Source organism: Scomber japonicus, chromosome 24, assembly GCF_027409825.1.
Source record: "Scomber japonicus isolate fScoJap1 chromosome 24, fScoJap1.pri, whole genome shotgun sequence".
Lineage (NCBI taxonomy): Eukaryota > Metazoa > Chordata > Actinopteri > Scombriformes > Scombridae > Scomber > Scomber japonicus.
In genome coordinates, this window is record NC_070601.1 from 10,176,775 (window position 1) to 10,248,863 (window position 72,089).

The 72,089-nt window shown below is 41.7% G+C and overlaps 2 protein-coding genes across 2 annotated transcripts; both read right to left on the bottom strand.

Annotated features, from left to right (window-relative positions):
- Positions 1–2,334: 2,334 nt before the first annotated feature.
- On the bottom strand, positions 2,335–16,516 carry LOC128354108 (A disintegrin and metalloproteinase with thrombospondin motifs 5). Its single transcript, XM_053314364.1, has 8 exons — positions 15,410–16,516; positions 7,234–7,366; positions 6,795–6,962; positions 6,029–6,312; positions 4,450–4,633; positions 4,040–4,215; positions 3,765–3,940; positions 2,335–3,055 (listed from the first exon to the last, which is right to left on the bottom strand). The coding sequence occupies exons 1-8, from the start codon at positions 16,514–16,516 to the stop codon at positions 2,335–2,337; spliced, it is 2,949 nt and encodes a 982-aa protein (XP_053170339.1).
- Positions 16,517–22,223: 5,707 nt separating this feature from the next.
- LOC128354044 (sodium- and chloride-dependent GABA transporter 2-like) lies at positions 22,224–33,279 on the bottom strand. Its single transcript, XM_053314287.1, has 15 exons — positions 33,240–33,279; positions 32,761–33,005; positions 31,739–31,873; positions 29,805–29,945; positions 29,568–29,658; positions 29,351–29,483; positions 28,837–28,971; positions 27,590–27,693; positions 26,993–27,117; positions 25,735–25,847; positions 25,479–25,616; positions 25,155–25,257; positions 22,909–23,009; positions 22,531–22,701; positions 22,224–22,367 (listed from the first exon to the last, which is right to left on the bottom strand). Coding segments are annotated over exons 1-15 (1,881 nt in total). The 5' UTR covers positions 33,242–33,279.
- Between the last annotated feature and the right edge of the window lie 38,810 nt (positions 33,280–72,089).

Genomic DNA, 72,089 nt, shown 5'->3' on the forward strand with positions numbered 1-72,089 from the left:
ATATGTACACATGTACATGTCTACACTCCAGATGCATCCTTGATTGAATGATCAAATTAGAAGAAATAAAAAAGGATGACACCATGACATTGGGTGGAGGAGTTCACACAAATAGCACTCTATATACTGTGGTATCTAGTGACGCAGATAGTTCTTCAATGAATTAGATGAGAACATTAATAGAACTCTCATATGTGCCTGTTAAATGTGAAGCTACCAACAGCAGAAACAGGTTGAAACAGCTAGCCTGGCTATTTCTAAAGGTATAAGATACACCTGGCAGCACCTCTCAGAGTCTTGCTCACTTGTTGATTGCCTGGAAACCTCATACTGACGACAAGACTCTAGACAAACAAGATATGAAGTGTTAATTAGTGAGCTTAAGAAGTGCTGCTCGGCACACTTTTTTTTATCCCCCTCCAGACCTTTTCCAGTTTTTATGCTTAGCTAAGCTTAGTTAACAATCACCTCATCTTCTGACTTAAGCTTTATATTTACTGTACAGGTATAAGGGTGGTACTGCTCTTCTCATCTAACTCTCAGAGAGAAAGCAAATACACATATTTCTGTCTTTCATTCAACACCACCTTTTAACATCACTTTCCAGAATCAATGTTATCCTTACATATATGAATATGAATAATCAACAGAACACACTGTCAACAATTTTCATACTGACTGACTGCCACAAGTGAAATTCTGTTTTTGTATTTTGGGTTACCTGACCCTTTAAAATCACCCATCCTGTGGCACAATCTTTAGTGTTGTAATGTGGCAATCATCACCCATCAGGATTGAAAACAAATACATGATGTTATAGGGAATGAGTGATGAAAAGAAAGAAAATGAAGAAAGAGTTGAATTGCAAGAGGACATTAATGATGGCATTAGTATATCTCATGCTGTCGTTGCGAGTATCCAGGGCACACATTGTCATATTAGCATTGTATCCTAATAGATTAACAGACAAACAAACAGATACAGAAAAGGTCCGTAAACCTCCCAGCACCAGCATAATGATTGATACAAAATGGAACTGAGAGTAAAGAAGCTTCAAGACGCAGCAGAGGACGAAAACACACGTTCACGGTACTTTAAACACAGGCCTGGATACATAAATGTGCTAGCATGTGCACACAACATGCACACAAAGATACACTCACTACACACACACACGCACATCAAAAATCAAGCATTGCCCGAACCAATGATTCATTATTAACCTCCGTAAATTTTAAGGAGTGTCGTGCTTATGTTGCCCCTTTATCAATTGAACTGTTGCAAGGTTTGTCTTCTGAAGGCCACCATACTCCTTCTTTCTATTCCATCAGATTCAGTACAATCCATACTTGTGTCATAAGGAAGAATTTTCTTCCTGAGTTGTTGCAAAGAGGAGGAAATACTCAGGAACCTGAGCAAAGAGAAGTATCTGAACAGTTTATGACTGGTCCTTGGTACAGCTGATTGGTTTCCCAGCTTTGTACCATATTATTGTGCTGTTTGGATGCAATGCACCATTTAATCACCAAATGTCAGGGTGTCCCCGTTCATTCTTGGTCATCAAGCTACACTCCCATGACTCATCAGAAATAATAATAGTAAGATTGCACTCTTTTACTCCCTTTAAAACTCTAACACTCTCTTTTGGATGGCCTCTATTATTCATGATTACAGTAACTATCGTTTATGGTCAGTCTTGTATTGCCTCCAGGTTTTTTTTAATCTGGAAAGAGCAGTCAAATAAAGAAAGGGTATGCTTGAAGCCAGGGCATATGGGCAGAAATGATGACATAGTGAATAACATGTGCTTCCCATAGTTGGGGCTCTTGTCTTGGACACATTCATGACAAAACACAAAAGGGATGTGATTTCCAAATCCCCACAGTGATTAGAACACATGGAATAGCATAAAAAAGAACGACAGGCATGCCATTACAGGGCAACACACACTAAACCTCAAGGTTTGGAGACTGAAGGAAAGACAATCAGTTATTGTCCATGTGGAAATGGCATGCAACTTAAGTCCTCAGCTATGCCAGGGCGATACTTGTCATTATCACACAAGAATTGTCCTCCATCCTGCTTGTGCTCTGCATAGCTACTATGATTCAAGGACATTCCTCTCTGGCATATAGTCAGGTATGCCAATCTGTCTCTGAGTCTGTGTGACTGGTCCAGGCGCTTTCAGCCAATATTCACAGTCCTGTTTGGGGTTCTATGTTTTAAATTCATTGGTCTGTAGTCCCACATCCAGCACATGAGACCTTTATCAGATTTACAGACTTCCTGCACATTGTCTCTTGTCTTATAAATCATTTTTTCAATCCTGCCGCCTCAACATTTCTTCACCAGACAGTGTTTAAAGGCAGAGGGGCGGCTACCCAGCATGCAGCCTTTGGACAGTTTGCCATACTGGTCCTTACACTGCACTGTTCTACTCTGCCAACCAGTGTCACAAGTCCTGGAGCATGTCATCCAGGCTCCTGTCATCCATTGGGGCCCTGGCGGTGGTGTTGAGGGACCTGGACCTGTAGGAACCAGGACAGGGGGAGCTGTGGAGGATGTAGTGGTGCTACTGGTGGTGGTGGTGGTGCTACTGGTGGTGGTGGTGGTGGTGGTGGTGGTGGTGGTGGTTCTCGTTGTGGTTGAGACAGTTGTAGTGCTGCTGTGTGATTTTGGGTTGGGGATGAGTGGAGCTGACGGCTGCTGTGGGGTTGTCCGCCGCGGCATGAAAAAGCTATAACGAACATCCAGTGGCTTTTTAGCATCTGTCGCTAGAATCTGAACCACCAACGCTTCTTGGATGGCCCCCGGACCCATGCTATGAAGCCACTCGTCCCTTTGGCTCCAGCCACTGTAGTTGAGCACCGAACCGTTGAGCGGGATGATTGTCTCGGAGGTGGAGATCATGAACTTTCCATTGAGGAGGTACTCGCCACTGGGTTTTCGGATTGCGAGGTAGGCGGTGTAACGGGTCTGGTCCTTGGCCTTGTGCTGACGAACTTTGATGTGTGTGGAGCCTGCAGGGATTTTCACCACATCAGTGTAACCTTTACTGTTTGGCGAGAGACAAAGTAGAGAAGTTAGGTCAATATGCAAAAGACTGTGCTATTTGTCTTCACTGGCTTTGCTTTGCTGGCTTTATGTCCAAATGGCAGCCAATATCAACACTATTACAATTGATAAGTAATTTAAAACTAATTTGAAAGAAACTTGTGATCAGTGCTGAACCAAATCATCACAGAGACAATGTGAAGATAAACGTATTTGACACCCTGCGTGGAAATAGTATAAATAATAGACTGAACAAATTGATGTGGACAGGGATTAATAGATTTGGAGCCAGGCTAAAGATCTGGAGCCAGGCTAAACTTTTACCTTGTGACAGCCTTTTAGGGTGCAGACACACTTTGAATTGAGGTTGCATTTGAATACATTTAAACAATATACATGTTAGTTGTCATTCTAACTGGACTTTTTGACACAGTTAAAGTAAATAATTAAGGCTACATCGCTACTAATATGATGTGACTACAAGTCTGATGAAGGGAGATAACAATCTTGGAATAATGTGTGAATAGTCGGAATACTGTGTGCTCTTCCTTTCTCCTCATTCTACTAACATTGTGCAAATGCAGTATTATTATTTCAGTGTGCTGCTGTGTAAGTGTACTGTATTAAGACTATTCCTCTAAATTCTGCAAAATAAGGATGTACATGTGTAACCCTAACCCATAGTGTTTCAGTCTTTTCTGGTTTCTTACCTCTTCTTGGTGAAGTTGCCAACAACGCGTATACACCCTGTGCTGTCACCTCCACATATACCACACTTGTCGAACTGGAGCTTGGAGCCAATGATGCCGTCGCAGCCTGTTCGTATACATTTCCCCTTCACGCACACCGAACTGCTGTAAGGACGACACTCTGTCCCATCTGTCACCTGAAAACAGACACAGTCACGATTTTTCACGTTTTTTCTCAATAATCTTTAGTTATCAAAGTGCACTGCAGCTTTTCTTTTTCTGTGTGAAGAACTCACCCTCTGAGAGAAGACCACATAGTAGCCTGTTCCTTTTGCTCTGCAGGTTAACTTGCACACATCTTTAGGGAGAACACCTGCATACTTTGGCACCCACTCAACAAAGGTCTTCACCCCTTTAGGATCTGTCTGGGGACCGTTGCGCACCTCACATTGCTCCTGCCGGAAACTCTTATCTGAAGAAAAGTTCAATTAAAAAATATGTTTGAAATTATGCACCTCAGTAGTTTGAAAATGAAAATAGTGAAAATAGTTTGAACTGTTGTTGCTGTGTCTTGTTTTATTTCAATTGGGATAAAAATGTTCTGTGTACTTTGGTTAGATCGGTGACCTTTCAAAATCTACTATAATGCTGTAATCATGCATTCTCAGTCCAACAATAAATGTTTCCTGCATGCTGCCATGCTTACTTGACGGTGGACATGGCGTGACGCTGCAGGACCGATAGATGGCTCTCTTCCCCGTGCAGTAGCGCCCGTTGTTCCGTGGTGGCGGATTGTTGCACAGGCGCTGCGCAAACTGCACCCCGCCTCCACAAGTTCTAGAGCAGGCACCCCAAGGACCCCAGGAACTCCAGCTGCCGTGGTTTGACGCCTGGGAGAGGGAGGAGAGGAGGAAAGAGAGGAGGAGACAGAAGATGAAAGAGGAGATAAAGATCAGGAGGAGATGACAGCAGAGGAGAGATCAGAGAGAAGAGAGGGATGAGAGGAAAGAAAGGGCAAAAAAAAGGAAATGAGAGAGGACAATTAGGACTTATCAGACATGTTGGAAGTCAGTGCGGTTGCCCCAGTGTGTCACAGAGAAAGCCCTTCAGAGAGAGATTTGAGATAACATATCGTGAAAATGTGGCATGCATTGTGACATGCAAAAGAGAGAGAGAGAAAAAAAAAGAAGGACGCTATCCTCATGTGATAATAACTGTGTGACCAAAATCACTTTAGTCTGTTTAAAGCCACTCATTAAGACAGCATGACTGTCTCCGTAGCCCAACAGCTCACATGCTTCCCCTGAGAAGCAGCCTCAATGAAATCCTGAAGGTAATGTACTTATTCATGCATTTTTCTAACCAATGGTGCATGAGTCATCAGTGATAAAAAAATGCTGGATAAGTAGCATTCAATGTTTTATGAGACAAAGTTGATTTTATATTACTAAGGTTCTGCAAAGCTTCATTGGTAACAGTTTTTCAATTTATTCTTTATGGTTCTTGAGTGGCTTCTTTCCACTGTAAAAGCTACTTAATCATGGTACTAGAAATATATAGAGGTTAAAGGCTTCTGCAGTCTAAAATGGAGGGGATTTAACATTGCTCTGAGCAGTAAACTGATCATCATACACGGCAGTGGATATGAAGCGAGTCAGAACTTGGAACAGATCCACACATGCAATCGCCTGCCAAGTATCGAGTCAGACTCATCAAAAGTCACGTGACAAAAAAACACAAAGAAAATATTCTTTCCCTCTTTCCCATTCTTTTTGACTTTCACTCTCTTTTCCTCTCGATACACACACAGACACACACACACAAACACACACACACACACACACACAGACACACACACACAGTGTCCACAGCCTGCCAAGAAAAAGATCCGGTCTTTTAACTCATTAAGGTCAAATTTAATTTAGATTTGTTTCAATAAGGCCTCGAGAAAAAAATAGCATAGATCAGCATAAATAAAGCAGACCACACAATGCAGTCACACAAAGACCCGTGACATCTCTGTATCTTTTTCTACTTTATTTTTTTCATTCTTAATAGCAGCCCTGTTTACTTGATATCAACTTTATTCCTTTTCCTCTCTTTGTGCATCTTCTACAGACACGTTTGTACATTGTAGAAATGAATGCTTCATGCTTAAAATATCAGTTTTTGAACAATAAAAAGGTCTAATTTTACTACAAGAATCTATTTTGGATTTTAGTCTGTTTTGTCTCGACAAGCAAACACCTCCTGTCTCCAAACACTATATGCTTGTATCTCCTTACCGAGTAATGCTTCTTGCGGGTTTTATCCACACACTTTCCCTGCAGGCAGATGCGCCCCTTCCCACATGGGGTCCCCTCCACAGCTGGCAGCTTCTTGGTCAGACACACCATTTGTCCCTGGCGAATCACTGCACACCACAACCTAGAGCATACGTCCATGCCTGGGCAGACTGTGTACTCAGGGCCAAAGGCAAGGCGACACTGGCGGACGGCATCATAGCTCTGCCCTGGCAGCTCTTCAGGGCCCAGCAGGGGCTGACGAGGAGAGTCCAGGAGACATTCAGCTGTGGCAGATAAGAAGAGGAGGGGATATTGCGTTAATATGATAATCCGTGAAATGATGATCCAGATTAATTGTATGGCTTTAAATGATAACCTGCAATCGTTGGTGGTACATGAATTATACTGAAAGCAACATTTCACAATGCTTCATGGCTGTCATGACATGATGAAACAGGAATGCAAAGTATGACTAATCTTGATTTCCTGCCAGTGATCTGTCTTTGGCTTCACTGCAGCTACACTCTTTAAAAAAATAGTTAATAGGATTGTAAATAACTCCAAATTAACCAGGATTATAGCTTGGTTTGGTAGTAAATAGCTCCCAGTTTTAGGTACTGTGGGAGAAAAGTCAGATTCACATGGATGCAACTTGTAGATAGAGAACTCCAGCTGTGAGAAGTTCTCCTGATGATAAGAATTACAGATGTTTGCTTTTGTTTCGTGTTTTTTTCTTTTATTATTCTACACAGTCGCTCGCTCTCACCATTGCCGTCATCAAAAAAGTCTGTGATGGTTGCTGAGGTGCAGCGGCTCCAGGGTTTTGAGGCGTCAATGGAGGTGAGGATGGAGGACATGAGCCGCTTGTCGCTGTTCACTCCAAAACGCTCCTCACAGAATTTGGAGTCGTCATGGGATAAACCGAGCAAGTGACCTGAGGAAAAAGTGAGAAAGAATATATTTGACTGAAAGGTTATTCTTGGAAAAGAGATAAATGATGAGTCTTCTCACGAGTTTCCACATGCAGCAATAATGAGAAAAGAAAACATACTAAATGGTGAGGTATCAGGTGCATGACATCAGACAATACTCTGGTGATATTAATCAACCATCACCCACACACCAACTATCAGATGTGCTGACTGATAGCCATTTGCATGTGCTGGCATGTCTGAATCATTGTTTGTGTGTGCATCCATGCCTACCTATCTCATGCGCGACAGTAAATGCAGCGTGGAGCCCGTCGTCCTCGATGACAGCACAACTTCTCTCTGGAGAGCAGATGGTGCCAACATCAGCCATGCCCAGAGTGTCGCAGGAGTGGTGGCCACAGAGGTCCTGGACAGAGGAAACATTGTAAGTTTATATTTGAACTTAAACCAAAAAATCAGGAGAAAATCCTGTTTATTTCAGAGTTTAATTTAAAAAGGTGATTCATCCTGATACTTGTGGAACACTCTTCCTTGTTTCCAGTTAAAATCCTCTAAGATTGTAGCACTTAATTTCAACCAAGTCCTTCTCCTGAAGGTGTATCAACAAAAACTCGACAATGCCATTTTAAAAATGAATTGACATTCAGCCTGCTATGCCTTAATTAAAAATGTAATTATGTGAACCGTCTCCTTTTCCCCAAGCATCAGGGAAATATTATTTTTGGATTTTTTTCATGTTCCGCTTGCTACATTCTTCCGCCCTAACTGTCTGCTTGCTTTTTTTCCCTGCCCTCGAGGATCATCATCTCTCACAGAAAGTAATATGGACACATTTTGTTTAATATTGCAATTTCCTAAAGTTGGATGGCTTGCAAGACAGATAAAAACAGAAGCGTCAAAGTCGATGCAGCAGACCTCAAAGCAACAACAACAATGTGAGGTACAGCTCACATGATGCAAATTGGAAGCATATGTCTTTAGAGGCTTTCATTGAGATACAAGTGGTGTCATTTCTCAGACTTCACACTGCTCTTCCAGAGCCACAGAAGACATTATAAAACTGCTTCAAAAAGCTGTGTAGCACTCCTTGTGACTAGAGATTCTGCTATGTAAAATCAGTGAAGGGCCCCTTTAATTTTTCTTCAATTGCTTTTAACTCCCACTTCCTCCCTCTGCCTCCAACATCTCTTTGTCACATGGGGAGCCAGAGTGCATAACATTGATCTTTGTTTTGATTCTCACATATGTCCGTGTAGATGAGGCCTCGGGTGCTCTCCCGAGCCCTGCTGAGTGCAGAGATCAATCAGTTAATCATACCGTGACATCAGACAGCAGACGCCTGCACATGGGCCTAAGTGCATGTACATACACATTCACAGTGCAACAGAACATGCTTCCAACTTATTTGTGCATTCGGTGCACAGACGGACATAAACGTATGGAGACCAACATCCATGCATGTGTATATAAGTACATACAAATAAGCAACACACACACACACACGTCCCATGGAGAGGATGAATCGTCATGTTAAGTGGTGTTGACAGGCCTGCTGGGTCGTGTGTGAGAGGCTCTCTGGGGAGGGTGTTTACCCGTTCTGGGCAAATCGGTTAGGAACAAACTGCCTTGTGTTCTGCACTCACACACATGACTGAGTGGGTGGGAGCACCTCACACACACATACACACATACACATACACACACACACACACACACACACACACACACACACGCACAAACATGCAAGTACACTCAGATGCACATAACTATAAGAATGTATATATACTATACATGTGCACAGGTATACTTGAACATACAGACCACACTAACAGGCAAGAATATACTGCACAGCATATACTACTCAATGATACACAATCATATTCATACACACGCATACAAAAAGAGAAAAAGAGTGCCTGCTTTTGCCAATTGACTGCTGGATACATGAGAAGAAAACAAAGAGTAAGTCAAACACGCTGACTGCATGGATTGCTTCAGAGAGGCACACACACTGCGCTGGAATTCCACTTGACTTTTTCTGTGTGGAGAGACAAGCTTAAAAACCATAGAAGGAAGTGTGTTTGTTTTGAATCAGACAGTGAGAATGTATAGAGAAGTTTTTCTTCATATTTGGTCTGTTTCTCTTTTCCCATTTCCCACACTCTTTTGCCCCTGTGTTCTTTACACCTCCCTCACATTTTATTTATTTATGCATTGATCCCCTCCCAGGCTACAGTACGAGAGATGTTATTGTTCAGCTCGTTCTTGCATACACGGCTTTCATTACTACAACACAGTGTAACAGAAAACACGTGGGTGAAAAGTAGAAAAATGGGAATCTCCTGTTAGATATTACATGGTGATGTGGGAAAAATACCTGAAATTACCCCAAAACTCACATCTTTGGTTATTATTTACTTCTTCTCTCCGCCAAGTCTCTTTCCAACTTTGTTTTCATCCCAAGGCCTCTCACAGACAGGCAAGAAAAAAGAGGGAGGGCATGGGAGAGAGAAAAATAAGTTCAAGAATCATATGCCAGTGGGGAAAGGATTGAGGGATGCCGGAAATTAAAGGGAAGAACTGAGAGAACAACGAGTTAGAGAAATATTGGCAGAAATAACAGGGGAACAGGTGGCAAGCTGGTTGCGAAGGTCAGGAGACGATCAGAGCTGTGTGCTTGCGATCTAAGCCAAAGCTTGTGTTAAACAAACAGCCAGCCAGACCCAGACACACAGGCACTCTCTCTCTCTCTCTCTCTCTCTCTCTCTTTCTCTCTCTCTCTCGCTCTCTCTCTCTGCCTCACACACACACACACACAGAAAAAATGTGTTTTGCAGAATGAGTTTAATTCACACTGAAAACACACTGCAGCCAACAATGACTAACAGGTTGTCAAATGATGAACAGCACTACATTTTTTCCACAGGTAGATAACAGACACTACTTGGCTTGCTAATGTTGTTCCATGACTGCTGGTGCTGGATGTGTAAAGAACACACAGGCACAGTACGCCATATCAACTTTAAGGTTATAATATGTCAGAGTTGAAGTTACAGCTTGTTTCTGCTGCCCCCTAATGGCTACAAAAATCAGTGAACGCAGGCTAGAGTATAATTTTGAGGCACATGTACTTAAGAATCTGCAATAACTAGTACAGCTATAAAGTATTACAGTTTTGTGTAGATATCAAGAGGGAATTACTATTTACTCCACTTCCTTTATCTCACAATTATAGTTAACACTTTGGTCTCTCATTGTGTTTTACGGAGTCATCCTTGAAAACTGTTGTCGCTGATCTTTCCTGGCTGAACCAACAAGCAACATTTCAGTTTTCTGGCCATTCAAATGGCAATCAAAAGAAAGTTGTTGCATATCCAACGACTCTAATAGATGTGTGTGTCGTCAGCGAAGAAAATAATTTTACTTCTATGTTTTGAGGATGTGACCAATTAGTGGTAGCACGTAAAAGACAAAACAAAAGTGGTCTAAGTGCTTATCTTTAATGCTTATGGAACACCGTATTTAAACTTAGAACATGACCCATTATTATAACAAAACCTGTGTGTTTAGTAATTGAGACATAAGCACAGAAAGTAAAGTGTCAACCCTTTAAGATTGATAAAGTTCTCAAGAGTATGTCATGGTCCAGATTGTCCCATCAAGCAAGACAGATGTAAGCTCAGAAACCAGAAGACTGATCACTTATGGAGGAGAAATGAAGCTTACTAAGTATAAATAGTTGAGCTGAGCAAATGGTGTTATTTTGCTTCGCTTGGAGACATGAACCCGCCTAAGGTCAGTGCTCAAGGGAAACCTCAGACCATGATTGCTAACAGGAGAGCAGTTGAAAGTTACTGATGCATCACAGTGTGAAGAGGGTGAGGCCAATGTGTTGTTTCCTGGTAGACTGAACTGTCGTGTATGTCGACAGACCTCGGTCGGGGTCGAGGCTTCGGGATTCAGGAGCTGTCTGCAGGTTGTCAACATATGCCAGACGAAGTATAGCACGTGTGAAATATCAAGAACAGTTAAAACAAATAAAGGGACTAGCTGTGATGGGGGTGAAGGCTGGGAAATGTACACTTTAATGTACAGGCACACATAAACATGGAAGAGGAGAGGAGGATGTCAAGTGCACAGGAAAGGGAGGTGTCCGCACTATACACATGTGTAAATTCCTACATTTACTGTAAGAGTGTAAATGACATAACTTTGTGCTGAACAAATGTGGAGGAAATGGATTGTGTATTGGTACTTGCTGTGTCTATATCAGTGTGTCTCTTACATCTGTCATTACATAAGAGTCTTCTCAATGTTCCAGCTAGATGGGCGGTAAATCAACAACATTGTTCATCTACTTTCAAGGGAATCATTTAGTGACGATACAGAATGATATCATACTATAATTTTACGGATTTCTAGTAAAAATATTGACTCTGAGGCACAGTTGAAAAATATTATGATTGGTTATTGAAGCTGTGGACATTTGCCTTATCTTGGACATTACTGAGTATTGAAGTTCTTTCTTGACCTTGGGATCAATATGAGTTGTTTTTCCTGAGTTGTCAACTGCATTTCAAGGTCTTCATTCACAAATACAAGTGGCATAGGTGTCATCGTGTGACTTTAAGTGTGGAAACCTAAGACATTTATGGTATTTGGGCTGATGAGCTTGTCCCAAATGCTTCAGAAATACACATGGAGCTCCCTTGATCTTTAAGAAATACCTCATCTCACTTTCTTTCCAATAAAGGATATTTCCTCTTTGAGTATTGTCTTACTTTCATGATCTTCTTGCATAATATAGGAGTTTAACCTCAGTCCACTCGTGCACAAATTTTATAGGCTCGAAAATAATTATGTATCGTGGCTCCGATGAAAAATAAAATATTCTCTAACTGCTGTATTCTCCAATCTGTCCTGACCAAAGTGAAAGTGATCTGACCTCAGCTCGGGTTGAAGAGGTCGGCACTGGCATCACAAGCACCTTCTAGCAATGTCTATCTAAATATTTGAGCGATTGCTGCATGAAGCAAATGAAAGAGAGAGAAAATGAGCACACATGTATGTCAATATCTCCACAGCTCTGCAGCTCTCTCTGGCCACCTTACAGTAGGGCTTTGTCTACTGTCCAAGCTCACAACAAGTAGACACAGCCATGCGTAACATTTAATGTTCCCATATACACTAACACACAAACACACACTCACAACAGAGTCCCCTCAATGTGCCCGTTGTTTTGTTCTGGTGCTGGTATGTGTGGAGCCGGGTGACACCGCCACACGGGTCAGCTCACTCCGGGTACGGGGTGTTGGAGTAATTGGACCCGACCACAAAGAGACAAGTTCCCTCCAACCCATCTGAGAACAATGGACTAGTCTGACTTCACAGTCACAAAGTCTTCAATGAGCTTCAGTTCTAGTTCAGTGGACTACAATAATCAAGATCTGCTTCACCGTCCCTCCAAATAAAAATGGGTTATTTATGTTACATAAACCACTATTTAGTAACTTCACACATTTGACATTAAGCATATTCAGGCAGACCACTTCCTATAACGCATCAAATACTTGGCAGACCAACTTTAAAGCACATCCAACTTTTTCTTTCCCTCAAGTTTCCATTAGGACAAAAACTAAAGCTTTTTTTTCCAGAGAAAGTCCTGAGAAAACATGTCTCGTATATTAAAGTTCTTTTCTTTTTCAATCCAAAATGCAGCAAGGTATGAGGTACCTGTGCCAAACAAAAAGGTATTTCCTGGCGCGCAAGTGGTTGAGTGGTTAGAGCGCATGCCATATACGCAGCCGACCCCGGTTCGAATCCCGATCAGAGGTCCTTTGCTGCACGTCACACCCCCCTCTCTCTCCCATGTTTCCTGTCGGCCTACTGATAAATAATGCCAACAAAATCTTTAAAAAAAAAAGTTATTTCCTGACTGGCTGATTTTGTCAGTGGAAACACTAATAGGTTGATCCTGCTTGAAGAATATTTTTTTGGTGTGGTCTTGAGAATAGAGGCTAACTAATAGAGGCTGTCTTTTATTGACAAAATGAACATTTCCCCACATTTTTCTTTGTGACAGCTTTCCTGCAACCCGAGCAGATACACATAAATTCCTCAAGCAAAGGACTTTCCTGCAGTGTTCAGGTATTTACAAACCTCAGTGCTGCTTGTCTGCCTGTCACGATGATTGACAGCAATTTGAGTTGTCAGCCAAAACAAAGAACCCTGATAATGGCCTTTAACAGCCAAAGAGTTCAGAGGTCAAAGTTAAAGTAAGGTCACAATAGGCCTTAAGTCAGGTCATGTTATCTACTTATTCTGCATGCTTACCAGATTTAACTGCAGTTATACTCATTAAATGAAATGCAATAGATAGGGAGTCTGTACTATGTTACAGGGTGCATAGTAGATGATTACAAACTCTGTTCAGCATAGAGGGATCACCTGCTTCCTCTGGTGACAGGTAAAATCTACAGCATGACCTCAACCTTCAGTGGTGAAGCTGAGAAGTTTGTGAATGAGGGTCTGGAGACAGATTTATGAATAATGCAAGTGTTGTGATAGGTGAGACAGAGACTGGGAAGGCTATTATTGACCTTTTACTAAACGCTGAGGTTCTTAACAACAACAGAATTAAACCTCTTTTAAACTCATTTTCTTTGCATTTTCTGTTCATTCCACTGGTCATTTGAGGTTTACTAACTGGATTCTTCATTTTATGACCAATAAAACTCTTGTGGAAACACTGAAGACTTTGGGGTTTTGGGAAAAAGATGTAATGTAATATCTAAATATAAGATTCTGGCTGCATGCACAGAATTATAAGCCTTAACACAGACTGCATGGATATAAAAAGGCAGTTTAACTCAATGCACTGAGAGCGGATGGGCTTTACCAGCATGAGCATGTGTATTTTAATAGGATCAAAGCCCAACTAGAAGAGAGAAAAATCAACAGCACACTGCCTGTCATGTTTCATTAGAATTTCCTGTCTAGTTTTGACTCCCTGCCCTCCTGTCCTGAGGCTTCCTTAGGGGTATCTGGATAACAGTTACAGTTTCCATGCCCACCTGACCCTGCCCACCCTGCCAAACTCAACCACCCGTGGATGGCACTTTCTCTTGCCTGGGCTTGCCTACGCAGGTGTAGTGGAAACAGGGTTAAATAGACATCACACAGGAATGGTGACAGTTTGCCAGACTGCTGAACTCAGGTATGCCCTGCCAGTGAATGACGATGATAGTTTGGTACCGGCATCAGGAGATCCCCTGGTGCTTGCTTCTTCACCACCCATGACAAGACCTTGCATGACTTGAGCATACCACAATCCAAGGAGAACTATCTGACACGTCAACTGGATCTAACCACCATAAAGCCACACCCGGAGGTGAAAATGCATGCAGACCTGCTGCTGCCCTGTGGCTTTAGAGGCAGGGAGGAAATGAGGAGGGGAGAGAAAGGGATGGTGAAAGAAGGGATATATGAGTGTGGTCTCTGTAAACTTAAGGCTTCTCACAGGGTGGATCGTGTTTGTTTTTCTGACAGCTCCCAGACCCAACTGACAGACGCTGGAAAAGTAACCCAGAAAAATATGTGAGGACTGGAGTGATGAGAGCAAGACAGAATGAGAGAGGAAGTGCAAAGCTGGGATGACTATCTAATTAACTGCACTTTCAAGGGAGTTGTAGGGATATTTCTGCAATGCACCCCGCAGCTGATTTCAAACCTCCTGCCCTGGGAAGAATTTTCGGGCACGGCCACGAGCACGCACCTTAGATCACACAGACTCTGAGGCTTTGGGCTGCTGTCAGGGGACTGGGAGGGGAGGGGAGGGGGGGGGGGGGGGTTTGGAGAAAGAAGAGACTGCCTAGAAAAACACTAGGCGCAGGAAATACAGCTTTTATGGCTATTTCACAAACGTTGCGCTGCATTACGCACGAAAGATTCACTAAAACGAGGAAGAAAGAGACACAGAAAGAGAATAAAAACAAATACAAAAGAGGTGGATAAAACCAGGGACATGTGGAGAGCAGGTTGTGCAGTCTTCACTTCTAATTGACTGTGATTCAAACTGTGAAGGCGCAACAGCTCACAGTTCTCCAAAGTGACCACTTGCTGTTGCTTACCTACCGGCTCAAGGGAACAATTGTGCGTAATTACGTTATTACTGATACAAATAAAAAAGTGTGTCAGCTATTTTCATCGTAGTGTGTGTTTTGCAGCTTATATTTGCTTAAGCCACCCAAAGCTTTAGCCAGCCAAGAGCTTAGCTATAGTGAAACAGCTGCCACCTCGTGCACCATCAAAATAAAAACAAACGATGGCGTCACTCCGTTGCCTTGGCATCACACCGGGGATGAGAGACAGGCGCCATGGTGAGCCGGCCAGGTGAGGGAACGGAGAGGAGGATGTGCTGAAAGGAAGGAGAGGAGGGATGTTTGTTTACCTGCCTGGTGAAGAGGATGGCGGCGTCGTGGTGGTGCTGGTGGTCGTCATCCAGCGGGTTTTGTTGGTTCTGCCACTTGCAGAAACTCTTGAGTGTCGCAGCCGCATTCTTGGTCACCTCCAGCCCCTTCTCCTTCTCAGTGACCGTGATCACTTTCACCACTGACAGTCGGATGGGGTTCTCGATGCTGGCGTGACCGTACAGCTTGGAGGCAATGGAGGCCAGTGTGAGCAGATAGTGGTTTAAGTCCTTGCCATATTTCTTGGTCATGGTGTCATCCGCCACCAGGAGCAGCTCCACGTGCCTGGCGCGAGACACTGACCTCCTGCGCCGGTTGCCGGTCTCCAGGGCAGGCACTTTGGCGAGCTGGCTCCACCATCTCCGCCCGTGCACATGCCTGCGGTCATCTGTGTTTTCAGCTGAGAACTTCTCTCTGTCCCGTCTCCCTTTGCCTCGACCTCTGTGCCGGCGTTTCCCCGCTGCATCCCTGCGTCCTCTGTGCCCGTCGCGCGTCCCGCAGCTCTCGCGCCCCTCGCGCATGGCCTCGAAGCTGAATCTCTCGCGCGTGAACACGTGGAGCGCGCTTTCCGCGTCCTTGTCCTGCAGGGCGCGCACGTCGTGCTCGTGTCCCTTCGCCCTGATGATAGGCGTGATGGTGTAGCGCGCGTGGTTTACGGCGAAGAAGCCCTCGAGACCCCCGCCGCAGAGGTTGATGACGGCCAGAGACTCCGGGTTGGAGTCCACTGTCCCGCGGTACACGCACTCCCGCTGCAGAGGCGCAGGGCTGTCCCCCATCATAGCGAGTACATACTGGGGACTGAAGTGATGCGACAGCACCGAGTCGTCCCGCTCCATGTCCAGCTGAAACCGGCTCCCATCCAGGTACACCAGGTACCCCACCTTCCCTCCTCCGTTGTATATCCGGTCAATGGTCCGAACGACCCCGTCTGTTCTCCGGGCAGGTGCGAGAAGCGACCCGTTCGCAGGTGGAAGATAGAAACCCTGGAAAGTAGAAACCCCGGCTCCCAGCTCCAACTCCACGACGCACAACAACAGTAGCCGAAACCAGAGCATGCCCCCGGCCAGAGCACCAAGGAGCCGCACCATTGTTCATTCCAATCCGAAAAACATCTATATCTCCACTAAAACAACCCCGGACAAGCCGAAGACATAACTTTGTGTATTTGTTCCTCCAAAAAGCGCATCCTCCTGGTGTCCAAATCCCCCATGAAAAAACACACTGTAGTAACCAACAGGCGAGCAAACAAAACCATTGGGGGAAAATGGAAAAGAAAAAAGATCAGCAGAGAGGAACTGTGTGCAGGCTGGAAAGCACTGAGCTGAACTTGGAGAACAAAAACACAAAGTTTGCTCTTAATAGGACCCGGAGAGAAAAAGTCCTGCCCCCTTTGCGCTCAATCACCACTCCTCCACCCCCCTCTTCTCTCTCTCTCTCTCTGCCTCTCTTCCTCAAATCAGAGTAAAATCAAGTGCTGGAGGAGAGGAAAGGAGAAAGAGAGGAGAGAAACCTGAACAATGCTGCTAATGTAGTATTTCTCATTGGCTCAGCAAAAGAGAGGAGAGTTTGTTATGCTTTGTGAGTCCACCACAATCCTTCTAAATCATCATGAGAGGCAGATAAACAGACATGCAGTGATCATTGCTCTAATCCATGCAAAAATTGGATCAATTTTAAGTCACTTCTGGTTAAAACTCAATTTAAAAAACGATTTCATCAGGGACAGTCACCACGTCTCTATGTTTTCATGGACTCAGGGTATCAGCATCACTTGTAGCCAGCATCAAAACATCAACAAAATAAGTTCCTGAACAGCCAAATGCTGTCCCCTCCAGGACCAACGGGATTTAGCTAAACCCGAGACCGTCTCCATTAAATGCCAGTCTGTTATTTTTACACTTTACCACTTTGACTCTTTTAATAATTAAAGGCTAATGTCCAACAGGATTCGACAAGAGAGTTTCAACAAACTAGAGGGGAATAGATAATTCATGGCCATTCCCAAATAAGAACTCTGGGAGTTCACTGTTCCCATGTGAGACATTTAATGGTGTGTGTGTGTGTGTGTGTGTGTGTGTGTGTGTGTGTGTGTATGAGAGGAGGAGGAGGAGAGGGAGGAAATCTGTGGGTGCTGTACTGCTACACTTGGGTATGAGCAAGTAAAGAAAAAAGGCATGCAGGTGTGTGACTGTGTCTGGAACTGCCCTGGGAGCTGTCTTGATTATTTATTGTACCTTTAGGGAAGTGTGTGTGGTGGTGCCAATGGGATGTCATACTTGTGTGCCGAGAGCAATTTAGTCATGCATACCTCACTTGAGCTGAAGTCAACGTGTCTCACTCGTACAAACAGAAACACACTCCTAGAGGACAGCCAGCTAGGGAATGGCTTCTCTTAAAAGTTCCAAGACACTGCTCATTTGCTGAGTCACTTAACAGCTATTACCTGTGCACACCACAGAGGGGGTTTCAGTGTGTGTCTGCATGCCAAGAGGGAGGACTCTCTTTGTGGATAAAAACAAACCCTTATTATAGAACTTGAGAACTAAGGGCAGATATGTTTCAACTTTGTTACATCAAGCAAAGAGAGCCCATGTCTGCTCTCCTAAAGCGGCCCACTAATCCAAAGCCCCTCGTACATGACAGAGCGGTGTGGGTAGTATGGCCGGGTGCAGGGATGCAGCCAGGGAGTGGGCATGAGAGTGCATGTGGGCGGACGCAGCCAATCGTGGCCAAAAATGGATCTGCCACCGTAAGCCTCACCGCCCCCCTGTCAAATCCCACCGTGGTACAATCCACACATGAAACATCCCACACCAAGGATCCACGCAGCATTCAGACAAGCCTTCAGAAAAATGGCACTTGGTGGAGGACAATTCCTCAACAGAGCAGTATAGCTAACATTGAGTAAGTTGAAGATGTGTCCTCGGTATATTTTAGGGTAATATGGGATATGGGGACGTGGAGGCAATTGTTTTAGACTTAGGGTGACAAAAACAGGCTTTGAAAGGAAACTGAACTTTAATAGTGTGAAATCATATATAAAGGATCCTTACAATTTATTTATTTGGGATGAGGTTTGGCGGCTCATGATCTTCCTAAAACCTCTCAATGGCCCTGTTCCCCTCAATAATGAACATGAACTAATACTACTAATACTAATACTACTAGATTGCCCTCATCTCCCACTGCATGCTACCAAGCACACACACACCAAAAACTTCGAGATGGTCACCACTGCAGAGTGGATCCAGTATCAAGGTGAACTTCACATCAAAATTGCAGAGCTGTTATGCAATATATCCCCCACCGTCCTCCCACCCCCACCCCTACCCCCACCCCCACTACCCGTCTCTTTTTTCTCTCCTGTCCTCAAGTCTGGTCTCCAAGCTTTCCCCCCCCTGCCGCCCCCACCGCCGACTGCTTCTCCTTTACACCAAACTGTCAAGTGTATTACCTGCAGTAAAAGACGTCCATAAAAGACAGGGCAGTGTGTGAGAGAGGATGTTTGATCAGGACAGTGTGATGTTGAGTCTGACCTTGGGTGAACAGAAAGGGGTTGGAATGACACAAGACTGTATGCAGACTATATTTTTGTATCTTGACTAGTTAATATACGAGTTCTTCTTCCTACGGTTGTTTGTCTGGGCTCTCAGATATTTTGAGAGACACAAAAGCTAGAGTTCAAATAGAAAAAAAATGTACACAATCTATTTGTCAATACACGTGGTGAGAAGTGCTGCATGCAAACTAGGGGCACTGAGCCTCAGGAAAAAATTAGGCAACTTTCCATAGCATCTTTTAAAGCTATACACATACTGAAATACACACGCACACACACACACATGCATGCTTTGGCTCACATCCCTATAATGTTCTCCTCTCCCTCCCTCTTCCTCTCTCCTCTTTGAATCTAACACACTCAGCCTATTGGATCATTTTTAATCCCCATCATCTGAAACATAGATGTATGCCAAAGCAACCATATGGACGTAAACCGCCCCCATTATCCACACACACACACATACACAGATACACATACACACAATTACACAGTAACCCGGATCACACGTGCAAAGCAGGCTGCATACAGTATTGCACGTCACCAAAACAAGTTGTGTGTGCGCCCGCGTGCCGAGCCACGTGTGTGTGGAAGCAACCCACTTCCTACGGTGGCTGGGAGAGGAGGGAATCCAATACGGTTAATTGACAAGCCGAGCCTTTTACATAACCGTTGGGCTCTGTCTAAGTGGTGGTGTCAGAATTCTCCCAGCGCTGCATCTCTCCCCTCCCTCTTTAGTCTCCATGACTCCCTCTCCTCCTCTGCACACACACTCTCCATCACTTCCTCTGTCCCTCTCTCTCTTCTTTTCCTTCATGGATGTTTAAACCAGTAATTCCCATCAGGATGAAAACGCTCCAAATGAAGGAGGGAGGGGAGCAGTAATCAAAGCGCTTGTCCTCGTGATGGTTGAACGGCTGATGGAGTGTGTGTGTACCCCACCAACTCTCTTCCTCTATCTCTTTTTTTTCTGTCTTCCTTTTCTCTCTTCATAGAAACAGTGTGTTCATAGCATCTGTTACCATGGCGCCGAGGGAGAGAGCAATGTCTCCTGGGTGACAGCTAGCTTCGTCCAGGTACCCAGGTATGGGGAACACTAACACACACTCAGTTTCTCACTCAACTTCTTTTTTTGTAAACTTGTGTAAGAAATGAACACAGGCAGCGAAACTCTTTTTATCCACAATGTTTATATTCACTTAGAAAAGAACATGATTATAACTCATAAAAACAGAGATAACAAAACACTCATGTAAAGAAAGATCAATATTTATAAATGGATTTCAATAAAAGCCAACATCTGAATGAAAAAAACAATCTCAAGTTTGCATACAGAACTTATTTATCTTTAAACACATTAAATATGTCACTATTGCTTAAGAAATATCCCCTCACCCCAACTGTATCCCTATTTTTTGCAATGTACATCCATTTTCTCGATGAAGAGTTCACTGTGTCCGTGTACAGTACGTTCTTGGTCATTTCACAATTTAACTCCCAATGAGACACTGAAAAGACCTCGTGGTGATGACAAAAGCAAGAAAGCAGTCCTCAAAATAAATTATTCAAAACACATTCTTGTCTTAGGATATTATAAAAGACTGGAGAGACTGTAGTCTAGATGATATATGGGAATTTAGGTTGTTATTATCAACAGGGTAAGGGGCAAATATAAAAAACTATTATTTTTTTGGAAATATAGACACATTACATATGACTGCTTCTTTAAATCCCATCAAATACTGTAGAATCTGAAAATATAGACGTCTTACACTGCATAGAGGTGATTTATGTCATTTGTCACTTAATAGTCCTACTGCATGTTACCATTCACACGTTACAGTTTAAGTCTTCTACAGACAATCACACTATAAATATGTCGGCTAAACCTGTGGAGATGACCGTTATTCTCTACACAGTAGCAGCAGCAGCAGCAGTATTGTAACTAAAAATAATAGTACATATATATGGTGATTCAGATACAATGATTGCATGTTTCCCAGCTTGTGTATTGATGGTTTTTGGTACAGGTCAAAGACATGATGATGCCTCATATTTTTTGCAGAAACTGTACTTGTAATGTGTGCATTTGAGAGAGCACCTGACAAGAACTAAAAAAACAACAAAAAACATACAAACTACTTTCAAGTCAAGCACTTGGTATACTGGCAGTTATCAGCTGTATTTGTACAACACTAATCTGGCACTGGCACCGCTTGTTGTCTGTAAGGCCTGTTATGAACCATTTTAACTCCATGATATAGCGGAGGACACATACAGAAAGATCCAGCCCAAAGCTTAGCTGACATGCTAACGCAAACCATCTCTCACAGAGAGTAAAGTGATAGGCTATGTAATGACACTCTGTAATGCTTAACAACTGTAGGATTGTTAATTAGCTGCATTCTGTGCCTTGAATTGATATTGATCAAATGGTCCACAAATACAGTGATTCAGCTGCTAAATTAAAAACAATTAAGGCTTGAGAAGCAGATAAAATAGTTAAGATGGAGGAGTGTATGACCATAACACCGGTGGAGAAGGTCTTAAAAAGGTAAAGCAAACTGTGTCCCAGTTAAGGACTAGATCTTCTCAAGGAGACTAAAGCTATACTTCCTCCCCAAAGGACGGTCTAACCTTCCTGAGAGTAAAACTAATGGTGCTTTCAGGCGATCATTCAGTGTATCACTAGGTATTTCCTTAAGATTGACTTCAAAACATGAATTTGCAGACTTTATATTGGGTTAATGGTAAAAATATCCATATATCTTAAAATATCATATATCCCTCAACCTAGATCCCGGTTCTGAGGTTTTTTCCCATTAAAGGGGAGTTTTTCCTTGCCACTGTCGCAAACTGTTTGCTCATGTGGAAATGTTGGGTCTCTTTAAATCTAATTAAAGAGTACTGTCTAAACCTACTCTATGTGTAAAGTGCCTTGACGTGACTCTTGTTGTGATTTGGCGCTATATAAATAAAGATCGATTGATATCTGTATTGATGATTGCTGTGTTACTTTATTGGTCTAGTTCAAGATCGCCTGAGAGCTCCATTAAAGTGTGGATTTGCATTGAATGGATGATGGCATACTGACGGCTGCTAAGCATACAGTACAGTGGCTGTCTATAAATCGACCCCTCAACTGAGACCCAGCAGCCGTAACAACAATCTCAACTCTCCCCCTTTTGCCACACCTGATTGGCTGAGCAGCATCCAACGTTACACTGTCATCGTGATTAAGTCCGACAATCCGGGATCATGTTGCTGAGTGGTTCCTTTGGCTTCTCGGTGAGGGGCAGCGCAGGGATGTAGTTGTTGGTGGGGATGTAGTGGTGGGCCTGCGATGAGTTTATGGCAGGGCTGCACAGGCGTTTGAAGCGCTGTGAGGTCAAAGGTCAAAAAGTTACTTAATTGTTTTAACATTGGAACATCCTCCTCATTCTGCTCTTTAGTTGCTTCTGTTTAATCTTAATATCTTCTAATCTTAATATAGTGACTGACTTTGTTCTGCTTTGTTTCTACTCAAATGATTGCTGGTATTACCTGTGACAGGGTTCCCGGGGTGGTGGCCAGGGCATAGATGGCCCAGATGGGGAGCAGAGAGACGGAGGAGAAGGTGAGGAGCCAGCCCAGCCCGGTCGCCCAGCCTGGAGCGACCAAGCCTTTCCCTAGTTTTAACGGAGACCAACACACCAGGGAAAATAAAAAGGTACCCTGCAGGTGATGACAAGAAGAAAGACTGGGTCAGTTTGTTTTTTCAAGTACGGCTCTGAATCAAGATGAGAGATACGTCGTAGCGGCTACATTGATTAATTGACGATTGAATTAAAATCCCAAACGTGGATTGATGTGTTATACTACTTCACAGCAAGCAGACACTAAACAGTGTGAGAGCAGGTCAGTGGGGAGCGGGTCACTCACAGTGCACACAGTTGGGGTCAAGTATTTCCAGCACAGATTGAAGACGGGCAGGGGGCTGTAGCCGGTCATATCCCTGATGTTGTCACTGAAGCGCTCGGCTCCTGTGGATAGAACAAGAACAACTTGAGTGGTTGTGGTTTGGTTTGACATGATGGTTTAGTTACAACTGGCTTCTTGTTTTTGGTTGCGGTGTCCTACTTTGGTTAAGAGTTTTTTTTTATTTTAAGAGGGAAATACCAGAAACATTTTTTACAAATAGTTTGGCTTAGAAAAGGACACCATACCAGGAGTAGCAATGGTAGAGGTATTTGTTGCAGCAGTAGAACTGGAATTTTTTCATTTAAAAGTGAGGTGTGTCATATACATCAGTAAAATACAGAGAGAGGTTGGATCTGGATATGATTATAGGTCTGTAAGAGGCCTTCCACACTAAGAACAATAACTATAAGAATAACTATAAAGATAACGAGGTGAGCATCCACATGTATCGCCTATGAACAGCGGTGTCAAGCATGCGCTGCAGCTGTGTCTGCAGCTAATGAAAATAAATAGGCTACTGATGACCCGTTAATGTTGTATGTTGTATATCCCGCAAGCAAGCAAATCATTACAGACTATTAACCATTAACCCGACACACTGTTTCAGGTGTAATATGTGTGTTTTTATTGCGTTTAAAAAAACATGTAATTTGAAAAGTTATGGAGTATAAACATATGTGTTGAATAAACCAGTCTTTAATAGAAAAGCATTTTTCCCAGCATGACACCCTCCAAAAAAGACTGCAACTTATACACCAGTTTTTACGGTATAAGTAAAACGAGTACCCACACCGCTCTGTCATGTACAAGACATTTTTACATCCAATATAAAAAGGTCAAATTGATCCAATGACCCCCCTCTTGTTTACCCAACTGGACAGTGATGTCACTGCATCACTATATCTTAAGACACTGAGTTGATCTTATCACTAATAAGAATGAGACCAAGGTTGCAAGAAAGCAGAACTTTCCTTTAAGAATCAACAATATTTGAATAATGAAATGCCCTACAATTGATGCTCAGGCTAGTAGTGATCAGTGTTCTCTTTTAATCTCTTCATAGTAGTAGCAATTGTAGTAATAACAGTACTATCAGCAATTATGTTCCACACTGTGTGAGCATAACAAGTTGTCTTATGACGTGGAATTTAACAAGAAGAATCAGTGCTATTACCGTTAATCAATGTATGTGGAAAAAACCTAAATGGGTTTATCAAGATTAAATCTTTGCCTGTCGCTCATACATCCTCTTTATCTCTTTATTAAGTTTGACCATTTTGATCATGTTTGTCACAGTAAATGTCCCTTATTCTATAATAACCTAAACTGTGCAGTGAAACTCTTTCATAACCAGTGGCTGAGGAGTGTTAGCGTATATTAGAGTCAGTAAAATCCCACAGTCATAAAAAAGGTTAAAAGGTGCAGTGTAGTCCTGACCGCTGTGTTACCCAGTCTACTCCTCTACTCTGCTGCTGCACTCACCTACTGCTGGGAAAGCCATAAAAGCTGACTTCTATGGTATTCATATGTATCCACACATGCAAACACACACTCTCTGCGAACCTACTCAACTTATCTGTTATCATCTGCAATGGGATGATTTTTTTATGCGCTTAAAAAAATACATTTTACAGTTTTTTTGGGTCTTTAACAAATATAAATTGTCTAAATGCTGTAGCACTAATTGTATTGTCTTGATGTGTGTACAGTGTGTATGACACACTACACCAATCTGACACTTGCACAAACAATGTTTTTGTAAATGTTCCAGGTCTGGCTGGGATAGGGGCTCCCTGGGGCCATCAGACTGAGACTGAGAGGCGACGGGACCCGGGGGCTGATTTAGGGCCCAGAGGAGACAGACAGGGGCCTGGCTAGGAGCCAGTCTCCCTGCAACAGTGGGTAGCTGCAGCAATGTTAATATACCGTCTACTGTGTGACTCCAAGTGGAATGCAGAAGGAGGGGAGGAAGTGGACTGCTTGACTGAGTGTGTTTAATTAGATAAAAAGTGTTTTTGTCACTACTCTGTTTTTTTAAATAAATTGACAACAATTAACTTGAGATTTATTTTGCTTTGTCCTACTTTGGTGGAGTCTAGAAATGCAACAGATGGGAATTATAGTCTGGAGAGAGAGGAGGAAAAAAGGGAAGGACAATGAAAGAAGAAATAGAAAACAGAGGAGATGACAGGAGTTGGGATTCATACCGTAGACCCAGCCGATGGCCACAGACTGGAAGATGGAGAGGAGCAGCAGGCTGGCTCCACTGCAGGAAAAGTGATCATATATCTGGAACACATACAGACCACCCTGCACCGCGGTAGAGACAAACACCAACACACACACACACACACACACACACACACACACACACACACACACACACACACACACACACACACACACACACACACACACACACACACACACACACACACACACACACAAAGAGAGAAAAGCCCATTATTCAATATCAAAAAAGCTAAACAGGCTAGACGATCATGCACTCATCTATCCAGAGTATGACGTACCGGTGTGACCATGACCAGTCCAATCAGGAAGCAGATGACGCAGACGAACAGCAGAAGCAGCTCTCTGCGATGGCCTCGTCTGATCAGGTGAGGATACAGGTCACTCACCGACGTCATCAGGGCCTCCAGACTCACAAACTGGGTGACAGAGAGGAGACGGGGTCAACGCGTGTGCAGTTTTACATGATACGACACGCAATACATCAATGCCATCAAACTGAGTGTATGCAGCTGTGTGCGTCTTTCTATGAGCTACCTGTGTGTCCAGCCCCAGCATGATGATCATGAGGAAGAAGCAGACAGCCCAGAGTTGGGGTAGAGGCATCATGGCTATAGCTTTTGGGTAGACGATGAAGGCGAGGCCAGGCCCTGAGAGGATAATACAGACACCGGAAAGTTATAGTGTTGAAGTGTAAAGTTACATAAACAAAAGAATGTATGACATAAACAGTTATCAAATACCCTATTTAAGAATTTTGTTTTTTGTTGTTGTAAAATTAAGAAAAACTAAATATGGTTTCAAATCTCTGCTATTTACAGGATTAGGATGGCATTAGTCTACATTTTTCTTACAGTCAACAAATCCGCCAAAAAGACTAAAACCAAACATGGATTAGTCTGTCTCTCAAATCTTTCCAACCTCTCTGTCCTGTCTGTGACACTCTGTTCCAAACTCATTCATTCCTACTGAGGATGTAAAACTGTACAAACAGGTCACTTATATTTAACATAATATGTAAAAAACCATAACGCATACTGCATTTGCTGAGGACTATTTTCATCTGAGGATTAATACAGATTAACAGTAATTAGTAGTTTTTGAACAGTGATGGATGCCCCTGACCCAGAGGAGAACTCTATATCAGGCCTTATCTACACATGTGATACTCAGTAGTGGGATTCATTTATTGTTTTTGGTTAGAAACTACAAAAAAAGTCCTTTAGGTGCCTGGTCAGACCAGAAAATAGCAAAATAGATTTCCTCAAAGGTCAACAGCACTGTCAAGTTGTGTGTCAAAGTTCCTAGAAATTGAACTCTACTCACAAAAAACTTTACAGATTCACCATAGTGTGATTATTTGGACATGCTAGCATCAGTTTATTCCTGGAAGTTATGTCCATCATTTGGGAGATTTAAAATGCTATTGTCTTATTATCTGAAAATGTTACTTCTGCACATGCACTTATTTTGCATGATTAGATTTTACTGTCCCACTACTTTTATTAATAAAGCCAGAGAGGCAACAAGAACATATAGCTCCCGTACCGCATGTGCACCCAGGGTAACCTATATAGTCTATTATAGATTATTATGACACTGGTAGGTCCTTGAATTAAGAGCAATAAAAGTTTTAGTGTTTGCCTCATGCTTTTAAATTAAACGTAAAGGTCAGCGTGAAATACTGCACTTAATTAATTAGCTAAAAGTTTAGCTTCTTTTTAGTTTTCCCTTGAGCCATTTTGCTTAACAAGATTTCCTCACTTCTGCCATCTCCATTCTCAATGTGTTTCACCTGACTGAGCCACAGTAGATATGTCCACGCCTTGCTCCTCAGCCATGAAGCCCAGCACAGAGAAGATGGCAAAACCTGCCAGGAAACTGGTGCTGCTGTTCAGGAGGCACAGAAGAAAAGAGTCCCTGGAAGAACACACACAGATACATACACACAATGACATTAATTTAGCATTATGGCAGAACACAGATTGAGGAAATACATGTGATTTCTGGACTATTTCACACAACAGCTAAAAAACAGTATTAGTATAAAAGAACCTTTAGTAATGTTGAACAGAATATAATAAAGGTCTTTGGTCAAGTGCTTGGCCCTTTGTGTGTGTGTGTGTGTGTGTGTGTGTGTGTGTGTGTGTGTGTGCGTGTGTGTGTGTGTGTGTGGGAGTCATAAAGTGTGGGAAACATGGCAGCCAGGGCTTTTCTTTAAGGTGTGGTTGTATCAGTGTGTTTTCTCTGTCCATTCCAGCCATTCCTTCTGGAAGCCATCTGACCAGTGGGAGCTTACATCTTCCATTTCCGCGAGCATGGTTTTTCTGAAGTGGAGTGTGAGGAATATTTTTGCGTTGGAGTGTGTGTGTGTGTGACTGCAGTGTCTCACTTATAGCAGTTATTGTTGAATTTGTTGTAACTGCCAAGGGCTGTTAGACTCCCCAAACAGATCCCATATGAGAAAAATATTTGGGTCCCTGCATCCATCCATACCTACAGAGAGAGAAATGGGACATAGTGCAATATGTGACAAAATGTTTGAACAAGAGTAAGAAAAACAACTAAAGAATTTATCTGGTATGTTATCCTGTCATAGATAACTTTTCTGACTCTATGTAAATGTGCTGATGCCGTTATACTCCATCCATCTGGTATTCATTGATTTACTTTACTGTGCCTTTCTTAAAAAATGTGTCGTAGCACAGTTTTTGTTTATATCTGTAATCTGGGAGACAAGGGACATACATAAGAAGAGATCCCAGACACTACAATAATAATGTTCCTCTTAACAGATCATTTATCTACACCTGCTTAACTTCCTGGCCTACCTGCATGATGTTTTTGGGTCACTTTTCACCAAACTCCAAGCAAATTTTGCCCTAATCATCAAACATAACTTTTTTCAACTTTTGACACCTTTATCAGTCCCATTTTATTTGCTATCCCACAATACTATTAAAAGTAATTCACTCACATTCTAATTTCTAAAATTCTCCTGGCGTTCAGTCTGAACACACCTTCACATGTACAAGTGACTCTTCTACAGAATGATGATGTGTTTGGTGGTGACATTCATTTGTGCACAAACCCTGTCACTGTGTAATGTATTAAATGTGTCCCTGTGCTGAATAAAATCATATAAAATGTTCATAAGCACTTAAAACTTCATCAATCCACCAACATGCTGGAAGTTTGTATTGTGATTCTCAGTATAAGCTCAATTTATAATAATCTCTGTATCTCTTAAAAACATCTGTATTTGATTAAATTTTCATTTACAGATATTGCTTAAGTGTGTTCACAAAAAAATGAAACTGATGTTACATATTATCTCAAAGAGAAGAATGCTGTGTGTCTTGTGAACTCCTATTAATTAACATAAAGGCAGACATGTGATCTAGTCAGTATTGGAACATCTCATTTTCTCCTGCTGAAATAGTTTTTTTTTTAAATGAGTATTTCAGGTAATGATTGGTTAACACAGTAATGGATAAACCAACCTTGTGTCTGTATAAGGAAAACCACCACTTTTATTCTCACATGGTGAAAGGTTTTTTACAATAACTTAAAGAAGCTGCTATATCACCTGCACCAAGGATTTCTGCTGGGTTTTAGTGTATATTTGTATTTCTGTACCTGTGGGTCTGCCAGGCGGGTGTGGTTGGGTTTGAGGTAGTAGATGATGCCCTTGGTCGCTCCAGGCAGAGTGGCACCACGCACCAGCAGCACAAACAGCATGACATATGGAAAGGTAGCTGTCAAGTACACCACCTAGAATGTACACAGCATGCAGGGATGTGGTCAGGATGGCAGACAGACAGAGAAAACAGGGAGGATGTGACTGTGATGTCCTGAAATAATGAGGAGGGAAAGCTCTGGAAAGTAAAAGGTGTTTACTGATGGTGGTAAGGGACACAACCAACAAGTCGTACAAAATTGAAGCAATGTACAGTCTGTCATTTCATTTGGTGTCCACAAGAAAGAAGCAGATCTTATTTTAAACCCTCATATAGATAATGACTGCATCAAATGAAGAAAGAAAAAGAAGGATAAAAGACACTTCAAAAACAAGCCACCTGGCAACCTGAAAGCTGTGATGTCCCCAGACACGTAGAGGATGTGAAATGATGCCGGTGTGTTTTCTGCTCACCTTTCCGGTGGACTTGACTCCCTTCCAAACACAGAAGTAACAGACGAGCCAGACAATGGCCAGACACAGAGCCAGCTTCCAGTTGATTGGACCCAGCTTGTCTAAACTGCTGGACAGGCGCAGCACCTCTCGCCTAGAACACACACGCTGCTGTTACTGCCTGATCAATATCCTTGAAAACCATCAGCGAGAAACCCATGAGACCAAACACACTCACTCCCAAAACTCCATGACGGGGGAAGTGGCGTTCTCGGGCATGCTACTCACATTGCCTGTCTGGTTGTGTTGGGCAAACACGAAACATGCATCTGTGGAGGAACACACACACACACACACACACACACACACACACACACACACACACACACACATTTATAAGAACATAAACTTTTAACAGCAGCCTCAAGAAGCTACTCATCTGTCGTTCAGTTGCTTTTGGTGCTTATTTACTGACTGGTGTTCCATGTGTTGTTACAATGCGACCAGGGCAGCTCCGCCTGGAAGCTGTTGGACAGGTAAAAGACAGCCCAAGCCAGGATGATGATGTAGTACACGCAGCCATGAAGGATCATCACCTGGCTGGCATAACCAAGACCTGTAAAAAAAAAAAAAAAAAAAAAAAAAAAGATGATACAGGGTGTGATGCTTTACACAAACAGATCTTATCGTTGTCTTATGTGCAGCAGGATTACTTCAAAGCCTTCATCCGCACACATTCTATTATCAGTTCCAAGTCACTTGAGACTTCAGATGAAAGCTTCCATTTAGTGAAGCACTCAACATGCAGCCCACATCTAATATATCTTCATTAGGCATGAATGATAAGTCTTATGAGGTTTGAGTGGGTTAGAGAGCGTACGCCGCTTGCCTGACAAATAACTGATTGTGGTATCCTCTAATGAAATTCAGGCATTTATCTGCGGCAATGATGGCAAACCAGTGAGGAATTCCGACAGAAGCGTCTCGTTGCTTGTGTAAGTTTGTCTGTTACATGGTTGCCTGGTGAAGTGCTGCAATATTCTCCATGGAGGAACTCAACACATGGCTTCACATAACAACTGTCGACCAAAACAGCGGTAACCCTGGGTGTATGTCTAAATGTGTGTGCGGGCCATATGGAGCAAGGGGCAGAGCAGCTGTTATGGGCAGTAATCAGTGCACATACACATACACACACACTTACAAAAAGCAGTTTATTTGACACTGAACAGGTTAAAAATGTAATTAAGCTTTTGACTGTATCCACACACACACACACACACACACACACACACACACACATACTGTTTACTATGTGTTTCCATGTGGTCCAGCTAGCGGCTACACCTGCACATGAAATGATCAGTGTCTACTTTTTGAAGCCTATATTTAAGTAAGTAGTTGAGTTTTGAGACCTTAGATATGTTTATTAATATGCACTGTCCCTGACAAATAAACTAATAATAATAATGAACATTTTTAAAAACTGCCACTGTTTGTATTGATACCATTTACCTACAATTAGTCATTCAGCACCAGGCAGACAAATAGATCAAAATCCAACATAGTACCTTCACTCTATGGCCCGTCAAGTTTAATATTGCAGAGAAAACTATAAACAGATGGACTCTGACAGTCTAATTAAAGACGTAAGCCTCTCCTTGATACTTCCAATGCATTCCTGCCATCCAAATTTTTAATTGTCTAAACCAGCTTATTGAGGATCATGTGTTCAACGTGAATAACCTCATAAAGTGTTCTAGTCTGTGAATAACATTGATAACGTGAACAGCTTTAGGTTCACTGGTGTAATTGTGCCTTAAGTTAATGCTTAACCGTGAGCCTATGTTTAGATAGCAAGAAAACATGAAAACAACCTGAGGTGTGTGTTTCTCTTGGCAGGCAGGGATGCGAGTTACCTCTTGCACCCTTGAATTGTTTTGATACAAAGATTGAATATGAACTGCAGATGCATGAAAGCTGGTGGGGGGTGCCAAATCTGATGATTGCGGTCACATTGTTTATGTGGGTTTTGTGTTGATGTGGGCATAAAATGCTTTGAAATGGAGCGGTGAGGTGGAAAAATTAGGACAAAAAGATAAGGGAAAGTAACAGAGAAAGTTAGAGAGAGGTCAAACTCAGGATAACCTGACGGGAGATGGAATCAAACAGGGAGGGAAAGAGACTCAGATAGATGAACCAGCATAACAGTGGAGTTGTCTCAGTGTATGTGTGATTTTTTTTCCTAACCCATAAGTTTGAAGGTCAGAGTGAAATAAAAATCCTGTGTCCTCGTGTTAATTGTTCTGCTATCTCTTATTTCTCTTTATGTCAAGTTTATAATATGACATGCAGCACAAAAACAGCACATCTTGCAGCCTCATGTTGTCTATAATTGCAGAAGCGTACCTCCAAATAAAGGGCAGATAGACCTCCAGGCGCTGACCCCTCCCAGGCTTGTGTACTGCCCCAGCGAGGTCTCCAGGAGGAAAAGGGGGATGCCGCACAGCACCAGGAACAAGAGGTAAGGCACAAAGAACACACCTAAACACATAAACACATAAAGTGCTTGTGAGGACCTTCACTGATAATAAAAATCTAACCTTAAAATGTTTATATCCGTTTTCTGTACTCGATTGAACCAGCTATGTGCAACTTCTCTTCTATGTTAGCATGTAAAGTGGACACTAGAGGCTTAGTTTGTTAGTTTGTAACTAAATCAGTGACGAAGATTGGTTCTACAATGATTTCTTGGGGCATAACCTAAATAGTCTGGAAATAAAATAACAAACAAGGCAAGGTCTCTACTGGATCACTGTGTTGTAAAATGGCCTGCAGCTAATGAAAAAATAATACGATGTGGCAGCAAAACTGAGCAGACAGGTGTTAGTTGTATAATTCTGTGACATTTTATGATTTACACCTCCCCTAGGGGCTTGTGCAACTATTTGTTACAAAAAGTTATGTTGTAACTTATCTCTGTGTTGCAATCACTTCTATTTTAGTAATGCATAAATCACCACTAAGTAATATTTCACATTATAACTTGGCTAAGTTTGAAATTACACTCAGCTGGAGCAACAAGCCGCTGAACTCAACAACCAACTAATAATCCCACATTAAAGTTTTTGATATAAAAAAAAAAAAATCCAATCGACAGTGGTAAAAATATGCACAATTACCAAATTTTGTAATTGTAATTTCCTTTGTAAGTATATTTTCAATAATAATCATCATCATCATCACATGGAAATCTCATTCCTAGTTTTAGAGAATGAGAAAAACGAGGAAAAGATCAGAGCAGATGACACAGAGAGTCAAGAGAAAGGGAAGAGAGAGGCAAGGAGAATTCATAGAATTAAGATTTTTTAACAAACTCTTAAACTGAAACTTCCTCTCTCTTCTCCCTCTAGTCCCCCAAAATAATTTACCTCCTCCATTCTTGTAGCAGAGGTAAGGGAATCTCCAGACGTTGCCCAGACCGATGATCTGCCCCGCTACGGCCAGGAGGAACTCAGCCTTGCTAGCCCACTGGCCCCTTGCGTGTAGGCCATCTTTGCTGACTTCTTTCCCATTGGGGAGGTTCCCTTGTTGGAATTTATTTATCAGCGTGTCCCCCTGCTGTGGAGGCAGCTGGTCGGCCATCACTGGTTCTGGCAGAGACACACACACACCCCTGAAAGAAGAAAAACACAAGAAATTAAGTGAAAAATTGGGAAGAGAGAAAACAGATAGAGTGAGTCATTAAAAACATTACACAATGGGGAAGACAAATGTTAGAGGGAAGTAGCAGGTACTAAAGCAAACATATTATCTCTCTGAAACCAATCTGACAGAGTGTACATATTGACAAAAAGGCAAAAAAAAAAAAGGAGAAGCGATAGCAGAAAACACAGCCAGATTCACTCACATCTTCACAGCCCGGATTGAATAACAAGACTTAGGGTGTACTTTCTGACAGTTGGTTTGGCTGCTTTACTTATCAGTGATTCTCCTCTCAAGGACGGACCAATGTGGGCGTGTGTCCTTTATCTGTAGTCTTCAGCACACTCAAGGCCTAAATTTGGCAGGGGACTATATCACACACACATTTTTATTCCTCGCTGCGTGACACCTAACGTCTGACGCACAAATCTTTACATTATCTATAAGTGTGTGACCCCGAATGACTTTTGATACTGATGACTTTCAATTTGACACATATTTGTACCTTGAGAGGTGATCAATTTGTCCCTCCTAATACAATTTATTAACAATTTGACCTAAACCAGATGAATAAATAAATATATAGTACCAGTCAAAAGTTTGAACCCACTTTCTCATTAAAGTGGATGTGAAAGTGTGTCCAAATTTCTGACTGGTACTGCATATAGAGAAAGAGATCAAATTGAAGGTATTTTAACATTTTTTTATTGATATTTTTATATTATATTGCATAATGGACCTCCTAGTGCTGTAGTGCAACTCAAATGGAGTGTATCATGATATTTAACATACATTTAATGTTGACTTATCATGTGGTGATAGTATGTGGTGTCCCTGGAAGAAGACAGACAGGTTTCTGTGTGATAAATGGCATTATTAAAAGTCTCCATTGTTAGCCTATTCGTTTCCTTTAAGCTCATTTGAATGACTGAAAGTGAGGGGGGGGGGAAGTGTAGCGAAACGTACGAGCAACCTTTTCCTCCACATTTTGCCTCGCTGTGCCATGTGACCACACAGTGCTGATATAACAAGAAAGAGACACCACCTTTCTCTCTCACAGAGCGGCCAGTGTAGCGAAATTTAAGATGAACGGATATGAACCAGCTACTGCGTGAGTTCGCGGGTTAATATATCTTCGCTTTTTTCCTGAATAGCGGGCTACACTTCTAACACTTTCATGCCGGAAAAACATTTGTAGAGGCGTGGTTAAATCTTATCGTGCCCTAAAAATCGATGCTTAAAACGATTTCACTGAAACAGCGCATTAATGCGGCTTCAGTGTCTCCTGTAAGCGGATAAATTGCAGATAATTCAACATTACATTGCCTACCTCTGTGTGTCCTGTAGTTTCCTACACCGCTGTCACCCCCGCATCCGGGTGGTGAAATGGTTTGTCCCGAGCAACAGCAGCTCTGTGAGAGACTGCAAAACCGGTGCAGCACCTCCACATTTACTTGGCGCACCAGTACAGGTTACAAAATGCATCATGGGTACTGAAGTATTTCTACATATCTTTATATTTAGCCCACAGTAATCCACATTGTTAGTGATGGAGTACACCACTAGTAGAGGACTTTATACATGCTGCAATATTCACCAGTAGTCTAGTTAACATATACCTCTTTGTAGACCTGTTTGCTTGTCTATTTAATATTATAATGATAAAATAAAAAGAATTAGCCCTGCCTTTATTGTAACATTTCTGATGCAGTGTATCTGTATATGATGGGTAAATATTGAAGTAAGTGTGATTTCTTTTAAAGTTATTTATTCTTCCATCACTCCCACTCACTCTACATCCCCCCAAACCTACTTAAAGAGGAATATTAACTGCATAGACTTCTGCCTTACCTGCAGCATTTATAGCCCAGGCTAATATGCAATGTATGTCAATAATAATAGTTATTAGTGTATATTTGTGTATATCTCTATACTTTATATTGGTCATTGATATTTAAGACAAATCACCATGCCCTGAGTGATGCTCCATACTGCAGACTGTGCTCTTTAAATCGCCTTGGCGTCTCAACCATTTAGGCCACCTCAAGCAGCCCTCAGCACATTTAACAGGCTGTGTCATTGCCTGTGCTCATTCAGCTGAGCATTTATAGCCACAGTAAAAAAAAAAAAAAAACAGGCTCCAACTAACACACCAAGGACTTCATTCAGAAAATTGCATTCCACTGCATGGACATATTAAGTGACATAACTAGGTGTATAAATCACATTTGAGAGTGGAGGACGTTATGCTATGACTTGTGAATGAATGCACACATGCATACAGTAAGAGGACCAAAAAATGTAAGTAACACATTCTTAGGTGTATCCTATAATTAATTGCGATCCTTAAACTGTCTAGCTTCATACCAAGCTGGCATATGGTTTTGGTTTGGTTTCAAGGTAGAATTTTGAAGCTTCAATTTTAACCCTGATTGCACTGTTTTCAGAAAGTTATTCACTGAATATATGTATTTTACACAACATGTATATCTACTGTCATTATTGTCATCTTAATGCCTCAAAATAAACAGGGAGACTCAACAAGGATGCTTCCCATTTTAGCCTTTATGTAGATGACATACAACTAATCACATATCTAGGATTTCACCCATACTGACTTGCTCTGCCCCGGTTTCACTCTTACTTCCAACAGCATTTTTCCCCAAATAACTTAAATGTCTCTTGTTTTTCTCTACCATTCCATTTAATACAGCTTGTCCAGTGCAGCAGGACGTTGTGTCCCTTTGTTTCTATGCATGCCAGCTCCTCAGTAATTACAACTGAGAGCCGGAGCAGTGCTGCCAATGACATTCCTCTTATGGAAGGTTTTTCTTAAGATATACACAATATAATTAAACAAAACATTGAAGACAAACTTTTTCTAAATACTGAGTCATGTGAAAACCTCTTCACAAATATGAGTTCATTCAGTGACAGCAAGAACAGTACATTTTCCTGTTGATGGTGGTGAAGTTAAATAGTTCATGTAGACATCTGATTAGCAAAGATGAAAAACTAAAGCGTCACATTTCAAACCACACCCTAACCCACACCTCTTTTTTTATTTCAACCCTTCGACTTGTAGAGTTTGCTCAAAAAACGTTGAACATACATTAAAGAAACATGATCAAGGCAAAATATATAGCACTCATAATCACCTACACCATACGTACACACAAGCATACTTACACCCACAACATACGCTATATATGTACATAACTTACAAAGCTTGATGCAAAGTGCCTAACCCTTTTCACAATGTTTTCCAAGTCAACTGCATTCTCTCAATTCCTTAACGACACAAGTCTATAGAGAAAATCAAAAAGATTGAGACATCCAGAGAGAGTTTTAGGCTTGTCTGTCCTCAGTAACAATATTCAAACTTATACAGCAAGTGCAAGCCTGACATGTACCCAGCTTGAGAAAAGATTGACTGTTTCTGTGTCCATCTCAAGTCTGCAATTAAGTCCCTACATTAATATATATGTCACGAATTACACAAGCCTCCCTCATTAGTGGAGTAAATTCCACAGAGAAAATCAAAGAGTCAAGGATCAAGAGTCAGGAAGTGGTAAAAAGTCTTGCAATCATATACAATGCACAAATTCCTCAACTACACGTGTGCACAGAGACTCTTTTTTTGCCTCCCAGGGGCCAAATAAAACCCCAGCGTTAAGGGTCCCTCAATACAGTCTCCATTGTTCTGTCCTGACAAACCTGTAGCCCCTGTAAATGTGGTGCCACAGCGTGTAACTCAGACCAGCCGTAGCCATACACAATTTCTGCATGCTTTATGGCCACTTTTATTAGTGTCTGGCATCCAGGGCAGTGGGTCAGTGATATACAGTGGTGGGCATTGTCGAAGTCTTTCAGCCTGCTTCTGTCCTGTTGTACGACTGCAAAGCTTTTTTTTTCAAAACTTCAGAGTGGAGACAAAAGTTCAACATGTTAAAAAAAAAGGGAGGCGAAGAGAATCGATTACGACATCTGCTCTGTGGCTTTCAGGTGGACACAAACCACACATTCAGAGCTATTCATCTACCCAGCAGTAAAAACAATACACATTAAAGTTGCTGGATGATAACTTCAAAATGAAATCTAAAGTCATCTATTAGAGAAAGCTGGACTCACCATTGTTAAATCTGTTGACTGTTGTAATTTGTTGGTGTAAAGCGTCATACACTAGCTGAGTTGGTAATGCCTTATGCATGTTAATTGGGTAAGGTTGAAGGAGCAATGGATATTGAAGTCCTTAAATTTCAAGTTAGCTCCTTTAACCACTTTATAAACCTGATGTCTGCAAGTTTTCAGATCTGTTAACAGGATCATTCGACAGGCAGAAGGTCTGAGGTTTACTGCGATGTCCTGATGTAGAGTCCTCAGAAAAGACAACTATCACCTGCCTGCTCATTGACTGTAATCCAAGCTGAGCGCCAGCCACACACTACTTATATGAGACCACTCAGAATACCAAAAGTTTGGAGGAGCTCTAATAATTTGTGTTCTTTGAATACACACAAAGTGGAATCACTCTGAATTGTGATTCTGCATGAAGTCACGTGATAATTGAAAAGGCGATGCACAGAGTGCAAAGAGTTTGACAGCTCACCTGACGATACAACGCTTCTTGAAGGATTTTCTTTTTTACCCCCTCAAGCGAGGTCAAAGGTCAGGGTCAGTGCAGTGCAGCAGCCCTGCAGCTTGCTTGCTCAAAAGCACTTAAACAGCGTGAATGTTTGACAACACGAGACCGTCTATGTGATTACAGTCTTACAACTATCAGACCAGAAAAGTGATTGTAATTTAATATTTGGAGCATGATTCTAATTTCTTTTTTGTGCACTCATTCCTGACACATTAATCTTCTGCCTCAACCTTCAGGTCAAACACACTGTGAGAAATTAAAGTGATCTTCCTGCCTCATTTAAATTCTTTGAAAGAGAGAGTTCTTAAGGTTCTGATGTGGTCAACATGAGACCCACTTCCCTTGCCTACTTCCCATGCCCTAAATAGGTAAACATTCCTGTGGCTCAACCCCCTTCCTCTTCAACCTGTGTGAAAAGCATACCCTGTAAAAGAGGAATCTGTGTAACCTCTGGCCTTGTGCCTGTCATGTACATACATATGTATGTACATATATGGGCAGTAGTCATGTTTGGTCATTACAACTGTTTCAGAGTAATGTTTTATGGCAAAGAGGGTTTATGGCAAATACAGAAACACATGCAGAATGAAGGAGGCTCAATGTAAACGGACCCTCAATTTCGAAAAAGCTCGTTCTTTTCTACGTGGTGTCCAAAGTTGCCAACAGAATTAAGGAAACATGGATATGAGATGAAAAAAGGTTAAGTGAGGGAATGACAATGTCAGAATGGCTGGACTGGAAGCAGTGCTTTCAGCTATTCAGTCCCCACTAAAGTGGACAAAGAAGCAGGATAATGCAAGTGAGGTGCCTTATTTATGCCATGAGAAGTAAGGTAGAAAACATCTTTAAGTCATTCATGTTTGCCTAGTATGGGCATCAAGATGACTTTGACATCATGGCAGGAAAGTTTGTTAAGTACTGGTTTCCGAGGTGGATTATCATTCATGAAAGAGCATGTTTTCACCAGCTACTGCAGCAGTCGATGGAGGAAGTAAAGTGTTTCATTAGAGCTCTATATGAACTGTTTGTGTCAATGTAGGTGCAATCAAGTGCAAAAATACCTGAGTGTGTATTGTTCTTTGGAAGCTGGACAAAGGACTTTCATGACTTTCAAGGACTAGAGCTGATGGCAGACCTCACCCTAGCTCAGACAATACAGACAGTCAGACAGTCAGACAGTCAGCGGAGGTTGCCACACAAGTATGCATGCAGGGAGAGACAGTGGGAACCGTGCAAGAGGTTACATACAAATGCAATAAAAGCTGGAATCCACAATGCAAGCCAAAGACAGAGACAATGGGGGAAATTAAACAAAATGTGGTGAATGCTGCAACAGTAAGTCAGTGAATGAGGTCACAGAGCAGACTGGCCATCTTATTTCCTAGGATAAATGTGTAATGCAGACAAGACAAGTGAACACTGGACTCTGCAGGTGCATGTGGATTCCACTCCTGTGGAATTTTAAATTGATCTGGATAGATGTCAATATCTGTGAGACACACATTGCACACAGTCACTCCAGAGACAACACTGGAACCAGCAGACATTCCACTGGACAGCCCAGGAGATGAGCTGCTGTGTCTTGGCATGTTCAAGGCTACTGTTAAATACAACAACTGTTTCAAATGGCTATCTTTAGGGATTTCAAGTGCATTTGAGAATCTGCAGGGTCTGGAAAGCATGGAGGAGGTCTTTATGGATGTCATCCTGGTCTTGGGGGACTTGATGGAGTTATATAACATCCAGCTGAAAAAGGCAGTGCAGTGCAGCAAGTTGGCCGTCTTGAAACTCAACAAAGTGAAATGCTCTCTAATGCAGAGCCAGCTGCATTTCCTGGGTCATCTCAATGACCAATCAGAGTTCAGTTCTGACCTCAACAAGATAGATACCATTTGCAAGCTTTCATACCTATGAATGTTCAAGAACTAAAAAGAGTCATGGGCATAATAGACTACCTGGGGAGGTACATCCGCAGCCTCTCAACAGTAGGTCAACTGCTGTATGAGCTTCTGAAAGCAATAATACATGGACTTGGGACCATTCACAACAGCCAGCCTTGATAACATTAATGTGCTGCTGACAACCACATCAGTTCTCATCTATTATGATGTCACCAGACCCACAGCTGTCTCAGCTGACGCTAGTAATAACAGACTGGGAGGTGCGCTCCTCCAGTTCCAGGATAAGGAGTGGAAGCCAGTAGCATACTGCTCCATGCATCTCACAAAAGTGGAAACACATTATGCTCAGACAGAAAAAGAGTGTCTGGCTTTCATGTGAGCCTGTGAGAAGTTTGACAGTTATCTCTGTGGCTCAGAGAAGTTTGAGTTAAAGACCAATCACAAGCCATTATTGCCACTTATCAACAATAAAAGCCTAGACAGTATCCCCTTGTGATGTCAGCATCTTCTCATGAGGCTCATGAAATACAAACCTATATGGTGGCGTATCTACTGGGTAAAACTATTGTCGTTGCTGATACCCTGTCTTGAAGTCCACAAACCCATACAAGGGAAGAGACTGAACTGCCATTAAACTGATTTAATAAAGTACCCTGACCCTCGACCTTTTCTACAATGTCCACACTGTAAAGGGCTCCCCCGAGGCTTGTGGTACACCAAATATTTGGTGCTGATAATCTTTCCTGGAGATTTTATGGGAACATGTTGAGAGGCCATTTTCCTACATGAGTCTTTTTACCACAGTGGGTTGTCCTGTGATGTCTTTCAGAGATATGTGAAAATCTCACTACATGTAAGAGCTAATGTCATAGTCTGCTCTGTTACCCTCCTGCTGCTGGTAAATTTCCATTCACCACAGCCCTACTCCACTCCTGCTAATCAGCCACACCCACCTCATCAGCCAACATGTTCACCTGGACTCTCAGCTTGACTGTATTCAGAGAACCTGTCCACTTCTCCTCCCAGAAAAAAAGCTCACTGACACCAAAAACACTGCGAAATACTCTTTCAAATGTAAGATGATTTTTTAAATATATATTAACCAACATATTCTCCCACCCAAAAGGAGGGCAAACAATGCAAGACAGAGCATCATATATCATGCATGTCTTACAGTCTCACTATTCACTGTGTCCCGTATTCACCCATTTTATAATCCGCCTCATGACTTCAGATTTTGGTGATTGCATTAGTATCATTCATCAAGAAATCAAATGACTGTAAGTACAGTACATAAGATAAAAGACTGAGGACTTCTCCTGAAAGTTAGATTTTTTTCTATTTTTTTTCTTCTGAAAATGTTTGACATTTCTGCTTGGACTGACACTGGGGTCAGATATGAAGTAATCTGAGGTCATCACAAGTCACTGTATACTGCTAGGTTGAAGTTTTGACTAAATAATACATTTCTTCCTGAGTTGGGGTTCCAAAATGGTCATATCATCCTGTACTTGTTTCTATGCAACAAATACAGTTATTATGCATTAAAGACAATAACTTGGTTAAATGGTAGGTAAAATCATCCCGCAGTGACATACCAAAATTGCATGTCTTTGCCTGTCCTCATACTGAACTTACCTGTCATAGAGCCTTCATGGTAGCACCTTAATAAGATGGGACCCGTTTGTCCGGATCAGCTATCAGGAAAGTGAATACAACCTTGCCTCTCCCTCAGCCATCTGGGCTTTGCTTGCATGAACCAGGCTCCCAAGCAAATCCAGGCAAGCTAAACAAACCCAGATTCCTGTTGCTCACTGAGCTTGAAGCCAGAGGCTAAACGGTCATATCATGGGACCCTGTTGATTTTTAAGGGGATGTTGGACTATTACTGTCTTGTTTCACTTTACATGTAGTATCAGCCCTTAAGCAACATGAACAGGGGTAATTGTGTGTAACATCTTGGTTTGGTAGTGTGACAGCCATGCAGGAAACTAGATATACAATATATATAGATATACGTAATAGGATATTATACAGTTGAACTTTGAAAATATCTTATCTGTACAGAGTCACGTGGGGATCAAATTGATTTTGCAAAAGGAAGTCAGTGTGGAAGTCAAGCCTCAAGCCAGAAAGTCAGCTGTACAGTGATTAAACCATCTAAGCTGGTTGAGGCTCCCAGACCCTCACACTCTGGACTGAGGTTGCCCCGGGAAGGAATGTGGGGCTGGATTATCTCAAAACATCAAATAATAAACCTCCCCCTTTCCACCCCACTACTGACAGCAAATAGAAAGACTTCTGTTTTTCATCCCTGTGGGGAAAGATATGAAGGAAACTCTGTGGGAATCTAACTTAGCAGGCAAGCTGATGAATTAACTACAAGGCAGTTGCTATTTAAATCCCACAAAAATAATAATAAGATTAATTATCAATGACTAATACCCCTCATACTTCCATTGTTGCACAAATGATAACGTCGTGGGGTACCTGCAAGGTAATTATATGATTACAGGCCACCGCTTCCATTATAGCTTGATTTGATTATTTCATTACCGTGTTCTTTGCTGACTTGGCAGCTCTCATTGGCAAAGTTTTGCATTCCATAGACGGCCGTTTCATACGCTTGGACGCTGAGAGACTTAATTGAGGTTAAGCACCTCGGTCAAGGGGCTCTGAGGGCCACACTACTCCATTGGGGATTTGTGGAGGGTTTCCTTGACTCACTGACCTGCCAGGTTACAGGAAAACATGGCAGACACAGGAAGCATGTTGCATGTAGAGGGTTCAGACAGGAAAATGTGGAAATAACTACTGTGTCATGTTGGTATGGTGCAAAAATTTGATGCACTTTGAGAGAAACCAATATCGGGGACATAGCCCCCCACTGAGAATACCAAGGTCATATCTGCAGTAGTGGTGGAAGTGGTAGAGGTGGTGTTTTTAAAGCCTGATTCTGACATTTATTAGAATCAAAATTCTTAAATTTAACTGTTTTAGGCCAAAACATAATTTAAAAAAAAGATCTGAAATATGGAAAAAGAAAATTTACAAAAATATTTTGGTGGCTTGTCAAATTTAAAGGGGTGTGTGGGGTTTGGACTGGGTGAATCATGACCACAGTATTTCAATCATATTCAATGATTTGGTCATCTGTTATTCTGTTAAGATACTGATCATTACGCAGATAATCCATCTGTCAAACACTGCAGACCAGGATATTAAATCAAAAGCACAATAATGAAAGCTAGCTACATTAGATAGCATCTTTGACACACATGTTTCCAATAAAATGACTACATAGTATTTCCATAATGGGAGGATGACACAAAAGCCTCCTGCAGTATATAAGCTCATTTGTACACAGCCACGGTTCATAAACAAATCATAGCATTAGGTTCGTCCTTGTCCCATTGACATACAGTGGAACTACAAGGATACTGGCAACTGCTCAATGCTGTTCAGAGGAAAACTGAGCCCTTTTTACTGGTCTCACTTATTCTGTTTAATTCTCCTGCCAACAGCCCATCAAAAGGGGCAGATTTCTCAGCACAGGCCAAAGTCCTGCTACATGGTAATGACAGAAAACTACATTCACCAAATCCAAGTAGCTGCCTCAGCACTGTGGTCAGATCACAAGAAAGGGTTGGAAACAACCGTGGCCAACTTTGGCAGACGATAAAAAGTCCCCATGTAGCTAAACAGGGACCACAAATAAAACACATGTGCTGTAACACAAATGACATCACCCGTATAGTAGCACAGAGAAGTGAAATTGGTCTTTAGGTAAATAAATGGCTTACTGTCAATTGTGAAGCAACCACGTTGCCACACAACAAACAACAAACAATAGCTGATAGCAATGTTCACTGATTACCAGATTTACACCAATAGGTTGATCATTTAGAGAAGTGACTGAATGTACTGGATTAAACCAATGGATTACATTTTTAACATTGTTCAACAGAGTAAGCATGAAGGCAATGACATGCAACTGAGTGCATCTGCTGCCAATAGCTCCATATCTTCTGTAGATATACAAATGATATTGATCTTCTCACTGATGCATGATGTCTCCTAATTCACTGGAGATTCCAGTCTCATTGTTTGTACACTTGAAGCTTCAAGTTTCCACATCATACTTGTGGAAGCTGCATGTTGGGACTGACTTCTAAAGTCATCGAAATGATGTTTCACACCTCAAACTCAGGATTAAAGTCAGTACTCCTCAGTGGATCAATGTGAAAACAGCCTTCTGGTATTCAGCTTCTGCTCATACATTGTTCTACTCTGCGAAGCTCAAATATCCAAATGAAGGAAAAATATAAATTGTTGAGTGGAAGGTGACTTTAACATACCTTAACATGTGCTCAATTTAGTTATATCCTAACTGGTGTATGGGGTCGATGGCCGTCCATCTGCTACTCTACTTTGGTTAAGCTCTTTTCATTATTAACTTTGTTCTTTCCATACAAGATTAAAGTCAAATCTTTAATCTTGTATGGAAAGAACAAAGTCAGGTGTTAACACATCTAAAATATGTTCTGTCTTGGCCCAGCACTGGAAGCATAATGTGGCATCTTAAAATGTCTTCTACACTGAAAAGTTTTGCACTGCACAGTAATCAAACTCTCTTACAGTATAATATGTATATATATATATATTTATATCCAGTCTATACTTTCTCCAATGGCTTGCTCAGTCACGTTGACACATGTGTCAGAGCAAACCTGCATAACAAGTAACAATTAGCAGGTGCTGACAGGTTTTATAAAGTTTAACAGAAAAGATAATGGGTCTATTTAAACAGTGTTTTAGCTATTTGCATTTCCCAGCTTCTGTTGCAACTTCCAAAGGCTGCAAAGCAGATCAAATCTGTGTTTGAATTACATTCCATATGTTATGTAGGGCTGTCAATAAATTCAAATATTTACTCACGATTAATCACACATTTTTCTAAATGTACTTAAAAAGAATATTTCATATTTATATAAAAATGCTATACTTTTATTAAAATGGGAGTGGATACATATGCTTGCTTTATGCAAATGTATATTATTTATTATTATTGAAACAATCCAGATCAATGAAATACTGCATACTCCAAAAATCTGCTATCAGTTATGACATCAGTTAAGATCTAGTTACATTCACTCACCCATTCACACACAGACACAGACAGAGAGACAGACAGAGAGACAGAGAGAGAGACAGACAGACAGACAGACAGACAGACAGGTCTCTCTGTATCAGCTGCTTGGCCAGCGACTGGTATTTGAGACTTGACGTACTCCGTAATGCAAATCACTTTGGTCTTGTGGATAGAACATCTAGTATATATTATCCATTTCTGCTATTTGACAACCCTAATTACATGCTGAACAGAAGTCCAGTGACCTGACTGCAAGCATGACTCAAGTTATTGTGTCAACACTAACTTGAGTCACAACACTATACTTGTATTTATCATATATTGGTCAGAAACTTAATTCTGTTAATTACACTTTACTCTGAAAGTACTTATATTTGCACGTACCTGTAGTAGTGGACACGTCACAGCTGTTCTCTCTGTAGTCAGTGCACAAGTAGTGCTTTTCAAATGAGCAACTATAAATACACAAATGTCAGGTGGGAGGAGTAAAAAAAATGAACAACATCAAACCTGCAAGTGTGTGTGTGTGTGCGTGTGTGTGTGTTTTCCTTTAAATTGTCGTGGTTGTCATGCCAGTGGCATGTGTACAATGTACTTCAACCAACGTACACCCAGATACTGATGATATCAATGCTGTATGAATGTTGATGATGGAAATGGGAGGTCAGTGCTGTGATTCATTTATTGTCAAGTCATGATCATTCAATATGAGGCATTTATTAAAATCAATTATTTGAAAACTGAATAAGAAGAATCTTCTAGTCTAGATACCCTATACAGTATATGAATGTATCTTTTATACTGTATTTAGTTTGCTGCACTCTCAGAAGTTCCCACAATGGAGCAGAAAGTGCTGACAATCCCACCATGCAATGACACACAGTATTACAGATGTGACACCTGTGGCATCACTGTTTATGACAATGCAAAATGCCAGTGATTTATCAGTGTCCAACTTTCTACTCACTATAAAGTATACTACTGAGTGGAGTGAATGAATCTCTGAGCTCTCGGGCATCTCGTCTTGGGTAGAGTTAACTTAACATTTAAAGTAAAGAATGAGGGAAAGGAAGCGAAATCTGAAACTTGAAACAGACAGAAGCTAAAACGGCATGTTTCAAAAAGAGGCTGAACTGAAGGCCTGCATAAAGAGTACTTTCAACTGTAAATCATGCAGAAATCTTCTAGTAATATAAATATAAGGCCTGAAAATGTTTCTTTTTTAAGATCTTGATTCCCTTTTTTTCAAATTGAAAGGCTCTGGAGAATGTAATAAAGCAGCAGGTTGATGGTATCAAGTTAGGAGAGCATGCTGAACTGGAGATGTGTAGTTTTGGGGAGGATGTGGAGGGGGAACCGTTTTCACATGCAGAGGATTCACTTGAGTTAAACCAGACACAAGGTTCAATATAAACTAAGTAAATAAGCTCTGAAGTTTTAAAGACTTGGAGAAATGAAGATGGATTTATAGTATGAGGGTAGATTGTGGCTGGATTTGGGAAATTCACACCACACAGAATTGGAAAAGATTTTTATCAATTATTGCTTTTCATGTAATTTCTCAAAGGCTAGACAGGCAGACAGACAGACAGACAGGCAGACAGACAGGCAGATAGACAGGCAGACAGGCAGATAGACAGGCAGACAGACAGACAGACAGGCAGACAGGCAAGCAGACAGACAGACAGGCAGACAGACAGGCAGATAGACAGGCAGATAGACAGGCAGACAGACAGACAGGCAGGCAGACACACAGGCAGATAGACAGGCAGATAGACAGACAGACAGGCAGATAGACAGGCAGACAGACAGACAGGCAAGCAGACAGGCAAGCAGACAGACAGACAGGCAAGCAGACAGGCAAGCAGACAGACAGACAGGCAAGCAGACAGACAGACAGGCAGATAGACAGACAGGCAGGCAGGCAGGCAGGCAGACAGACAGACAGGCAAGCAGACAGACAGACAGACAGACAGACAGACAACAGTGTCAAAATGAGAACATCTGTCATATCAGCTGAGAAAAACTGTCTTTTCAGGGAGATCAGGGCCTCCAAACAATCATATAACTGTTCAGCTAAATGTCAGCGAGTAATAGCTTGCAATAATGTTTCAGAGGAAGGAGAGAGACAAAAAAAAAGAGTGGAAAGAAGACCAGAACAGACACAAAGTGAGCGTGATGGTTCACACGAGGCCTGCACACGTCCGCATTAGCCTGCGTGGTTTGCTCTCTGTAATTCATTGGCTTGTCTTTCCAGACTATTGAGGCATGTTGATGATCCCCCTACAGCTTTATAATCTCAACACACGCTGGCTGACTGTGCTCATGTAAACACAGGTTTGCAACATTTCTCTGTGTCTAGAGTTTGGCGTTTAGCAGCAGGAGACACAAATATTGGAAATCCAGGTAGGAATGTTCAACTTCAGTGCTTTGGTTTAGTGTCTTTATAAGTCATTGTGATCCATCAGCCAGCACAGCCTAAACATTTTGGCTCTGTGATAATGCAATGTGGAACTATGTGTGCATGAATACTGCATGGCGTGTATGTGGTTGTAAAACCCCAATTAGGCTTGTATCTGTTTCACCTCAGTGGTTGTGTGGGTGAGAGAGAGAGAGAGAGAGAGGGAGAGAGAGAGAGGGAGAGACTGATAGAAGCCAAAGAAGTCTGTCATTTAGAGTGCAGGGCCCCATCAAAACAAGACCAACATGCTCTAATAACCAGCTTTCCAGTTTCTCTCTGTCTCTGTCCTTCTTTCTGTATCTCTGTCTGCTAGTAAATGTGTTGTCTATTTTCTCCTGTCTTCATTGTTCGGTTCTGAAGAATTCTCCTTCAGGGTGTGGTACCGTTTCAAAAAAAAAAAAAGAAAAAGTTTGCAGAGTCATGATGATATATGTATAAGAACTTACATAACAACATAAAAAAATAATCGAGATAATCATCATGTTGTAGGCGTTCATATGTTTGATTAAGTTTCAAAGAATGACTCAGCTGTTTGCATTTTCCAGTTTCCGTTGCAAGTCCCACAAGCTGCAACATAAGAAGACTTTTTTAAATTAGTTTTACTTTTTAAATGTCCTTATTGCTTCATCAAATGTGTCAAATTCTCATAGTTACATTTCAAACTTTCTAAAAGGTCACCTCATATATCCTCTCGTCCTTGTTCTGCTTCTGTCTACTCTGCATAGATTTGTCTCTTTCCTATAACCTTTGCTCAGAGTTGGTATCTTGTATAGTCTGGTTACATTGTTTGACTATTAAATATTTTGGGACTTTCCCAGATACTGAAGCAGAGGTTAGAAATTAGTGCAACACAGACACATAGACACATGTCCTTAGGAAGGTATTTCCATCAGTTGCCCTTGAGCTTGATTTTTTTGGATGACGGTGGTTGCAACTTTTATTTTAGCCATTATTTCGTGCATCCATTGTGTGTCTTAGTATGTGTTTTCCCTCAGGTTGAGAAAATGAAATCATGTTTTGTGTATGATTTGTCCTTGGGTGCCTTACATTCATACTTAAGGTGCTTCATTACAAAATTAACAAAATACCTATTTTTGCAAACCCTGCGAAACAAAAAAATTATATTCAAGTCAGTGGCGTGCACAGACTTCTTGAAGGGCAGGGGCGAAAAGAAAAAAAGGGCACATACAGCAAGTTCTCGCCACTGAAGAGGGCACTTTAGTGCGTGCTTTTGCCACCCAAGAGGGAAGCTTAGCATGCCTTTTGGCTCTCAAGAGGGCAGCTTGGCACGCCTTTTGGCTCTCAAGAGGGCACGTTAGCACGCGTTTTGGACTTTCAAGAGGGCACCTTAGCACTCGTTCTGGCTCCGAGGAGAACACCTTAGCACTCGTTCTGGCTCCGAGGAGGGCACCTTAGCACGCGTTTTGGCTCCGAAGAGGGCACCTTAGCACGCGTTTTGGCTCCGAAGAGGGCACCTTAGCACACGTTCTGGCTCCGAAGAAGGCACCTTAGCACGCGTTTTGGTTCTCAAGAGGGCACCTTGGCACGCGTCCTGGCTCTGAAGAGGGCACCTTAGCATGCGTTCTGGCTCTGAAGTGGGCACCTTAGCACGGGTTTTGGCTCCCAAGAGGGCACCTTAGCACGCGTCCTGGCTCCGAAGAGGGCACCTTAGCACGCGTTCTGGCTCCGAAGAGGGCACCTTAACACGCGTTTTAGCTCCCAAGAGGGCACCTTAGTACGCGTTCTGGCTCCGAAGAGGGCACCTTAGCACACCTTTTGGTCTCACAGTACCTCCCAAAAGTGGGAGAACCACTAATCAACTGTGTCAGTCTCTATGTTTGGCTTGGTCCGGTTGTCTGGTTGTTTGGGTCACGGTGCTGGAATGAGGATGGACAGACAGTGATGCAGAAACCTACTTGGCACAGCACTGTGGTTACAGAGGCAGAAGGAAAGGGAAAATATGTAGGGTCAAAAAGGCGAAGAGTTGGCAAGAAAAACAGGATAAATGTGGCAATTAATGTGGGTTTGCTTCATATAGTGGTACTACAACACTGTCAAGTATGTGTTGCACAGGCTGCTTCAAATCACGTGTGTTACAGGAAAAGAAGCATCAAGCCTTCCCTGAAATTCAGGCCTGAAATGATAAATAATTATTCCCGTGATTTGATTTTTCTGCATACTGTTTGATTTGCTATGAAGAAAAACAACAGCAATCATGTGGGCGTCTGAATAATCAGTAACACATACTTTGTATCATCCTGTTTTGATCGTGTGCAGAGCTTAGCCTTTTCATAATAAATAACTTCCAAAATCTTTCAAAATCTGCCCAGTGGTGTAACCGCTAACTCATTTGACACGTGAACATACGGAACAAATGATCAACAAAGTCCTCCCTCAAGCCAGTGTGTTTAATTTTGAATATACAGTCAGGGATGAGATGCATCATGTCCCTCCCTTCTCTTAAAGTGTAATAAGTGTGCTGATGATGTCATTCATGATTTATGGATGGATAGAGATAGAAGCTGATTCAGAAACTTTCCTGCAGGTTCACTGGCGCCAATAAACAAGTTTTGTTTTTCATTACTGAGTCAAATTAGGATTTTACAGAAAGGGATGATAACGTGATAACATGAAAACAAATTCAAGTGCTGAAAGACAAAACTAAATTATTTTCATCGCTGAACTGTGAGCTGTACTGACTGAATTATTAACATGAGATGCAGAGTCATTTCTGGTGTAATTATACCTGCGCCCTTCTCCCCTCTGACCGGAGGGGGGGGGGGGGGGGGGGTTGAAATACATTCTTGGCATCTTTCCTCCAAGTGTTTACTATGGTCTGACACTTTTTCACTTTATCTGATGGCTTAGTTTGACACTGTCAGCCAGAGTGAAGGCTAAATAAGAACCACAGGGCTTACAAGTGTCTTCTTGAGTTACACTGCATGAGTAGAATTGACAAGTATGAACAAATACTCTTCTTCCTGTGAGATGCGTGGGTCTATCTTCAGGTCTCAAGATCATTATTGGAACATTTTGTGACATATGCTTTCAAATGATATAGATAAAAACATATTCCAGTTTTGGTTGTGTTTATGGTTGTCATTTTCTCTGGAGTAGCCATTTGATATTTCCATTCTATTTTGGTCTTTTCTACAGTAGTTTTAATGGGAGGAGATTCAAATTGCTGCCTTTCTGATGTGGAAAACAAAAGCTGACACTGTGCATTTTTCTTGTAATTGTATCACGAGCATGTTGTAGTTGAGTTAGAAGCTGCAATTACAAAAACCAAAAAAACATGTGGGGACAGGAGGCCACAGTTAACTGACTGAATCAAACTTTGGACTTATTCTTTCAGTATTTCTAAAATTATGGTCTGATCTGTCTTTCTTTATTCTATTCTTTTACCAGCATTGTTATCACAAGCTCACACCTGTAAAGCGGCTCAGTGGCAATTTGGTCATGATGAAATATTTACAAGCTCTCATCTGAGGAAACACATGCTGTGATTCCTTTATTACACCCGCCGCCTTTCAACAACCACTTATTTAATAGAGTAGGTGGAGGTGAGGAATCTGTGACGAGCAGAGCCGCGTCTCATAATGACACATTTTGGATTCCTGAGCGGTAAACAAAAGGGGGCTGAGATCAACAACTGCAGTCCCGCTGGCACAACACGACTCCAGTGTGTTAACATTCTTTCTGGAAAAATTTGCAGATTGTAAGGCGAGCCGTGAAGAGAGGGGTGGGCGGTGGTGGTGGTGGTGTCATGGAGTGAGGCATGTGTTTATGCTTTTTTGGCGAGGGTAAAGATGAGTTTTTTAGTGAGTACGTAGGACGTTTTCAATCCTCATATTTTACTAACTACTTGTCAAGTCAAGAGTTTGCTGAACAAAAAAAAAGGAAAGTAAGGGTTTCATGTCAAAGCAGCAAATAGTCAGCAGAGGAAACATTTCTGAGGATTTAAGGGAGGGTCCACTCCCTTGTTCCAAATCTAAGCCTATAACCTCACTATGCTCTGCTGGGACCTCATTTATAAAAGCCTCTGTATTGTTTCTGTCCTTTTGCCCTAATCCAAGCCAGAGTTGTGATTCATGAAAATCCCATGTGTTTCATTTCAAAAGGAGCAAAAGTAACAAAATAGTATCCTCCTGCACACTGTCTGCATGATAAAACTCTATGTCACTAGAGCAAAACCTGTACAGATCCTCATCATCAAGGCATTAAGGAAGCCATGAGAAATATAGTCTATAGTTTGAGCCAGGCAGTACGATGAATGGAAACACCAATACACAATATAGGCCAAACTTTAAAAACCACAGGATTCAATGGAGGATACAATTGATTAATTGTTACAAGCTGAGTGGAAAAGAAAAAGAGGAAGCATGAAACAATGTTGGACAGTGGAAATGGCTCGTTAAAAACCCACTGAAGTGATAGTTTATAGCTGGTGATGAACTAGTGATGAACTGCAATTTAAAGGTACATTGTGGAGTTTTTGACTCTATTGAGGAATGATTTTATGATGCATTCAGTCATCTTTTTTGGCTTTACGGATGTTTTATTAGAAAGGAACTGCTTTAAATTTCTCAGGCCTCAAAGATATGTGCAGTGCATTTTGGGTAAGAAACAACATAAACATAAATTTGCTTACAAAAAGAAATCCCAAGAGTACCTTTAAGAAAACTGTAGCAAATAAGAAGAGGCGTCTGCACAGCTTTGGCAAATCATATATTTTCTCCATGAATCATTTAGTTTATAAAATGTTTCAAAATAGTGGAGGAAAACATGCCATTTATAATTTCTCTAAGCCTCTGATGATGTCTTTAGCATGCTTGTTTTATCTGACCAACAGTGCAAACTTTAAAAATAATCAGTTTACTGTCAAATATAACAAAGAAAAGCAGTAAATCCTCACATTTTACAGCCTAATAAAATATTTGGCTGTATTTGCAACTCATTTCTTTATACCATGTGTGTGGTGTCAAACTGATAAATGTGTGTCTTAATTTGCTTATGTTTTATTCATTTGCACCATTTCTTTTAAATGTGGCCTTGTTGTTAAAGTGGTGAAGATCCTTCCCCTCATTTGTGAGAAATTGATCAAGTCCAGATTGCCTCTTCTGGAAAGAAATAGGAGCTTTTCTGTGTCATTAATGGAAGCAGCAGCAGGACAGAACTGAATACTGATACTGATGAGAGTACGTAGAGGCACATGTAATGATGATTTTCGCAGGAAGTCTTTCTGACTGCAAAAAGCAAATAAATGAAAATAAGGATTATATTTGTTTTTGAAATATATTATTCAAATGCAAAACAAATTGTTGCTTTTGCAGTAGAGATCTCTCTCCCAACCCAAACACACAGACACCAACACCCACTGACTCTCTTTTACAGACTTTGACAGACAGGCACATCCGTACTGAGTTACTGCTCTGGCCTGCAGGTCGCTGCAGCTTGGCTAGATTTACAGTTACCCCTCATGTTCCCTCCAGGCTTTTCATTGCCTTGCTCTTGTGATGAATTGCCCCTAGACACAATAGGCACCCGCTGTCTTGTGATGCGGTTCCCTCGCCAAAATGATGGCACTCCTCAAGGCCAGGAAAAGAACTTTTGGGAATACAAAGTTCTCTGCACAAATCTATATTTGGCAGTCTCCTGACCTGTTGATGTTTTTTCAGATTCTTCTTTCAGATTCTTTGTAATGCATGAGCATAAATCTATCAAACAAAAGAGAGAAGTGTCCCTGCATGGACGGTTTGACTTGTTTTTCTTGATCATGACCTTAAAATCAAGCAATACATCAAGAGAATGAACTTGACCTCTTAAAAGGTCAGATGAAATTTGTAGTAAACCCCTCAGCCAGTAATCTCACCATATTCCAGGCTCATAGTCAGTTTAAACTTGACCTTGCACGACATCCTGCACCTCACGTTTTCTATTAAAGTATCTTGGTTTTTTTATTTTCCTGAACTCAAGGGCCTCTTTCCTATCTAAGCTCTTAATAGCCAGTGAAATGGCATTCCTCAACATTAGCACTTCATAAAACCAAAAACGGCTTTCCTCGTCAATCAGTGACTCCCTTGTTCTCTATGGTGTTAGCACTGCAGCCATATAAAGTGTTTTACTCCAAATGAAGCACACTTTAAATATAATTTCCTTACAGCAGTGAAAGTTACGTTGTCTGTTTGTAGCGACCAGTGATTTTGTGGTATGCTGCCCTCAAAGACAAAAGGAAAGGAAAGGAGGGATTGAGAGAGAGAAAAAAGGACAAAATGTGTGGATGTAAGGAGATCTGTCTGGAATGCTGTGTGAGAGAATGCATGACCGAAAACCACAGAGGCAAACTCTGCCCTGCATCTCGCTTGGCCCTCGCCCAAAAGACATGAGCTTAGGAGACAGAGATCCAGACAGTGGTAGGAGATGCCCCACTAAAATGATGCTTAACCCTGGCATAAACAAACCCAGTTTCCCCACCAGACAAGAAAACATCCAGAGACACCTCACGTTATCAGCGATGAGAATTTGTAGTTATCTGATACAGAGGAATTTAACCAAGAGGAATATGAGCCCTTGAAAAATGCCATACCTAAAGGAGAGCTCTAACATACTGCAACAAAAACACATTATATCCTCCTCATATTCAACCTATTATTAAAAACGTATGGAACTTCCCCCTCTCTCCCCTCCTCATTTTTGTCAATGTACTCATTAATTCAGAAAGCTAATGTATCCAAAGTCTAGTGGGTGTGGTGGAGAGTTTGTGTATCACATGATGTAAATTGAACCCTGATGGAAATTATTTTCTATGCCAGTCGAGCACTACTAGGCCACTGTATTTGTGTTCATTTACATAAAGATATAACTGCAATTCGAAGTGTTTGTTCCCATTTTTTTCTCACTCACCATGAATATAGTTTCTGCCACCACCCCAACCAATACAACATTGGTGTATGGAACTGTGTTTTTGTCAGCTTCCATTGGAACCACTATTGGAAATGTTATTATTGGAAATAACAAGTCTTCCAATTGTAATCTACTACATACTTCCAAAGTGACCCATCAGTATCGGTGGGACAACATTGTTTATCAGTACCTTCCGAATCGCAAATGTCTGGTTACATAGTGTTTTGGGTGTGCCGCGTCTATGGTTTAAGCTTTGGTTAAGTTTATGCAATGTAAAGTAAGGTTGATTGCTGTAGCAGGACAACACATCATATGTCAGTGAGTCCTATAATCCCTGCAAAAATAAAACCGTTTTATAAGATCTGACTTGGCTATGATTAAGGTTTGGCTAGGTTTAAGCTGGTAAGGACTTAGGGAAAGAGAATGGTTTGGGTTGAAATAACTACTTGGTCTTTGCGGTCTTCCATGTCAAAGTATGAGGTTTTGTTAACCGATCCAACCACCCCAAACTCCTCCCCCTCTGTGAACTTTCTGGCTCTACATTACCTTCTTTAATCCTGACAGACAAGCTAGCGGGCTTTGTCACTTGAAACTGAACATGCATTGCTTTGGGGTGTTTTTCTTGGGAGGATAGTCTCGAGACAGGACTGGGACGTAAATCCCGGTCTTTGATGTGACAGACAGGAAATAATCATTGTTTGTAAGTCACTTTTTATCAGTGAAATAATTCCTATGAAAACAAAGTGCTGGATTAGCAGAGTAAAGACCAATTTATACTTTGGCCTTGAAGGTCCATATGACACAAATTGTATTATCTGTCCCTTTCTGTACAGGCAATAATAAATGACAGATTTTGTTATTCACATTGGAGGACTTATTGGAAAAGTGTCAATAAACTGTCCAATGATGGTTGAATAAAACCAAAACTATCTGCATTACTACATATACTCTTTCGATTGTGTTTTACTATGGCAGAGATTAGAGGATGTAGCATAGTTAAAAGTTTAGTGAGTCCAGTTGTGCTGTTTCTCCCACTGTCTCTATAATGCCCCGCAGCTCTTTTTCCTCTGGGAGGATGTTTGACAGGAAATGGAACTGGCCGGAATCCCTTGTGGGGTTCAAGCAGCCTTCCTGTGCCAACCCATGCCAAGATGTGCCAGCGTACAGCTCTGCCCAGACCACCGTGAGAAAAAACTCTTCAACATCCTCTGGGAAATAAGGACGGGGCCTTCCCTTCCCCTGCTGTGGTCCCAAAAAGACAAAAAAAAGTCTATGATTCACATATACATTCCCACAAATGTGACCCCCCCACACACACACAAACACTCCACCTAGTCTATCCCATTGGCATTGCAGGGAGGATGCAACAAAAATATGTGTGTGTGTGTGTGTGGAGCAGATATGGATACAGGCAAGAAGTGGCAAGAAGTGGTACAGAGAGATTAAAGACATGCAAAACAGAAAGACGATAGGGGAAGTAGATTGGAGGTGGGTGGTTTGGATGTCCTGTGACTTTTAATTAACATTTGTTGAAAGATAAAAGTGAAAATGTCGATAGGAGGAGAGAGTGTCCGGCTTAAAAGAAAAAGAACTGATAAAAAAAGGGTGGAAGAAGCAGAAAGGTGATAGTGTGGAGACGAGGGGAAACACATGGGTTTAAAGAGGATCACAGGGGAAAAGAGCCAGTTGGAAAAGTGTGGAGTGGTGGTGGAGGAGGAGAGAAGGAGCCGAGGATGAAGAAGAAGAAGAAGAAGAAGAAGAAGAAGGGAGGTTTGGCAGTGAGGGTTTCCCTGATGAGGCACAGCTGACGGCGCAAACCTACAGCGCTCTCATGACAGGCTTCACCACATCAACCCGTTGACATTATTATTCAGCCGTTCAGGGCCCGGGCCCACACACACACTCCTGACCTGCTGCACTGTGCCGCCGCACCACCAGCATGTGTGTGTGTGTGTGTGTATGTATGTGTATGTGTGTGATCTCTGATTCAAAAAGCACGCACACAGTGAAGCTCACACGCATGCACCAAATGCTTACTCATGCTCCTGCAATCAGGTATACACACCAAAATCCGTCACACATACACTTTGCTTTCTACACAGTCTGCTGCTATGAGTTTTGGCTGTTGACTCAGCTTCTTTTGGACTGAAGTCACACTGGCAGCAAGTGAATGATTCAGGTGCAATTCTGAACATGTGTGTGAAGGTGTGTGTAGCTTGTTATATTTTGGCATCATGCTGCAAGGGAAGGAAGGGAAACATGTGCAACCCTCCCATCCCCTCATTGCTCTTTTCAGTTTACCGCCCTCATTGTTTTATGTTTTATCGGACTGATATCATCTTTTTGGCCGGAGCAGCCCTATAACCCTGAATGTCTAGCCACTGCCTGACTGACACACTGACTCAGAGGGACTGGGGAGTGAGTACAACTCCCAAAATAAGTTTTAAAAACACATGAAGGCTCTGACACTAACAGGAGCACCAATCTGCAGATACAAAGAGACATGAAGGATCCATTTTGCTAGCCTGCATGGCATTTAGTTAGCATGGTTAGCACTGTTAGTATAGCAATGTGGTGCTGTGTGTAGACTGTATAAAAATAAGGTGTTGGAAGGTGTCTCCAGTTTAATAGTACCATGCTGGGCGGGTGACAGGTGTGTTTATGGTATCATGGTATAGATGTAAAGTTACATAGCTGACAGACTGTCCTACAGAAACATATGGAGGAGATATTATGTTTACATGCATCTGCAAATAGAAACATGACAGAACATAAGGAGTTAACAGATCATTTGAATAGGTATAATTAAAATTACAGTGTTATTTTTCAAATCAAACACAAGATATGACTGCAAGTATCTTTTTTTTAACTTAAATATAGCATGTCATGTGATATGCTATTGCAGATGAACATTTCTTATTCAGGTATTTACATTATAGACTCTACCACTGTCTATTATTGTAGCAAACTGGCCACAATTTTGCACATTGACAACAGACATGTACTAGATTTTTGACCTAGTCTTGCCTAACAGCACAGCAGCATGGGTGTTTTTTTTTTTTTTTAGCAAAGATCAGGATACAACCAATCAACTTCTCCCATTTCAGAAGCAGCGGGTGGGTGAAAAACAGCCCTGGCGTCACTCAAAACACCCTTCTTCATCTTGTCACCTTATTATATCCCCCCTGACAATACCCACAAATAGCTTTCAGCCTGCTATGATAAATATCTTGATGTATAAGTGTAAACTTTAGCTTCATAATATATGTCTCTCATCACTTGCACATCAGTAACAGAAGAGCAAGAAGTCGAAAATGTTAGTGTTTGCTGTAAATAATACCCCAAAGTTGCTCACTCAGGACCTTCAGTGTCATAAACAAGTTTGACGCTTTATATTTTAGTTTTATGGGTTCAGTGACAGAGAGGGATGTGGTGTGTGTGTGTGTGTATGTGTATGTGTTTGCTGTGTGTGTGTAAGCAAGCTCTGTCTCTTACAAAATATGTTACTAATTTGCTTTGCCAAATAGATTTTTTGGAGGAAACATACTGTCATTTCTTACTGGATAACGTAAGTTTTTCCAGTTCAGGGAAGTGTGACATCCAAAAACACAGGGTGGAGGTCATGTGGTATATGTGGTATTAGATTTAGGCTTGGTTAATGTTAGGGGTTGACTTTTTCTACATTTAACTAACTTCTTTCAGATGGTTAAACGTAACCATAAAAACATGATTCATGGTTTATTTGCCAGGCGTTGATATTGTTGGGAAAGCAAATGAAATAGGTTGATAGTAAAATGTTTGCTGATGTGTTCAACACAAATATTTAATTGTTGTATTAATATTTCAACAAAAACCTGATGCTGATTCTTGATTGATCACTGCTCCAATTCTATCAGTAATTCAATTAGGTCTGCTTACGAATGGAGATGTAATGTTTCTGAGCCAGTGGCTGAAAAAAAACTGACTTGCATGGGTTGTTTCATAGAAATATTACCAACAGATTTCTTTGATTATTGTAAAAAAAAATTAATTCTCATGACAACCAAAACCACAGTCAGATAATTAGGGGCCAGTTTCAACAGATTTGCAACATGAGATCATTCCTCCCTGTCTCATTTTGACAAGTTTCAGCATCCAAGAGTCCTGTAAACTTTCATCCATCATTTGTGAAACATGACGCTGACACATACTTTTTAGGAGACAGCATTGGCAGATTTTGTCTGTGTGTTTAGTTTATATAGAAATGATCTTGGCTGTACTGTATGTGAGGCCCTGTATCCATTCTGTATTATGTAAGTGTTCTGTAATGTGTGCTTTATCAGTGTCGAATTAAAGAGATTCTTTATCTGATTCTGATGTGTGTTTTTTACTTTAGTGTCTTTGTTATTGTGTCTGTTTAGAGATGTCTAGGTTCATCCCCTCAAATATTTGAGAGGATATTTTAACTTCCGAGTTATGTGTTATGCATTTTACCTTGGGGGTCTTGGGCCAGACCTGCAGTCCAAAAACAGCCTCCAGCTGCACTGCAGGTAGCCGGCAGCATACATCACCTGACGAGACATGTGAAAAGTAAGCCCCTTTGGTAAACACTGGACACATGATCATCCACACACACACACACACACACACACACAGAGACAGACATACACATACACACACACACTAACACACACACACATTCATCTGTCCCAAAAGACAAGATGCTCAATGGGGTTCAGTGGAGTTCTGTTTAAAGTCTGCGGGGGATTGTCCCTCTTTTGCTGCCCTATTGTCGTTATTATGGATGAAAAGTGAACGTGTGTAATGATGTGTGTGTGCTTGACCCTTGACCTGAGTCTGTCTTAGTGTGTAGAGCTCAGAGATCAGCAGGCTGTACTAAAAAAAAGTACTAAAAACTGGCTCTGGATATGAATTATAAATATTTTCTTTTCCTTTTTCCTGCAAGCACATACTGGAATTTGAAGTTAATGCAAACCCCAAACCAAAAAATGATGAAGTAATATTTAATAGGCCTTTTAAATGCAGAGAAATCCTTTTAAAATGATCTGTTTCTCTTGAATAAGCGTTGCATAACTTTACATTAAGTGTCCAGTGGTGTAAGAGAATCCAGGAGAAAGTAACGTTTGTCCTTGGTTTCCATGGGCGTGAGACGTGGAATGTTAAGCGGCTGAATTTCTCACAGCCTGGATCACACACGTGCACACTTACTTACACACATACTTAGACATACACGCACAATCTCCTTAAAGGTGGCACATGTGGTGTGAGAGAGCAAGAGTGAAGGTCTCGCTGTGCCTGTGTTCTGAAAAATACACACAGTACCTAGAACCATCCATCAGTCTGCAGCCACCTACGTTGCTGCTCCAACTGCCTTCGAGACATACATCAGTCACTCAATGGGAAAGGAAAGAGACGTGTATGCAATGTCTTATTTCTGCTAAAAATCTATGAAATGTACTGAGATAAATAACTCATGTGAGAAAGGAGCTTGTTTTGAGCATTTAAAAAAGTACAAAAGTGTTAAAGTTAAGTGTTAAAGACAGCAAGATTTTCAAAGTTGGAAATATACTGGATGTGTCAGCAATCACACACACCCCACAGAAACTGCGTAGTCATATCCATATCCACTTTCCTTAAAGACAACACTTGTACGCTGAACAATGGGAAAGGCCAAGGGTTTAATGAATGTGCACATTTGTGATGAAGTTGATCGTCACTTCCTCTCTCTCTTCCCGTCAGTGGGTAACGGTGGGAGCTAACACACCCTTGCGGACACACGCACAAAAGCACAACCCATCGATACCTCCTGTGCAATGCTTGCCTTGGCCGGACCCTCTCAGAGGAAGAGCCGTGACGGAATAACACAGGGGAACAATCAGTAAAGCTCTGCCCTGGGAGGTGCTACCCATACCCATCCCCGGGCGACAGAACCAGTGAGGCCTGGGTGGAGGTCTGGAGGGTGTGGGGTGAGGAAACGGAAAGCTTGGAAGGGAGGGTCCCCCCTGCTGAAGGAACCTTTTAGCTGCAGCCAGGGAGATCCATCTGCGGTCACACACACATATGGAAACACACAAACTGTAGACGTTGCTCTTCTCTCCCCCCCCCCCCCCCCCCCCACACCCCCCGATGACAGGAGCAGCTTCCTCTTTCACACACACAGACTGGGCCAATATCAATACACCCACATTGTGTTTGATCTGCTTTACATCCACAAGCAGAGCAATGGAGGCCAGGAAACCTCCATCCTTTCTGAGGAATAAACTCTCAATTTGTTAGCAGGAAAACTGCTGGATTTCACGCCACATGAGGAATTACATAAAAAATCACCAAGCTGATTTGTTATGTTTCACCTCATTTTTTGAATAAATTACTAAAAGCTGTGGTCAGCAGTTTGCAGTTCTCTAGAAAAGTCAAAAAAAGGCCAACATATGAAAATACAGTCTTGTTTCTGCAGCCCCCCGCCCCCCCTTCTCTGTGAAAATCCCCTCCCACCAGACAGGAAGAGCATTTGCATATACTTCATATGCACAAGCAACACAACAGTACTACTGCACAACAACCTTTAGTAAACAGTAAATAATAAATAGAATGGCCTCTCAGCTGTTTGAGATCCACCACAAAAGAAACATGTCCCATCTCCTTCACCAGTCTATCAGTGAGCTGGACCCAGACTCACTGCTCCAGACCCAGACTCATTGCTCCAGACCCAGTCCCAGAGTGACAAGCAGCACCAGGGCAGAGACGGCTCAGTAGCCAACCTGAAGCCGCAGTGACAATCACTGCTTTTCACACCTGGGAGCCAAGTTCACTTCCATTGAAAGTCTGTTGCCCCGGCATTGTTGATAAGATTGTGCTGTCCTTAACTACAGGCATTCATTTGATGATTGCATGCTTTTCACTTTGCTTTCTGTTGATATTCTTGTCTTTTTTTCTCTTCCTATGCAAATCATGCAGTCCTGTCACTTCCTATCCATCTGTATCCCACAGCTGGTACAACCTTGAAACTCTGTTTTGTCTCCTTGAGCTTATGGGAAACTACAACCATTCACAATTAGTGCAAGGACAGAGTGTGTGCTAGTGGGGAGGCAGGTAGGTAGACGGGGAGGATGGCCATTCAGTTCTTTCATATGAACTGAATCAAATGATTGGATGGACTTATTACAGGCCTGCCACAGCTACAGATATTGGCTTTTTTTCTTTTTATTGTTTATTGATTGCTGTCAGGGTCTAAGGAGAATTTCAAAAATCAAAAAAGCTTCAAAAATAAATTGCCCACTCTACTTTTTTTTCAGAACAAAGAACATGTCATTCAAACATCAGCTTTTTAGCAGGGCCTTCGCATGAGACATGAGGATGTTGTGTCATTTAAAATGACCACTCCTCATAAGAAAAACACCCCATGTCACTCAAACCTGACATGTTTCCAAATTATGTTGTATGTCAGAGCTCTATACTTGTTCATTAAATGCTACATTACACCTATGTGACATTTACAGGCCTGTTTGAGCTTGACTCACAGCACAGATGACAGTGAAAAATGTAGGTGTTTTGGGGTTATCATTCCAAACTTTCCACAGGGTAGTTTCTTAGAAACGTCCCACCATGTGGTTCTGGTTTTGTCTTCTGGGAAGCTGCTGAAAAATAGTCTGTGCGGGGTGTTCACTGGTTCTGAATGCCAAAGAATGTTTCTCTGCCTTAAGATGCCAGTTAACGATGATGGCCATGGAGATGTCACTCAACTGTGCTATTTCATGGGTACTGATTGGTCATGGAGTTTGGTTATCGGAGTATAGATGTAAGATGGTGTGACCAATGTGATTAGGAACAGGTGGAAGCTAGAAAGGACTGGGTTTCAGTAGTTTAAAGTGACACATTGTACTAAATGACAGAAAAATGGAGACAGATGCAGATGTTACAGAATAACAAGATCAGGGGTAAAGTAACTAGAGTGTAGCCTAATATAATGTTTTGCTTGTATGGGTATTTTGTAAAGTTGTTAATTAAATCGCTTGTGAAGTAGACATACAGTAACAGTCTTCTCATCTAACTCTCTGCAAGAAGCTGAAACTGTTTTTACCTCAAAATGATTCCTTTAAAAACTACATCTGATACTTCTTGGTAGAACATTTCTTTCCATGCTTTCTCTTGAGTCTGAACTTGAACTCTTCCACTCTGAGGAAACAAGACAAATGTATTCATATTTATTAATTAATAGTAAATATCATGTCCAAATGACAAAGCTGTTCAACCAAGGTGCCTCTCTCCTACAACCACAAGCACCTTGTGTCAATAAACAGGGGATGAACGGGGGTCCCTGCTTTGGAACGCCACCAAAGCCACTCTCATTTAAGAGGCCATGGTGGTCACAGGAATGCTTTTCATTTTCATCCGGGGAAAGATAATAGTGATACCTAATGTGATAGGGATCTGCTCTCTCTTCTTTCTTCCTTTCTTCTTCTCTCCATATCCTGTCCTCTTCTCTTACCATCCTCCAATATCCTCCCATCCTCTCCCTCTTTCTCAAATCAGACTCAGAAGCTACCCCACATCTGTCGAAAGCCTTTTTCCAGATGACATTCAGTTGGCAGGTTGTCTGTACTCTCATCTCTCGCACTCTTTCTATTTGTCCTGCCACATCAGAGATGAAGGAAGAAGTCTATCTTTATCTGTCTTCAACTTCTGTCTTTCCGTCTACCAGGCAGCCTGTCAAGAAAACATCCTGCTCTCATTACCCAAGTGCCTCGTCTTTATTTCATCCATTCATCATTTCTCCCTGACCCCATGTGGTTGTCAGTCCTCCTGTCTGTTTTTCACCGGCATGACCCACATTTTTAAAGTGGGGTAGTATGTTGTTGAGCGTTACATGAAAACACATCAGTCAGAATTGAGCCGAGAGGGAAACACAGCTGGAGCATGTTAAAATTGTGTTCTAGTGCCATAAACTGAATCAACCCAATATTAAAACTATGGTGTGATACAAAAAATGTATGTCATATAGTGAACTGTGATCCAGCGATATAAACCGACGTGACAGTGAGATTTCACAGTGTTTTAATATTTGAACTTGACTGTAAAGGCTACAGTAAGAATAGCATTTAAGTTTTTACCATGAACTGTGATACCTCATAATGTCACTGTCACACTCTTACCCTTAATTAAGTTCACATTTCTGTTTAACTCTATGTACTTCCTGTAAAGAGGAGGTTTGGACACATACTTCTTCTCTCTCTATGATGTCACTCTTTATATTTTAGTCTCTTTGATTTATGGATGGGTCATGCTGACCTTCTAGGGGCCCCAAAGCAGAAATTGTTCTCAGCTATCAGCCTATGTCATCCCCAGGACAAGCTAGACTCTGTGCTGTTTTTGGCATAGTGGTCACAGTTGGAATTACAAGTTGCATGACACCCACTGGGTCCAAAATACTTCCCCATATTGACCATTACAAAAGGATCAGCTGTAATTAATCAATGAATTCAATCATGTTTTTGAGCATCACAGACACTACTTCTATCTGTATATCAGTGTTCTTGTGCCATTCATGTGTGTTCAAAGTCAGCAGGAAGCCATGCCAACACAGACACCTGCAGAAGCTTGAACATTTTTTCTCATGTATGCATCCAGTGAGCATCTTGGAACATGGTAACTCGTTTTCTTAACACATTATCACATGATTTCTGAACTCATACAAACACCTTCTAGTTAGCTAATGACAATCCTCTCTGATAGAAGCATCGTTATGCACACATCAAAACAAAGGAAATATGTCTTTACAAAATGATAACATCCTTAGGCAACCAAGGACTAAGAAGTCAAACAATGTTGTGCAGACCTGTTATTACTTTATAAGTAAGGAGCTAGCCGAGTCCTGAACACCAGTGTCTGTAATTGGAAAAACACACTGCAGACGTGATAACAAGTAATAAGAGCAGTCTGAAACCAATACAGCCCATAATCCTAATGAAAACAAGAGGTTCGACCAACTGCCTCAATCTATCCATTCTTAAATTGATGGACCAAATCTTGAATATCTAAAATAATTTGTGATTTAAACCATTGGGAAGTGTAGTTAGAACATCTGTACTCATGTTCAATTTAATTCTATCACCTTCAGTTTAGCTTTAGAGACAAATTGCTGCTGAACGACGACAAAGAACATGTATCAAATGTTTCCTGCTGTTGAAAAGGAACAGCTGTGTATCTGCACACTTAGAGGTCCGTCCTATATTGACTGTGGTTTTTGTCTGGCAGATTGTTTTCATAGAAATTTAAATGGGGGGCGATGAGGTCTCAGGGAGGAGGCCTTTAAAAGCACCGACCATTTGCAGCCACATTTAATAGGAGGGAGTCAGTCTGACATGGGCAGAGAAAGTCCAGTCATGCTGGTCTTTAATGGAGCGCGCTGGGAGAGTTCATTGTCTCCCATCGAGATAGGATCTGTGAGAACCTCCCTGCAACGTCAGCCGGCTGGTCTCAAAGATAACCCTTCAATCTGACCTCTGCGTGTTCTACACCATCACCCACAGGCGGCATTTAAACGTGTCTGCAATTTTGTGTGTGTGTGTGTGTAATTTTTGTTTTAAGCAATAAGCAACCATGTCTTCCTGTCTGGCTCAAGGACTGCTAATTTGTTTTGCCAAATGTTTTGGAGGAAACATAATTGCTGACTGGATTACATTCAGAGGCAAAGTTTTCTCAGTCTATGACATCCTGATACTACACAGAAGTCATGTCCAGTGAATCATGTTGTGTGTCATTTGTAGAAGACAGGGGTTGCTCAGCCTGTCTATTGGACATGTTATATACTGCATTTTCTCTGGCATCTCTCTACTCTGGAAACCTTCATTGTTTGATTGACTACAACACTTTTTATACTCCTTGTTCGGTGTGATGGAGCGCAGAAGTGAGTTAGTCTATGGCTCTGTAGGCACAGCTGTACCTTTTAGCTAAGAGTCAGCCTGCCAGCATGCATCCATATCTCTGTTTACTGAAGTATGACTGACCTGAAGCTACCTTTATATGCCAATGAAGAGATCATTATACATTCCCTGAAATAAATACATCAACTTTTAATACTGGGTTACAGAACCACCACTGATTACAGAAAATATAAACTGTGCTTAGAGCGTGTGTGTGTACAATTATATATATATATACATATATGTGTGTGTGTGTGTGTGTGTGAGTGATCTTTAATCCCTACAGACAGACAGCCACGAGCCTCTCATCTGATTCAGCTTGACTCCATGACTCTCCCCTTCGCCATTGTTACCCTATTTATGTCTCTCTCCAATTAGACATCTGGAGACGATCTGCACTCTGCTCGTTCGTGTATGTGTGTGTGTGTCTTTGTGTGTGTGTATGTGTGTCCATCAAAATGCTGACACGGGAGTTTTCAGTGAGGGCAGACGGGGTTGAAAAGTGGGATGCTGGTAAGTAAACGACACAGAAAGTGCTCTGCGTCTTTAGCCACAATGAATCAGGTTGGTTGCTTGGGCTGCGTTTGAAAAGGGTTGATGAAAGATGGTTAAATGACTTTGATAGTTAATGGAAAAATGAAGGTGATTTATGCTGCCATTTCCCATAATAGCTTGCTCTTTTTGAGGCGTGTGTGTGTGTGTGTGTGTGTGTGTGTGTGTGTATTTTCCAGCCCACAGTACACTTGGTTAATCACACACATATGAATTCTTTTCTTTTTTTTATTGCATTAGCGTGTGGCAATGTCAGCTCCAGGTGCCAAACCAGAGTTCTCACAACGTTGCATTGGGATTGTGTAAGCACTGGTGCAGTGGCGAGGTCCAGAAGACGAGGTCAGCGGCTGCAGCTGTTCGCATGTCCTCATCCTGGAAGGAACCATGACTTCACTGCAAGTGCCGGTTCCGCCTCGCTTCAAGAATGAACTCTGAACTTCTCAGTTTAACACTCAGCAGTCAAAGATCTCCTGAAATGTTGTTTTATTTTATGTTCTTTTTTTATTCTGCTATTGGGTTCTTTTTTGAGTCCCTGCTTTTTTGGCATGGCATGGCTCGTACATACTCCTAATGCCCTGGTGAGTAATTTGAATTATGTCAATGACTTGGAGCACTTCTTTGTCCTGCTCTGCCAGATGGGTGGGTCCATTCCCCCCACACATGTCAAACTGACGTCAAAATATTACTTCTTTCTCCACCAGTAGCCAAACTGGTTGGTGGTCTGAATGGATTCCATTTCACCTGCCATTGTATCTCTCTAGTGCAGCATATCTGAGGTTACAATCTTTTTTTACCCCCCGCCATAGCCTTTCATTCTTTTCCTCCCTCCCCTTCCTCCACCCTGGACTCACAGTGATACTGTCCAGAGGCGCTGTACTCTGTTTTTCCTCACCTCCCTTAAATGGCTTCTGATGCACCCCAGCTTCCAGGATCGTGTTCCCACCCTGCTAATACCCCATGGACAAATGGCAGAATTAACTAAACACACCCGTTTGGATTCCTTCTTGGACTGCCACATCAAATTAGAATGTTTTAACATTCTAATTTGATTAAGCATTGTGTCATGAAATATATTTTAGGAAAAAAAACCAACAATCCAATTCTATGTCTTTGGATGTTTGGGTGCTCTCTCTGGCGTGGATTGCCCTATCAGCCTCCAGTCTATCAGAGTGTCAACCCTTGACACTGACTGTTTATTGTGTGTTAAGTGGAAATTCCTCTTATAGGCTTCTCCTCCTCTTGAAAGAATGTTATTGGACTCCCAGGTCAAAAGTCGATTCGCTTGTCATCTGTGGCAGAGCTCTGTAGGGTCTGGCTGTATTTATTCAAGCATTCTTTGCATTTTCAAAAGGCAACCATTTCTGAAGTCAGTAATAAAACATAGATTGTGGACTCTCTTGCCCTCTGACCAAGTTGTTTGTGTTTTCCTGCGGCTAGTTGGACGTGTGGTTGTGTGACAGTGTAATAATATCGTGCCATGGTCACTCTCAGGCTTTGCTTCTTGTTTAGAAGAGCGTGCAGGATCAGCGTCTGTTGGCCTGATTTAGCAGAGGAAGAAGTGCACTTCCTGTTGTTGTGTGTCTGGGTCTCACGGTCAGTGACCTCTGGGTCAAAGGTCAAAATCCTGACAAAGTCCTGTCTGGCTGGTTACAGTACATTAGAGTGGTGAGGATGGGGTGAGAGAGGACACTTGTAACAGGTGCTTGAACACAGAGCTTTCTCAGTTGCATCTGTCAACACACTCTAAGGGTATGTGTCTGACAAAGATTGATAACAGGAAGTCGCCAGCCCCATTGGCAAATTGTGTCACCCGCTTACCCAAACCTAACCGCTGCTGCAAAATGGCTTGGTGCACTGTGACACACTGACACACTGACACACACACCCGTAAAACCCACCAAACCAAGAGCTCCACACACACTCTGGTCACAGATAAATCATTGTGAGTAGCCCAAAGGACAGCAAGCTTTAGGGGAAGTAGGTCAGTGCCCAGGGGCAGCGGGCCAGCCTGTCACCATAGCACCAGAATCATTAGAACAGGGAAAACATACCATTTGATAAATCTGCCTAGCATTTAAAAGGGAAAATCCACCCTAAAGCTGTTTCAGAAACAGTCTCGAAAAGTTGTGATATGCATAAAATACCAGTTTAAGGGAACATTTGCCCATCAGAGAAGGAAATCACAACATATATTCACTCATCACTTCTGATTATTCTGGATCTATGACTGTAGCATTTATTTCTAATCAAAATGGCATGAGGCAAAAACACCACCATCCTGTCTCCAATGAAATGGGTTTATTGAATATCTGGTGTCAGCTGTTATGACATTTGGCTACACTCAGTGTCATCCTTTGACCTTGTTGTGCTGAGTAACTGATCTCTGAGTGAAAGCACGGCACTGCTTTATGTCAAAGAGCATGAACCACATGTAACACACACACAGGCACAATCTGTGACTCAGGCAGTGCCATAGAGAAGTACAAAAGACACACACAGTAACCCTGACATGTAATCATTATCTCATTACATACAGTACAAACTAAACATCGGAGTAGCAACATGGTTAATGTCAGCAAGACATTTAACATCAACAATGCCACCGGCTGTGTGTATGTGCATGTCATGTGGTGCGCTCTGCACATGTCTCTATCAGCTTTCTGTCATGCATTTGTGAATGAAACCATAACAAAGTCCTGTTTTGGGAGGTTTGCAGCGGCATTGCAGCTCTACCACATAGGCACATTTGAACTGATATCAGTGCTAATTAGTAATACAAGATGTTTTTAATGATGATTGATTTCACAGAATTAAACTAAACGGGGGTTATTATAAGTTTTAACCATTAAGGTTTCAGTCCTGGTTGATTCAACGACACCTGTGTTGATCTGTCAGGTTAGTTGACCCACTCTTTTGGTCGAGACAACTAACAAAAATAAATCTCTAAAAGCCATGTTAGAACATTCAGTCTGCTCATTGATTAGTTGTTTCTGGGACTGAAGCAAGAACACAAACACAGGAAGAAAGTCCTGAAGAAGATCTTCTGGCAAAATAACAAGAATGCAGCATCTTTTGTTGTCCTAGTCCAGGTTGGACCTTGATTCACTTTCCACCTACCTGCTTGCAACTGTTGATTTCACTCATCCACATCCCAGTCTGGGCACCTGGCTACACAACCTTGCAGAGTGCACCAAATACTTGTGTTGGATGATGTTTCCAACACAAATGAACTGCACGGGAATATATATTTGAAACAGTCTGATTTGATTTCTTTCATTTGAGCAAAATAAATGTTGATGAGACGAGATGCTTATAATTTACATGGAAAGTTTTATAAAGCGAGGCACATTTTAAAACGTTTGTGGACTACTACCCTTCATATGCATGACTCTCTCTGGTTTTACAACTCATGATCAGTCAGAGCTTGGACACACAAATACTACACACACACACACACACACACACACACACACACACAGTAAACACACAGTCTGCAGGTGGAAAAAGTGAGAATTCACCACATGCTGTTGAATCCGAACTATTTACTCGCCAGGAAAAAAAAAAGAGAAAATGTTATGGAATATGTCATCCATTATGGTGTCAAATCCATCATCTGTTGATGATCTAAAGTGATATACACCAGAGTGAACCAGAGTGAACTGCTTTAGACACAGCAGGACCCCTTATTACTACTGCTCAGGGTCTTGACGCTCCATGGGAGTCTGGTATAATTTATTCTACTTATCCCCTGAAGTGAAGACACAGCTCAGAATGATGTTTAAAATCAAATTTGACTCCTTTTTGTCCACCATCTGCCTGTCTTTCTCTCCTCTCTGTACCCTCTCCTTTCTTCCTAATTTTTCAAAATGCTTTTTGGGTATAGTTCAGTCATTTTCCTGTCCCCTCCCTTTCATCTGCTTTCATAGAGATCAGATGAATGTTAAGAAGCAGGAATGTGTTTTTGTGACCCATATTCTTCACCGGAAAGTGTGTGTAAGGCGAGCGAAGAGGGCAAAGCTGCTGACTTGTGGACGCCCACGTACGTCGCAGTGTCTCACACTCTTACCAAAAACTCTCCTCCACCCTCCCTCCCTCTCCTTCATTTCCCCTTCAGCTCCCCCTTCTACCTTTCTCCTCGCCTCCATCCTTTTGACCTGCGCTTTTCCACCGTCATATTTCTGTCAATTTTACTGCAGCAGGAAATCTAATCAAGCAGGGAGTGTCCTAGTAGACTTTTGAAGGTGAGAGGTTAGTTGTGGCAAGCACAGGTCAAACTTCACAAGACTCAATGCGTCAAGAATGAAAGTGGTGTGCATGTGCATGTGTTTGAACACTGGACACATGTTTCATTTATCCACAGAGAGTCAGATGACCACAATTGCTATTTCTCAGCCATGTCCTGCTTCAAACTCTCCTACTGTTTAGTCTTGGGACATTTAAGTGTTATTGAAGCATTTTATTGTTTTCCATGTTTTATTGTTTGCTATGTGTCATATTTTTGTTGTTTTGGCCATTATTACAAGGAGTGTGACAAACTATACATCATCGCTTAGTTCTGGGGAATGAGCCAGTGGAAGAAACATGAGTGGTCAGATGATGAGAGACTTCGTTAGAAAGAAAATTTTCCATACTCTTTGAAGAGTAAACAAAGCCAAACATTGAAATCATTACCCAATTTGTTGGCTGAACACGACCATTAGATTCTACAGCGTGACTATCTGACTTTCACACACACACACGCACATGTTTACCTAAGTCACTTTTGGGGTATTGACATAGACTTGGATTCATTTCCTGGAGGCTTACACTAACCCTAATCATAACCACTACTTGCCCAAACCTAACTCTTACCCTAACCTTAATCTTAACCACTGACCCATAAATCAGCATTGTACCAAGTGGGAACACAGCTTTTTTTGTTCCTAATGAACTAGTCTTAAGTCTGGTTTGTGTCCCTGAAAGTAACCACACACACCAACCAACAACCTCTCTACGTCATGAAACTGCCCATAACTTCAAAACATATGTGAATGAATTGATGTAGAGGACACTATGCTGATTAAAATGCAACTGAAGTCACATGGTCTGTAGCCAGGTTGCTTGCTCTCCATTGTACGAGAAGCCCAGTCTGATTGTGTGCATATAGAACAGCATATCTCCACTTGACCTTAGTTCTCAGGACCTACTGTTCTCAGGATAGAAAATGAAAAGGATGACCTGGGGAACACAAACATTTACCCCACAACATGCATAATATAACAAGGTGGTGAAATTAGACTGTTTTTTTTAAAAAAAGGGGGAACTTTAAGGGGAACTCCTTTGTTTTTACATATGAAAATTTTGCCACAGGAAGTCCCAGTCAGCCTGTGAACACAGGTTGAATAATATCTCGTGTGGCTTGTGTGGAGAAGCTTAGTCAGGTTTAAGAAAACAAGTCTGATGTTGTCATCAGCTTGAGAGAAATTGATTAAACAGAATTCAACAGACTTCTGAAATCCAGTGTTGGAGTTTGAAAGAGTCTAATGAAAGATGTGATCAAGTTGCATTAGGGGATGTGAAAGCCAGGTGCTCTCATCTGCACTGATTTTGACCAACCTCTTCTTTTTATCAAGTCAAGCTTTACAAAAGTGCATCACTAACTTGGTAGAGTTCCGTTTTAAAGGGAACACAAGCCAAAACAGTTAGGAACACTTGCTGCAGTGGTTTTTATATCTGACCCCTAGTGCTCTGGTGCAATCTGATTGTAGTCATAATTGACTTGGTGAGTACAATGTGAGCCAGTACAGCACAGCCAATAGGTGTGTTTTATAATAATAATGTCTATGTAAGACAAAGGAATTAAAAATAAGTTGAAGTGCATTGTGAAAGTTCCTCAATATGATGAAGTGTATCCTTTAAGCTGAACGCTATGCAACACTATCATGATCATATACGTGTATCTAATGCATTTCTATGTCTGTATCTGTGACCCTGTATACACGTACACTTTATTTTCTTGGCAAGCCCATGCAAAATAAATCTGATGTAGGTAGTAACAATATGCAAACACCTTGGAGATGCATCATGGACACAGGTGTAAAAGGCGATGTGTCCCAGCTGACCACTTATGTTCGGATTACCGAAACACATTTTAACAGCACGTGCAAAAGGTCACTGTGTGTATTATACATGTTTTTCTATGTATCTGTAGGTGTTTTTACTCTCCATCCTCCCCATTCATAGCCTGACAGAGATTCCTACCTGTCTGTCACCAAAGTCCCATTAATTCCTCCAACTTACTCCTACACACAACCATGTAAAAACTCCTCTGTCAGCACCTTTGATGAAGGCTAACATGTTCGGGAGCAGACGTAGATTTTAGATTTCATTAAATTCCATCTAATCAAATGTGTACTTCATTGGATCTTTCCCAGTAAACAAGACACAAAGTGAATGGGAGACACTGTTACATCCTGGTGAAAATCAAGTCAGTACAACACTAATGTAATCAACACTAAAACACTAATTTAATCCTCATGACAC

What these genes read in the sequence shown, in the direction of transcription:
- LOC128354044 (XM_053314287.1), bottom strand. An exon ending in CCCGCCTGGCAGACCCACAG is followed by an intron (nt 27,694 to 28,836) that starts GTACAGAAATAC and finishes CTCTCTCTGTAG; the next exon opens with GTATGGATGGATGCAGGGAC. An exon ending in CCCCGGGAACCCTGTCACAG is followed by an intron (nt 22,368 to 22,530) that starts GTAATACCAGCA and finishes TTGACCTCACAG; the next exon opens with CGCTTCAAACGCCTGTGCAG.
- LOC128354108 (XM_053314364.1), bottom strand. Translation starts at nt 16,516, where the DNA reads ATGGTGCGGCTCCTTGGTGCTCTGGCCGGGGGCATGCTCTGGTTTCGG. An exon ending in TACTGTCGCGCATGAGATAG is followed by an intron (nt 6,963 to 7,233) that starts GTAGGCATGGAT and finishes CTTTTTCCTCAG; the next exon opens with GTCACTTGCTCGGTTTATCC. An exon ending in CTTTTTTGATGACGGCAATG is followed by an intron (nt 6,313 to 6,794) that starts GTGAGAGCGAGC and finishes TATCTGCCACAG; the next exon opens with CTGAATGTCTCCTGGACTCT.